This window comes from Acinonyx jubatus, chromosome C1 (assembly GCF_027475565.1).
Source record: "Acinonyx jubatus isolate Ajub_Pintada_27869175 chromosome C1, VMU_Ajub_asm_v1.0, whole genome shotgun sequence".
In the NCBI taxonomy this organism is placed as follows: Eukaryota; Metazoa; Chordata; class Mammalia; order Carnivora; family Felidae; genus Acinonyx; species Acinonyx jubatus.
In genome coordinates, this window is record NC_069381.1 from 92272877 (window position 1) to 92342936 (window position 70060).

Consider the following 70060-nt stretch of genomic DNA (forward strand, 5'->3'; position numbering starts at 1 on the left):
TCTGGGGCCCCAGAGGCAAGTATTTTACACTCTTCCCACTCCTGAACACAAACCAGTGGAAAAGATGTCATTCCAAACCACAACTGCTTTCTTAAAAGAGTTGAACCTGTCAGAGACCTGGTGGGCTTCTGGATAGAAAAAGGTGGGCTTGGTGGGGCAGGGGAAATTTCAGAAAAGGGCACTGGGGGGGACCTGAATTACTCATCACAGTAGAGAGGAATCTGGCCTTCCAGAGTCAATCAAGGAGGAGAGAGGGAGGTGGGGGGATGGAAGGGAGTAACAAGGAAGCCACATTAGGCAGCAGTGGGCTAGGGCAGCTCTTTGGGGTGGTGTGGCCAGTGAGAAACCCCAGGTGACGAGATCGCCAAAATAACTTTACAGAACATTTCAGAAATGTGATTTTAAATTGTTTGCTAGGTGATGTAATCTCTCCCCTGTGGCCCACAAACCTCCATTAAAAGTTCTGCTACATGTTACAGCATTATTTTTGCAGTTGTTTTGGAATAGGGGTGGGGGTTGAAAGGAGAAGGGGCCGTGTTCCGTATTTGAATTGACAGCAGGAACTGAAGAAACAGTCACAACACCAGAATAGTGAGTAACACTTCAGATGAGGCAGAAAACTAGAGCCAGAGGTAACCATGAAAATCTAAGTCCCCCTACTAATTCACAGAAATCCTGGGGAGGGCACTGGACTTTCCACAGGACACGGGCGGGCGTTTAGCCAGTGTCATTTCACTCTCAAAAGACATGCTACCTCAGCTGACATTAGGTTACAAACAGGCTTTGCCTCTCCAGCTGGTCTAATAAGACTTGCAAAACATACAAGGTATCGCGTACACCTTTTCCATCCAGGGCCTTAGCACAGAGCACATGGTAGGGACCAGTAACAGCATGCGAATGCCCTGGGTGCCACTGGGAACTGGCAAAATCTAATGCTTCTAGGGATGAGCAGGAAAACCATTCAAGCCAGGGACTTATCTGTCCCACCCCCAAATCCCCCCTCCTTCTCTCGGCTCCCTTACCCCTATCCCAGGGGCCAGATAACATCAGCTCCGCGACCTGAAGGTCTTGTAAACAGGCAAGACCCAGCGGAGACGGTGGTGGAGGAGGTCACAAAAGGTTGTGCGGAAACCACACTGCTCTCTGAGTCTGTTGGGGGGCGGGGGGCGGTGAGCAGGAGGGGAAGGGGCTGCTGGTCCAAAGGGCCTGGGCCGTGGGTGGGCTGTCTCGGGCCCCGCATATTTCCTAGTACTGGCTATAGGACGTGCCGTGTGGGGCTCTGGGCTTTGCTTCCAAACATCCCCCTTACACCTTCCTGAGTGAGGCCTTTGGGGGAACCCCACAGCCCAGACACTCCCTCCCAGGTCCGAGGCATTCTTGCGGAAACCACACGCGTCTTACAGGGCTCATGTCGCCACCTGGCGGCGGAAAGGGTCTGACTCCCTCTGGGAACTTCGGCGAGGCAGGAAGAAGAAGGCGTGGCTTCTGCGGCCGGGTCCAGCGTGGTGACGTCATGACAGGACGCCGTTTTTCCCCGCCTCTTCTCTCCCCAACTCGGACCTGCCAGTACTTGACGTGGCGTCACCACCCTCTACCCTTACTTTGCGTGCGTGTTTGCGTGCGGCGGAGGTGGCGGCGCGGGCCGGTCGGAGCTCGGCGCTGCTGCTCCTGGTGCTCCTGTCGCTGCCGTCGCTGTCCGGCTGGTATAGACTGCCGAGCGGACGAGGCGCTGGCCACAGCACTTTAGCACCGGACGCAGCTCCGCGCAGCCCGGGCGGGAGGGTGGGCGAACGCGTGTCGGAGGGCGCCGCGCGGGCGGGCGGGCGGGCGCCCGTGAGGGAAAGAGGCGGGGGCGGCGGGTCGGCCGCGGGCCGGGCCGGCCGTGGGATGTCGATGCCTGACGCGATGCCGCTGCCCGGGGTCGGGGAGGAGCTGAAGCAGGCCAAGGAGATTGAGGACGCTGAGAAGTACTCCTTCATGGCCACCGTCACCAAGGCGCCCAAGAAGGTGCGGGGGCTCTGGGTGGCGGTGGGGGCCTGGGCTGGGGCCTCGCGGAAGGGGCGCGAGCTTGCCCGGGGCCCGGGATCCAGCGAGTTCGGGACTTCAGGGGCCAGGTCTGAGGAGGTCCGGGACGACTGAGGCGGTGTGAAGGGTGGCGAGTGAGTGGCCCCAGGCCTATCCCGAGCTGGAAAGGCCGCCCCTGACCTCACTTTCCTTTGTCCCTCGGCCCTAGTCCTCCGGGATCTTTCTGAAATCCGCCAGGGCCGGGCCTTAAATTTGAGGCTGACTTTTCCGGGATGCAGGCAGGGCCTTTCGAAGACGGGAGTGGGGGCCGGGATTGGGGTGAGCCAACTCACGACCCCTGTGACCAGCCCCAGGGGCTGGGGCTGCACAGAACCTCTCCCCTCAGGTGAGTGGATAAATCTGGCAGAGCCGCTTTGGGCAAATCTTTGGGAGCAGCGGCTGGTTTATCCGACAACTGCGTGCTAGCTCGGAGGCAAGAGGAAGAAATACGTGGGGCTAGCTCGTTTATGCAGGTGAAAGCAGCGAGGGCAGTGTGAGATTGGAAAGGACACTGTGGTTTTCACCTTCTGTGGTCATCCGGTTGCTTGGACGTATGGAAGATACTAACGTTTGGGGGTTGGTGACAGCAGACACTGCCATGGATACAGGTTGATGGTAGTCATGTGAATAGATCACTTAGGCATCCCTTGGGAAGGGAGCTTGGGTGGGTTGGAGGGGTGGGTGGTAAGGAAGGATTGCTCATTCTGTACTGCACTCAACTAAGGCAGAACAAGTTTAGTCTATTGTGCTGCGGGGTTGAGCTCAGAGGACACCCTTCTAATTCTCTTGTCCTGAAAGATTAAATAGCAGGCTTTGGAGATTTTAGTCTCACTAGCTCTCCGAACGGTGGACTTGGGATCCCGAGTGCCTTGTGAGCGTTTGCTGCCACCCACATCTGGACTTTCCACATACCTGGCACCCAGTTAACAGACCGGAGAACCTTTGCAGAGAGGTGACCTTTCTTGAAACCAGTGAGAAGCTGGATACATATTGCCCTCCTTTAAAGACGGTATTTCAAGGCTGTCCGGGCCTGCAGCGTTTGACGGGGTGCAGTGCTTGTGTAAGCTGAATACAGCAAGGTTTGCAGGACTAGATAAGAGTCCTTGAGGCTCCTACACCTGAATTAGTCAAGCTGTCATAGTGGGCAAGATGACTTTGTTTTTAAAGGAGATCAATCTACCACTCCAGGAGGCAAACGCAGGATTGAAAAGACAGTTCACCGTTGTGTGCCGTGGGTCTGTTTTCCCGTAAAATTCAGAAACTTACCAATAGATGCCTTAAAAAGGTGGTAGAAGGTCCTTTGATTCTGTGAAGTCTGATTAACCTTACTTTTCGTGCTGTCACTTCAGCTGACTGCTTTGTTGAGGGCAGTAACTCTAATCTGCACTATTTGAGGAGACAGTCACAGCTTTTCTAAGAATGCTTGAGGGTAGTACCTATGATGGGTTAGGGGAAAGCTCTCGTACCCTAATTCCCTGAACTCTTCTTCTCCCCATTAGCCTATCCTCTTTGGTCTAATTGCTTCAGAGATTAAGCGTTTTTATTCTTTCTTGCCTTAATTTTAGTAAGCCGGTATCCTTGCGAGTGCCACTATTAATAAGACAAAGTTTGTTTTGTGAGTTGTAAACTCCATAAAGGCAGGGAGGGACTCTTGTTCACCATTGTACCTACTGTACCCAGCTCTGTACCTAGCACATAGTAGGTACTCAAGTATTAATTGCCCACCTGCCAACTAGTAATTGAGATGTCTGTATGACCACCTACCAGGAATAAATATCCCTTTTCCTCTTTGCTTCCCAGGAGAAATACTGTTAAATGTATATTATAGTCAGGACAAATGCTAATGATTTTAAAGACTCATATTCCGTTAGCTGAAAGAAGCAGTCTCTGCCAGGAATGTGGGAAGACCCTGTTAGAAGTTTCCATTTGCTAGTAAATGTACCCCATGTTTCTTATTAATCTTGCTCTTTCTGAGCTTTATTGTTTAGCATTTACACAGCACTTTGTATTAAAGTGATTTATGATGACTAATTACCCTTTCCCTAGTGATAATAGAAGGCATTTATTTAGTTAATGAGTTGGTTGAGGACTAGTCAAGGTCACACAGCAAGTCCCAGGTGATCTGTTTTTTTCACAACTACTGAATTGGACGTTATGACTTAAGTCACTTTTGTACCTCTGCCATGTATTGATAATGTGAGAAAGCATGAGAAGAGAGGGGGAAAAATGTAGCTCAGCCGTGTACTGAATGGTACAAGAAAAAGGCCTCTTCAAAAGGTGCCGTCCTTAGCCTGTGAGGACTCCAGCGTGGCTCTAGACCAAGTAATCCTTAGGTCATTCCAAGCCCTGAGGCCCCTCAGGAAGTGAGGTGCTAGTCAGGCTACAGGTTACGTTAGGGTGACCTTGATGGTCCTCAGATCAGATTCCAGTGTAACTGGTGAAAGTTTGTTCACTTTGGGGACAAATTGTCCGTCAATTCAAAGCATAGATACATTGAAATTCTTCAACTGTAATCGTAACTTAGTTTTGTGCGCCCTAGGGTCTAGCACAGTACTGTGAAGTTAATAGGACTTGTTGGTTTGATTCAAGGCTTGATCTGGGTGTCAAAAAGTCAACTAAGTGGCTACCACCTTAAGTAAGTGAGCTTCTGTGCCTCAGTTTCCTCATCTACCAATAAGTGCTTTTTATTTGGAACAGGTGGAGATAGGTGCATGTTAGGAGCTAAGATAGCAAAAGTGGTTTTAAGGAAGTCTATTAGTATTCTTACGCTGCCTGTTTTTAGTGAGCATTTGAGATGACTTATAACGCAAGACATACACAATTTAGATAGAAAGTCAAAACTATACAAAGGAAAAAAAAATACCTTTAACCCTGAGGGCTAAGACCGTTGATGAACCTGATCATCACATGCAACTCCAAGCTTCCTAGGAGCCAGAGGATAGAGGGAATCACGCTAGCAGACATGGGAAATAATACATACCATTTTCTTGGGAAGACAGCTTTTGCTGACACATAAAGTTCTAAAAGAAACTTTCATGGGATGGTATTAACAGCTATAGTAAGGCTTGTTCACAACTGTTCCTGTTGATTTCAGATTGTACTGCCAGGAATATTTGGGTGATAAAAGGGGTCCCTGAGTTGTAAGGGTAGTGTACATTGTACCACAGCTAAAGAGGATTCTTCTTTAATGTTGGTGGTTATCAGTCGACCCAGGTAAGTCAGCTAGTTCCCCATAGTCACTGGGTATTTTTCCCTCTTTCTGCTACTTTGTGTTGCGGGGGTGATGGCTGTCCTTGGACCTTTGGAAATTAACATTGTGTCAAGTTGACTTTTTTTTTTTTTCTTAGAGTAAACTCAGATCTCCAGCTTGTTGATGAAACTTTGTAAGATAGATAAGTTTCTCTGGAAGCCTTATCAAAGCATTTGCTGTTCTCTGCACTTCTGAACATTTATTACTGGGGGGGGGGGGGGGGCGGGAGCGGGGGTCTCTCCAGAATGGTACTTAGGTGTTGTACCTAAGATCTATGCAGACAGACTTTTACCGCCAGCACAGTAGAGGAAAAGAGAGACAAAATAGCTACTTTTGCTTGTAGGATATTCTTTATTTGAGTAAGGCATGTATAGCACCAGTTCATCAAAAAGGTGGGCTAAGACTTAGGAAAGCACACCGAGTAGAGCTTTAGTGAGTACTGCTTAGCTGTTCATGTGTTGGGTGGAATGCAGCAGGATGCCCCTCTTCTCATCAGGAAGGATTATGTTATGACTAATTCTTGGTGCAGTTTTATAGAATTTGCACCAATACTTCTTAGATTCACTGAGGTTTGATAGGTGGATGTGTCTTATCTTTTCTACGTCGTTAGCATCTCTCAGTTCTCGGACTGGGTAGCTCAGTCTGTTAAGTGTCTGACTTTGGCTCAGGTCATGATCTCACAGTTTGCGGGTCGGAGCCCCGCATCGGGCTCTGCGCTGACAGCTCAGAGCCTGGAGTCCACTTCGGATGCTGTGTCTCCCTCTCTCTCTGCCCCTCCCATGCTCACACTCTGTGTGTCTCTCTCTCTTTCTCTCAAAAATAAATAAACATTAAAAAAAAATTTTTTTTAAGTATCTCTCAGTTCTCTTTAGAACAGCTGTTTTAGTGGCGGTCTTCAAACAGGAGTCAGGGATGTATATAAGAAGATCTAGTTTGGATTTCTCCACAATTACTGATTATCTCTCTTTTTCTTATTTGTTTAATTAGACACTAGTTGCCATATTTCTTTGTTCTACTTCTTTTGCACTTTTATGTTGTAACAGAGAGAAATTTGTTCATTGTCTAGATCCCTTGCTGGCAAGATTACAATTGTGTGTCTTATCAGGAGGATATTATTTGGATCCAGTGTATGTTGCCCAATGTATTCTTGTAAGGTTATTCATAAAGGATATTTTGATACAGAATCATGTAGATTTCTAGTTGCCCATGACTCTTGATAAATTTATTCTTCCACCTCAAGTAATTATGATCTGTAAACAAGTACTTTAATGCTCTCTTGGGACTGTTAATTAAAGGAACTGGCCAGTAAAGGAGAATCATGTATACTTACCAGTTTCTCAAGTTTGGGAATTTGAATATTAAAATTTTATAAAGAAAGGCTACCCTCATTATACTGCGTAGAAGAATTCAGAACACGTCATGTTGTGGTAGGTCAGAAGCATCCTCATCAGGTATGAAGAACAGTACATTTGCATAGGCCAGAGTTTTTTCCAACCTGAAATCTAAGAAAGAACCCAAAGTTAAAGACTGATTCTTACCACAAATTTTCCTTCTGACCCTTGTCAATAGTGTCAGTATCTTGCATATGATAAGCAGTTTAAACTTCACTTTGAGGTGTGTTCACCTTTTCTCTTCCGATTCTGTATTTCCCTTTGACCCGCTCAGGTATTTCACTAGCTATCCTCGCTGTTGCTTGGCTAACTGAGTAGTACCGTGTACGTTAGGCACTTGATTTTTGGAGTCAGGTTTACCTTCAGTTCCTCTCATCTGATAACTGTGATTTTTGGACAAGTGACTTAACCCATCTGAGCCTCCGTTTTCTTGTCTGTAAAATGAGAAGTAATGATAGTACTACAGGATTGTTGAGGGGATTAGCATTTAGTAAATTTATTAAATTTACTTAGTGTTTTTGTTCCTTTATAACTAGAGTGACCGTATTTCTGGTTTGCTTCCTGCAGTTCCAGTTTATGTGTTATCCCAACATGCTGTTCAGTGACTACCTCCATAAACTCTGAAAAGTACCCTGGTTTATATGGAATTTTGAAATAGTCTTAAAGAGCCAAAACAAAGATGTTTCTATTGGAATGGCTTCTCACCAGGAAAGAAATTTTCCCTGAGAAAAATGTAGAGCTTAAACCTGCTGAACACTAAAATATTTGATTTCCAAGAAGGACGTAGACAACGGGAGAACTTCGAGTTCGTACTGGAAATGGGATGGATGTGCTCTGCCTGACCACCACCCCTCCCTTGTCCACCCCCCCACATCACACGATGTACCTGTAGAAGGTGGGCACCTATCAGACAGTGGGCCAGCTGAGTCCACGAGTTTATATCCTCAAACTGTAATTATCTGGGAGTCTTCCCAAACTAGAATCCTTGAATTACATGAAACAATTCCAAAGACTCTTTTGAGGTATGACTATCTTTTTATGTGGTCACCTTCAGATCACTCCCCAGTGTATTCCACCTCCTTCCCCCAGGTACTGTTTCTCTTTGCCCTAAACAGCCTGCTCCTAATTACATTTAACTGATTTTCTCCGGCAGAAGTGTGTGGCCTTTGCTCCAAGGCAATTACAGAACTAGGGTGGAACCCTCATGCCTTTGTTGACACTCAGACTGGTTTCATTTTTTTCCTATCTCTATTCAGTTTTTCTAAAGGCTTCAGTCCGGTGCCTTAATCTCACAACGTGTATAATGGCTGGTACTACTTAGCAATATACAATGGGGCTTAATCATTTACTACCCAAACTGGCCACAAAGAGAAAAAATATAATGAGCTACGGGTAAAAGGTAGTATATGGAATACCGTAGTGGAGATGAGGAAAAGACGTTGAAGAAACACAAATCTAGGACTGGCCCTGCATGCTCCTGCTTTCTTGCCACAGAAGTCCCAGTGCCTCAGCTGACATGCCTCTGTACTTAGCCTGTAGGGCTTAATGGGCTTAAAATGTTCTTTACCAGCCCAAACCAGTTCACTTCTAAAATGGACACCCTGTGTGCAGTTGTATGCTAGAGTGAGGCTTAAACGGGAGGGGCTTGGGACTGCTCACTGCTGCATGCGTTGGTCTTGGCCCTGCCTCAGGCCTAGTTCTTTACAATCTGAAGAACTGCGAGCCTTGTTTGTATATTTTTCTCTTCTTTCCTGAAGAGTGTGTGCACAGTGCCATCCGTGGAATCCCCCTGAACATGCTATGCGCTCAGGATGCCAAGGAGAATGCTAATGTGCTGATCCGCACTGGTGCGCGGCTCTGTGAGCCAGATGGTGGATTGGTGAGTGACAGAGTGAAGGGGCGAAAGGCCTGGAGGAGAGGACTGTAACCATGTTTCATTTTGGCCTCCTGAATGAAGCTGTCCATATTACCGTGTTTTGAGTAATGTCAGGATTTTGGAAGTTCTGTTTTTAATAAGTGTTTTCAGCTCTTACAGTACTTACCAATTAAGATGAACTTTTGGGACACAGGTTTCCATGATCATAAGGGGAATTACTTTATTCCCTTCTCCCAGGACTGGCTTGACCTCGAGTCCAGGCTTTTGGGCTGTGACTTGTTTTCATTATGATCATAGGATCCTGAAATTAAAAAAAAGGGACTTGTCAGGAAAGTAAGTAGTGGACAGTGGTTCTGCTCTGCCCTTTTGGACCACCTCTACCCTGTCCTCTTCCTCATAGGTCTTAAGGAAGATTCATTTGGGCTCTCATGATGGTTGGCTTTATTTTGGAGATGTAGAAAAGAGCTCTTTGCCTTGAATTTTTAAAGTACACACTCTCATCTCTGTTTCTAATTTTAGAAGAGAGGTCAGTAAGTAGACAAGTCTGTAGAAGGTAGAGAACTGAAATAGGTTTCTATTTTGCCTGTTTGAGGGATGCTCCTGAGATATTCACTGGATTAGAGACTCTAGAACAATGGTTCTTAATCTTTTGAGTCACAGATCCCTTTAAGAACTTATGAAAATTATAGTTCTTTAGGAAAATTCAGGGGCACAAAAGCTTGTTATACTTTTCAGAGGGCTTGTGGTACTCCCTGAAACTCATCCATGGATCCTGGGTTAAAAACCCTGATTTAGAGGAGGAGGTCTCTAAGCCATAGTATCTCTTTCCTTTACAGATCCAGAAACTACCGATTGTTTCCAGCTTGCAGTTTGTCCTTGGAATGAAACTGAGGTTGTTGGTGTTCTTTGTCATCCGCCTCTTTGGGATGCTCCTTGGCTTCCCAAGAGCCTCATTATCAATGCCTTGAGGGTTCAACTCAAGAACTTAGGCATACTGAAACCAGCATGTCAGCAACTTTTGGGGATTCTTGTACTACCTCATACCCACTGCCCTTCATATGAGCTGTGAGTGCCTGTAAAGCTTCAGAGCTGAAGTTTTCAGAGTAGGGAACTCACATGCTGCACTATCAAAACTAAATAAAATAACTGGCTCCCCTGTATGTCTCAAAAACAGGTTTGACTTCAGTGTAGTACTTCTCAAAACTATTTTCAGAACTGGCTTGATATCTGAATCATAGTTTTCATTTGATTTCTCTAGACCAGACATTGAGGGCAAGGACCATGTGCTTGGCGTATAAGTACTGCCAATTGTTTAGTGAGTAAAATATTGTGAGATGATTTCTCTAGGAGAAAGTGAGTTGGACTCACTTCGTGGCTTTGGCTCACCATTCCCTTCAGTTGGCAAGGGTTGTTTTTCTAACTTAGATCCCTCTCACATGGGTGATAATGGGAACACAGAGAACTGCAGGTGAGACATTGATAAGAATTTCCAACAGCTTAGTAGATCCCTTTATAATGCTAGCATCAGGAACTAAGGGAGGAGACTGTTGAGATACAAGGCCTCTAGCTTCTTGGCCCAGTTGCTTGAGAATCACAAGGCAGTAGGTTAGAAGCCTAGGGATATTCTTACTTGTAATAGAAAGGCAATTTGATGTCCCACCCGGTTTTAAACCCTTAGCAGTAGGGACACTGCCCTAAGTTGAAAGTGGTGTTCTGGTTTACACATGCTCTTGATTTAAGGAACAGAGGCTCACCTTTAGGGTGTTTGAGATTTGAGGGCCAGCAGTGAGTTGAACAGTTTCATTTTGGAATTGGTGTTGGAGTCCTGAAAGTAATAAACAACAGTGCTGCCCAGCAATGATGGGCAAACTTCTGATTCTTCTCATTCTGCAACCCTAGATGCCCCTTCTGAACCAAAAGCTAAGCTCCATGTTCAAAAACTATATATGCCCTTGTCTTTGAAATTCACCTCCTTTAGAGTTACAGGCTTCTGGGAACTGGGCCAATGCTTGTCCTAACCAGGAATCAGGCCCTAGTTGGCATTGAGGATTTTGTGTTTTGTTTCCCTAAGTATGTGATGTAAGCAGAATTCAGGGGAAAGGGAGACCTTCAGAATTTTGTAGTTTTGGAAGTAGAAGTAGGTGCTTTGTAGAGATGGCAGATGTGTTCAGTTATTCTGGTAACTAATTCAGTTTCCTGTGGGTAGCCAGGTAGTATCCTGCTTCTAATTCAGTACTTAAGTTTTTAGTGCCCAGCTTCAGGAGCACCAGACTCCTTAACAAGCAAGACAGGAAGATTCCCAATGTTCAGTTCTTACGGAGAGTAGCCCAGCTGGCTTGTCATGCTGGACTAGATGAATTGTGAATGTTAATTACACTGATCAATACAGTGGCCTTGGTAACAGACTTGTAGCTGCTGTAGAATCTGTTTACTTCAGGTTTGTAACAGAAAAGAGACCAAGCTGGTTGAGAACATGATGTTCTAAATGTAATAAGCTGAATTGTAAGTCCAGGGAAAATGCATGCTGGAGGCACTGACCCTACTGCACCCTTCCCCAGGGTTTCCCAGAGGGAAACATTACTCTGGGGGCGGTTTCTGTTCTTATTTGCCAGTTGGGAATGAATTGAGGTCAGCAAAGGCATGGCTTCTGTGAGATGGGGTATAGGATATTTACAGATCATAAAGGTTAGAAGGAGAACACCCGTGTAGGGAGGCATCTCATTCCTCTACCCAGTTTGTAATTCGGAGTGGAGAGTTGATGGGATTAGTTTCAACCCTTGCATTCAGAAGAAGGAACCCCTCCTATTTGAGAAATAGAGGGTTCAGAATTCTGCACATTCTTTTCTGACTCCACAGGGAGAGGATTAGCTGAACGCTGGGCATGTTTGGAATGAGAGCACCTTGCCAATTCTTACTGATTTTGGACCAAGCCATTGTAAAAATATAGTCTCTTTTCCTGAGACGAGCTCTTTGTCATGTGCTCCTAAACCCTGTGGATCCATTTGATGGATTGGCTGTACCTGACAGATGGGGTTGGTATTACAAAGGCAGATTTTCTACTTTCTTTGCCTTATTTGTTTTCTCTCTGAACACGATGTGTCTAACTCATTTGTTCCCTGTGTGCCTTCAGTTGCTTTATCAAGAGCCTGGTAAACTCCGTGTGCTTGTGTTTGCTTTTTCAGATCCTGCTTAGATTGTCTCAGATGAGTACTTCTCATGGAATAGAAAGAATGGAAGGAATCAGTCACCTAGGGAACTTTTTTAAAACATTCATTTCAGGGCCCTAACCTAGACCTACTTAGTCAGAATGGGGAAGGGTTGATGGTAAGGGGCAAGTGGAGAATAGGATAGGATAGTATGTGCTTTTCGAAACTGCTGAAGCCTAAAAGATCCCATATTTAGAACCGCTTAGGTTATCTAACAAGGCTGGCCAAAATTGTTATGATATCTGATATTGGAATGGTAATGTAGCTACCATCTATCTCGGACGACTTTGGCCATGAGAAAAAATCTTGTGCCCCATGTGAGAGGTCCTGAAAATAGCCTATGGTTACTCTTCTTTTCCAAAGTATTCAGAGTAAGCTATGACCAGAAATTATGTAGCTCTATTAGCTCAGGGTTAAGCACCTACTACTGTCTCCAGGGACCTGTACTGGGCACTTAGGATTAATCAGTGAACAAGACAAAGATCCATATCCTGTGGAGTTTACATTCTTGTGAGGTTATTATTTGGGTCATATAAGTCTTGTACAGTGGTTCTTAATCATTTGGAGTTTGGAGCCCTATCAGAGTTGTGTTCATGTTCCCGAAACACAGACACACACACACACACACACACACACACACACACACACCAATTTGCATATAAGGGGAGTTGGCAGCCTGAGGCCCGTCCGTGAACCCAGGCTAAAAACCTAGAATGCTTGTCCAGAATTGAGAATGTGGTGATTGGGGTAAAGCCAGGCCATGAGTTGTGTATTTGGGACTATTATCTCCTAGCCACATTGGGTTGTAGTTTCTTCATCTGTACAGCCAAGGTCCTTTGCAAAGAACTTGAGAGCATCTCAAAAAAAGAATAAGAATTGCTAGGCCTCCACTACACCAGTCACATTTCTTAGTCTGTGCTCTCTTTGAATGTTAAGAATGATTTTGACTCTCTGTTCCCATTCCCACCCCTAGTTTCTGGTTGGCTGAGCTTGTTGGACTCAATAGGTTAAAAATCAGGTCAGAATATGAGAATTTCCTTAACATGATTTATACTATCAATTCCTAGACTAAGAGTGACAGTAAAATTATAAAGATCATGAGAGGGCATTATAGTGAAATCCTGGCTTCAAAACACAACATCACAGAAGGAGTTGATAAATGAGGGGCTGAGGAAATACCCAAGGAGTAAAGACTGGAGAAAGATGATAGGAAAAAAAAAGAGGGCAGAACTCAGAAAGACAATTGACTGAGCTGGTAAGCCAGATAGCTTGAAACCAAAGAGAGTGGATTTGAGACCCAGACCAAGAAAGAAAAAAAAAAGATTACATTTTAGTTCTAAAGGGTCTGTCACTATTGTTTTATTATCAAACAGAACTCAAGATAAAAGGAGAGGGCAGATAAGGCTTTGCTTCATGTATCCCAATATTAATATGTCTCTATCCTTGGAAAAGTTGGTGTTTGACTTGAGCGAATGGCTAAACTGTGCTTCAGGGTTAGTATAATGTATAGTACAACATGTGCTGCAGAAACATGAGTGAAATTTTGTTTGGGACACTGGGAGAAAGAATTATGTAGAAATAACCCGGCCAGATAATAGAGATTGGAGCACAATGAACACACTGAGTCCTGTGCCAATTCTGCCTTTACCTCCCTAAAATCTGACCTTTAGTGTAACTACAGATCAAGACCTTTTTAAGGGTGGTCTATTATGGGGAATTCTTGTCACTCTGCCTGACGTCTAAGGGGAACTTTCCAGACCCACACTGAGGGATGCTGAAATTGGGCTGTATTCAAGGTCTTCCAGGCCAAACTTTTTTTTTTTTTTTTTTTTTTTTTTTTTTTAGAGAGAATGTGAGCTGAGGAGAGGGACAGAGGGGGAGAGAATTTTAAGCAGGCTCCACACTCAGTGCAGAGCCCAACATGGGGATCAGTCTCAGGAATGTGAGATCAAGATCTAAGGTGAAATCAAGAGTTGGATGCTTAACCAAATGAGCCACCCAGGCCAAACTTCTATACACTCAGAGCCCATAGTCCTCCCCAAAGGAGCCTGGAGGCTCTAGATGATTCTAGTTGTAACTGCTCCAGTTGTCCACCATATGGAAAAACTGTTCTGCTATTAAAGTTTCTAACCTCCTATTAATATAAGAACATCTCATTGTTTGCTCAGTGATGCATTAAACCAAAACTCCCTAATCTAGGGGGAATATAATCATACCACCAATTATGTTTACTTTCTATTTTTAAAGAAGCCCTTTGAGTGATCAAAGGAATTTCAGGCCTCACTTCCTGGGACTGTTTAGGTCTGTTTTAAGGTTCTATTCACCATACAAAGCTATACAGTTAGTTATATAGATTGTACTGTTGTGTGAAAGAAAAGTTCCCCCATTACCATTGTGCACAACATAAATAAGTTACCTTAAAAAGCACATTTAAAATATATTCTTTGTTGTATGTTTTAAAATATGGTCATTTTAAATGAAAATAGCAGGTTTCAGGGCACCTGGGTGGCTCAGTTGGTTAAGCATTGGACTTCGGCTCAGATCATGATTTCACAGTTCGTGGGTTGGAGCCCCATGTCAGGCTCTGTGCTGACAGCTCAGAGCCTGGAGCCTGCTTCAGATTCTGTGTGTCCCTCTCTCTCTGCCCCTCCCCGGCTCATGCTTTCTCTCTGTCTCTCAAAAATAAATAAATGTTGAAAAAAAAAAATAATGATAATAGGTTTCCCAGATGATGAAAAAAACCAATCAGTTTTAATCATACCAGATTGAAAACCTGTTGAATAAATAAATAACAGGTGGAATTTCTAAGTTGCTTTTGATGCCTACAGTAGGAAGTTCTGGGGTCATTTCTTTCATCCTAGTGGTCTGGATTAGATTGCCCGTACGTTCTCCTCCTCCCCATTCCATCCTCAGAAGATGGTGGAAGTGTATGCTAGACCGGAGTTTTTTGCCTCCACGTTTGGGCTCTTACTCTCTCCTCACCCTTTCCACGTCCAAGGAGCAGCACCTCTTAAAGCAATTCATTGGCAGCTTTAAAATACTACATTTCTCTGCATCATTTCACTTTTCCCAAAATCAATGTAGATTTTGGAATGGAGAGAATTCTCTTCCTTCCCTAGAGCTCACAAGTCTTCATATGGAAGCTCAGAAAGCTTCATTGCAATAGTGGACTATCCTTTAACTGACCTCTTGAAAATAAAGGGGAGAGCTGCTGTTTCCCCCAGCCTATTCTAGAAGAAGGATAATATAATGGTACTGGGCTTGTAGGGATTTTTTTTTTTTTTTTTTTTTTTTGCTTTTTCTAAATCTCAATTTGTTAACACATTTGCCTTCAGCAAGTCACTTAACCCCAACCCCTGTTCTGTTTTTTCATCTGTGAAGAGTAGATCTCTCACTCGAAGGATTCCAACATGTTCTGAAAATACAAATCTTCTGTAAAGAAATCATATCTGTGGGCCACTGATGTTGAAACAGAGTGCAAAACTAGAATGTCATAGAAATGTAGGCATTCAGGACCTTGGTTTTTTGATACCAGTAAGTGTGGATTTCAAATCTATAATCAGCTTTAGGTAAAAGTCCTGATGTAATGCTTGCAGTGGTTTTACTTGTTCTTTATATGCCAGAATTTAAACAAGAATGGTTTGAAAAATATTTGGATCAGTGATGTTCTCACAGTGTTGCTTATTGATCACATTTGAAGGATAACTCTTCCTATACCAAATTTGATTTTGACTTTTGGTTTGCAGTACAGCCTAAAGGAAGAGATCTTTATCCTTGTGCATCTGTCCACTTTGCCTCATTAGAAAATGGCTGTTCAGAAAGTCACAGGTCAGGAAAACTCACTTCTGTGTTCTGGTTGGGGAGCTAGAGAGTTTGGGGAGTTGCACTGTATTCATCCTGGAGCAATAGGTGGTTCTTATTGTTAAATAGCCCCAGGCACATTGCAACCACCAATTCCTTTCAACTACCTTGTTTCTTTCTTTCTTTCTTTTATTTATTTTTTTTTAATGTTTATTTTTGAGAGAGACAGACTTCCGGAGGGGCAGAGAGGGAGACAGAATCCCAAGCAGGTTCTGTGCAGTCAGCACAGAGCCTACCGTGGGGCTCCAACCCACAAGTTGTGAGATCATGACCTGAGCCAAAACCAAGAGTCAGACACTTAACCAACTGAGACACCCAGGTGCCCCATCAACTACCTTTTTTCTTACAGACTATCTAAGGTCATGATTTCATGCTGAGATTTTTATCTAAAATTGAATATATACATCTCAAATTAGAAAGTCAGGAAGGGATGGCAAATATTACCTTTCTAGAATGGAAAATACAGTGTGGTTGTATTTGATGTGACTGATTGTCAGATTCTTGTCCTTGAATTATGTTTCTAATCTCATAGATGTTTGCTATTTTGTGTTTTTAAGAGCTGTGGAAACTAAAGCCGCCTACAGCTGATCTTTAAAGTGATTTTTACCTTGTTTTTGAAATCGAAACTATTCCATCTGTCTACAGAGCAGATTCTGAAGGATCCCATTGACCCACCCACATTTGGAAACAATACCTGTTACTACATAGTTAACTATTCAATATTCGGTCTTTAAAGTCTGATTATTATTTTATTTGGTGTTGAGTTTCAATGGCGTTTTCCTCCCTTGAGCCTATACTTTATGGGAAGCAGTAGATGGTAACAAAAAACAACTGATACGGTTTCTGTCTCATTAACCTTTGTTGGGTATTAACCTAGGGTTTAGAAAGCACACCCAGGTCCACTCAGCTGCCACTTTTTTGGAGCTGCTTGTAGCTCTTTTGCCATAAACTATTTGGCAAAGATTTTCATGTCTTTCACCCCTCAGTGGATATAGCCTTCCCATTCACTCAAGCAAATATGTGTAGAGGGTTTGAATTTCTAAGATGTAATTGGCTTTCAACTTCATTTAAGCTAAACTTACAAATTGAAGGAAGGAAGGAAGGATTGTTTTTATACGTCTCCAATCTTGTTTCTTCTTGGCAGGCTAAGAAATTATACAGATGGCATTTATTCAGTCTGTGTGGCCACCTTCCAAAATGTCAGAAACTCCATCTTCTACACCTGTCCAATGATCGATTGCTTGCTTTCACTGTTAACTTTTCTCTGATAGAAATTAATTTGAAGAATACACATTTGCCTATTTGTAAGCAGTTGGCAAATTTTCATCTTAAAGAACATCCCAGCATACCTTGCAGTGAGGTTTGCCAGTTTAACTTCTTGTGAGTTTTATTTAAAGTCAAGATAGGCTTTAGAGAGGACTGTGAATTAAGTCTAATGACTTTTTATGACAAACATGTAAGGTGAACAGTAGTAACCTGGTTCAGTCTTTCCCAGCACTTAAGAATTATTGATTTTTACACTCTGAACCAATACAAAGTGATTGCTAAGTGAAAAAAACAAGGTGCAGAATATTTTAGCAGTCTATTTTTTGAGTAAGAAAGACAGGGAAAATACAAGTATAAGTATATACTTGCTATTTTTTTTAACCTGTATTAATGAACATAAACCAGAAATTAATGAAAATGGTGAGGAGGGAGGAAGGTTGGGAAGATAGAAATGGCAGTGAGACTTCTCTGAATATACCTTTAAAACTTTTGAGACATGTGCCTTATGTGTCAAAAAATTAAAGAGAAAGGAAACCTTAAAATTACTTGTAAACAGAAACAAATGAATCTAGCTACATATCGAATTGATATTAACCACTCAGAAAACCATACTTCACCTATATATCCTTCGTGAGATATTTTCTAAGGACAAAAGGAACTTCAGTGAAATATTGACACTTCACTACGTAGAATATTGTTAGTAACATTAGTCTTGTAATTTTGAAATTGTTTTATTTGTATTCTAGAATAAAACAAGTAAGCGTATCATTGCTATTAGAGACCAGCATTGTCAACCTAAGACAGAGGGTGCCTGGGTGGCTCAGTAGGTTGAATGTCTGACTCTTGATTTTGGTTCAGGTTGTGATCTCCTGGTTCATGGGATCCCGCATCAGGCTCTGCACTGTCAGCACAGAGCCTGCCTGGGATTCTCTGTCTCTCTCCCTATCTGCTCCTTCCCTCTTTCTCTTACTAAATAAACTAAAAAAAAAAAAAACAATAAGAGAAAAGAAATACAAATAGGAAAATTAAAAGTTTTAAAAATGTTAAATTTGAAATGGAAATATCAATATAAACTCATGAGTAAACAAAAAGATTTATTTCTCTATCCCCTGCAAGAACTTAGGAGCACTGACACTTCTATTAACAATTAGCACATTTTATACTCAGATATTATTTCCTAAATACCATTCCCCACTGAAAGAAACCAGAGCTTGGAGAAATGGAGAAATCGTTGATTCCAGATCTGAAGCAGAGAAAGAACAAGGTGAGCCTGGTATATCTTCTTATACCAGAAAGGAAGGAAGCACTTAAACAGAAGAATCAGCTTGAAGGAGACTCCCACTGGCCCAGTTTGAGACAATTGGAGCATTCAGTGTACTCATTGTGTTATTGAGTGTAACAGATTGAATAAATAAAAATATGAAAGACAAGGAAAAAAAATGAAAGAGGGAGAAGAAAAGTTTCTCCTTACAAAAAGTAATGCCAGCTAATATATGTGATAAGAATGGTAAGGGAAAAAAACATGATTCTATAACATCCCCCCACCCCCACCACAATATAATTGGTTCAGGCAAGGATTATGAACAGATGGTAAAGTCACTAGGGAACAGGATATTCACAAGCTGACAGATATCACCCCACAATTTAACCGTTACTTGCAAAGGAGAAAATACACCTTTCAGAGACTGATGATCTCACTTTAACCCAGGGTTCAGTTTAGTGTCACTAATAATGGAATGACCTAACGTGATATGCTACCTAGTACAATGCAAAGTAAAGTATACAACATTATCTATGAAGTATTCTTGCCAAAATCTTAATCTCTTTCTAATCAAACCTCAAAGCTGAACTTCCAATTTATAGGAAAAAGTAATCTGAAAAGTGGGAGATTCCAAAAGGCAACTGGCCTGGACTTGTCCAGGAAACGTCAATATTGCAGGGGGGGAAAAGAAACACAGGAGAACTATTCCAGATAGATAACCAGGCACTGAAGGAACCTAACAACCAAATGCATTTCGTGAACCTTGGTTCTATCCTGGGTTGGAAGAATTGGGGAGGCATTTAGGTCTATTACTATGAAAGACACTCTTTTTTTAAAATTACTCAAGTATAATTAACACAGTGTTACATTAGTTTCAGATGTACAATATAGTGATTAAACAATTCTACACATTACTCAGTGCTCATCAAGATAAGTCTACTCTTAATCTCCTATATCTGCTTCACCCATCCCCCACCCACCTCCATTCTGGTAACCACTAGGTTTGTTCTCTGTCCTTAGGAGTCTGTTTTTTGTTTCTTTTTTCTCTTTGCTTGTTTTTTAAATTCCACATACAAGGATATCATATGGTATTTGTCTTTCTCTGATGGACTTACTTCACTTAGCATTATAGCCTTTGGTTGCTGCAAATGTCATTTCATTTTTTATGGCCATGTAATATTCCATTGTGCATATACTACATCTTTTTGAAAGAAATTCTTGAGATGATTAGAGGAGTTTGAATACAGACTGGATGATACAGGATTATTGTTAATATTCTTAAGTATGATATTGTGGTTCTGTAGGGGAATATCCTTAGAAAATTCATTCTGTAGAATTTATTGGTGAATTTTCATATTTGCAACCTTTTTTTTTTGGCAGGACCACTTGAAAGTGTGAATGTATACATGTGTATATATGCAGAGAAAGAAACCTAATGTGGGAAATAGATTCAGTGTAGATGGAGGGTATAAAGGTGTTCATTATACTACTCTTGTTAAGTTTTTGTATGTAGAAAATGATCATAATAAAGTTGGGAAAATGAAACAGTGGGGGTGCAGAGGGAGTTGGAAGGGAACTTTGGTGTATCACTAAAGTCATGGGTATGTTCCAGGAGCCTAGATTTCTTCAGTCACCTCTACATAAATAAATGGGGGACCTGGGTGGCTCAGTTAGTTGAGCATCCGACTTTGGTTCAGGTCATGAACTCATGGTTTGGGGATTCCAGCCCCAGGTTGGGCTTTGTGCTGACAGCATGAAATCTGCTTCAGATTCTCTGTCTCCCTCTCTCTCTCTCTGCCCGCCCTCTCCCCCTCCCCCCCACATGCACACTCTCTGTCTCAAAAATAAACACTGGTGCGCCTGGATGGCTCAGTCAGTTAAGTGTCCGACTTTGGCTCAGGTCATGATCTCACGGTCCATGGTTTCGAGCCCCGCATCAGGCCCTGTGCTGACAGCTCAGAGCCTTGAGCCTGCTTTGGATTCTGTGTCTGCCTATCTCTCAAAAATAAATATTAAAAATAAATATTTTAAAAATTAAAAATAAGCTAGAGTTGATGATAATTGAATGTTAAGAGAAAAAGAACAACAAGCATGTTTTCATAAACTATTTGTAGCAGATTGAGGATGAGGAAAGTATGGACAGGCCAGGCAGTTGGACGGGCAGATAGCTAAATAGGCATTGAAACATAGTCGGGATGTGTATGTAGTGTAAATTGCAGTTTTCAAAAGATTAGGAAGTCCTTCCCTGTCCTATTTGTTGCCACTTTTTAACCTCTTAATTTTACCTCTAGTTGGCAGGTGGAGGCCTAGATCACTTATTTTCATTAGAGCACCTCAGGAGATAATTAGCAAAGCCAGTGAGGTATGTTGTCTCATATGAAGGGTGGGAGGTGGGGTAGAGAGTAGCTGATAAGGATAAAACTGCTCTTTGCAGAGGTATTCAAACTTTATGTTCCTTCCTCACCAGCTAAGTGACTTGGCATTATGAACCCTGGTATTGCCTCACCCCTTCCTCCCACCAACATTGATGAAAGATGAACTTGATTCCCATTTTTGAAAGGAGTATTTCTTCTGGAATTGGATTCTAGCAGTGTGCGTGTGTGTGCGTGCATGCACACACTCACATTATATCCTGTTACCCTCCTGTTACCCAGAGAGGAGTGGAGTGGTGGAGGAAGATACGTGCTGTGATTAGTCAGCTTGCCATTCCCTCCCCCTCCAGAAGCTCAGGCCCCATCTGGGGAAACTGAGAACTTAAGAAACTTGAGACAGGGAAGGAGGACAGGGAGCAGCCAAAACCTGCTGAGTCTCAGAAGACTGGTTTCTGCGCTGGGGAATGGAAGTGACTGAAGGTGGCTGTGGATTTGACTCTGTGGCCTGAGATTGATTCCCTTGAGATAAATTGTTTTCTGGTGGTGTACCTGAGAGCAAAGTGTTGGGAAGAGGATACCCTTCTTCTTTGGGAAATTTCTTTTACCTAATTGGAGGTTTGAAAGATGTGCAGACTTCTGTAGTTCTTGTACTTAAAAGCTGGTGTTTATTGATAACTGTTTCTTTTGATTCATCTGAAATGGAATCAGACTGATCAGTGGTAAGTATCAAGGAGAAAAGTCTTGTACCTATTTAGTTTAGGCTGACAGCCATACCCTCTTCCTTTCCTCTGACTAAAGAGCAGATGAGGGTAGAATATGTAGGAGAAGGAATACATTAGCCAGAAGATGTGTGAAAGAGGGATTGGAAGAGATGTAGGAATCCAGGAAGGTGTCATAATACATTGCTTAGTAATTGACTTGTTAAAATTGCTAGCTTCATTAATAGTCATCTTTTTGCTCAGTTGCTAAGAAATATGCTGACCATAACTTCAAAACAGAAAAATCTGCACACACAACATGCTAGAAGAGACACTGGAACAGATTATATAAATTTGGGGATGTCTCAAAATCAGTAGTGTACCAGGAGGAAGGGTACTGACTGGCCCTTCTTCAGATATTCCTCAGCAGTTGAGACAGACTGATGCCTTTACTCACTTCTAAGCTATGCTTTCTTAATGATTTGTTTTCCTAATAATTGCTGTTTACCTTTGAGTCTAGTCCTTCACCCCTAGGAGGAAACCTTTCTGAGGAAATGACAAGCTGTTAGATAAGCATGTGAAATAATACGTTTAATAAGATGTCTAACCTCTGATTTTTGGAGGCCTAAGCTAAACAATATCCAGATAAGGCTGTTAAGACCACAATATCTAGTATCATTCTTAAGAAGCAGTAAAATTCTCTCACAGCCATTTGTGTTATTACCCTGTCGGTCAAAACACATCTACAGATTGTGCATATTTCATCTCATAGATCTTTCCTGAAATACCACTGGGTACTTAGTTGGTGCCTGCCAAATGTGTTGATTAAAAGGATATAATAATGATTATTCTCCTGATCACCATCCATTGGCCATAGTGTCATAGTGGAATTCCTGTGGCTCTTAATTCCCTGTGATTCAGGAGCTAGACAGCAAAATTGGGTTGGACCGGGGACAAAAGTGTGGCTAAGCTATTTGACACTTGAATAGATGGAAGAAATGTTTGTGGAAAGAAGCTTTTCAGCTTCGTATGGTAAGAAATATCAGTTGGGATAAATTGAGTAGTATACAACAATTTTTCTTCCTTGGAGGCTTATAACTTTTGGATTGCCTGTGATCCCTTTTTCTTGATAAATTACATACAGGAATTCTTTCAGCTCACTTTGTCACCATACTTAACCACTAGGTGGTGGATGTACCATATCCCAAATTGTTTCTTTGGTAGAGCTTCTCTTTATCATTTTTAGTGTCATGTTGAAGGGAGTCAGCCATTGTACCCACTGAGCCCTTTGAAAAGGTGCTCTGAAATAGCACACTAAATTGGCCTGATATTTAATTGAGTTTTTAAGGCACAGCAAGTAGACTTCTGTATTTGGATGTGCTATTTGGAGAATGGGTCAATCTGACCTTCTAATCTTTCTCAGATGTAATATTAGTTCAAGAATGAAATACTGGCATGCTTGTTGTGGGTAAGGCTGTTTACAGGGTGGTGAGCCTTCAAACACAAATAGTTCTTTAACGCAGGACTTTTTGATGATCAGATACTTTTTGGATTTCCAATTACTGTATCTCTTTTTCCCCCTCCCCTCTTTCCCGTTCTGCATCATATTTAGACCTAGCCTTCCTTATAGATACAGCTTTGAAGAAACACTGAAGTATACCAACTAAAAATTATGTTTGGAAGAAATCATGACAATAGGAAATAATGTAAACAGAACAATCCATCTTTGGATTTTGTTTTTACTTAAGTGATCGTATTGGGTGTAAATGCAGTGAATCCATCCCAATTAGGCTGTTACAGAGATCTGGTTTCATTAGAGGGAAAACTGTGATACCCAAAATTGCTTTTGACAGCAGTGTCTTTGTTTATAATGTGAAGGTGAGCGGCACTCCAGGAAGTACTTCGGAAGGAAGACGGGTACTAACTGTAAAGACATCCAGGGGGGCAAGCAGGCCTGGTGGGAACTGGCAGGGCAGATCTCTTTGCGCAGTTTGGTGGTGGGAGAGAAGACAGGTTATCACGCATCTTTGTAGAGCTGGACTACCTTATTTACAAGCAGTGAAAGTGTCAAAGAGTTGTGAGGCTAGACAGCCATCCATCCATGTCATGGCTTGAATTAACATGCTGCCCACTTCAAATAGGCACCATATTAATGATTTGAGAGATGGGGCACAGCACTGATTGGTAAGCTGCTTGCAACACAGTCTAATATTTTTAGATGGGAAAGATTTTGCTAAGCTTTAGGCTACTGACGAGCTTCATTAATACAAGGTGGGATTATGACTGTTAAGTCACTTCTTAGGTTGCTGAAGAAACACAGTTCTATCTTGCCACAGCCACCTCTCTATTTTTTTATTTAAGAAACTGCAAATGTTACTGCATTTCCCTCCTCCACCGCCAGGTAGGTGGTGTTTGGGAATATGCCCAGAGCCTTTTGAAAAAAGATGAACAGAGGAGGGAATCATAACAGCCAAGAGAGAAGACTAGCTTCCGACTAGACTGCCCATGCCAGGAACAAGAAGGCTGTTGGAGGAAGGGCTGCCTTTGGAGAGTGTTAAAAGCCATTGATGGTATCTTGACTCTATTTTTTCTGCCACCAAAAGAACTGCATATTGGGTTGAAAGTCATTACCTTGGTCTTGGATTAATCTCTTCAGTAAAACTAGCTTTGCTGACTGCAGAAGTCATGTGAACATGCAGTGGAAAATCCTGTCGAGAAGGGCAGATGCTGACCTGTGGCCACTTCAACGGAGTAGGTGGTTCCCCCCGCCCCTCCCGAAAGGAACTAGTGCTTTTGGCATTTAAGCTATAAAGTTTTAGCATCTAAACTGAAAAAGCTGCTTCAGATGTACAAAGATATTTGTTAGTCAAGTTCTAGTGCCATATATATGTTGTTTAGCCCGAGTCTCTTTTATTTACTTATTTATTTTGCTGTGTTGCACATTTAAGCCTGGTTCTTCTACTGCCAGCTGATGCTACCCTATCTCAAAGGTACATGTGACAGAGGAGAGGAATGTTTTGCAGCTGTAACAAATGGGGAGTTTACTATTCCTGGCTTCAAAGTGGCTATAACCATGTTGCTAGCATTATGGAGAGAAGATTTTAATCTGTAATAGCTTTTACATTTCCAAAGATATCTGCTAAAGACTTAGCTTAATGGATTCTCCATGGGAACCTTTCAGATTTAGTCAGGTTGTGAGGAGAGGAGAATCTTAATTCAGAGTCTCAAACCATTCTGTTTTTCAGGAGGCTGAAGTTTATTTCTTATATCTTGAAGGGTTTATCAGAGTTTAAATAAGAGTTCAGGAGGAAAGTTTAAGTCATTTAATGGAGGAAAAGGTTTTCATATACTTTAGAAACATCTGCTAATTTGACTATAAATAATATTAATTGTATTTGCTATTTATTAAAGCCAGTTTTCCAAATATCCTTCAGACAGTTACCTAGTTCTGGTGTATTTCATTTAAGGAAGTTTTGAATACAGAGTTTACCAAGTCATTTCTTTTCTCCTTCCTTTAAATTAGTCCTGATTAGTTGGATTTTACTATGGTGTGCATATATTTTTTAATTTGGCTTTCTTTAGTGTATTCCAGCATTTTACTGGACGTAGCAGGTTCTAAGGACACTATATTGGCTTTGTGAGGTACGGGTATGATTGGACTCCGACTTGGCACCCACCATCACCATTTCAAGGCATCCCCACAATTTTTCAAACAACAAGACCTCTACTAATTTCAGGATAAGAATGTGCTACAAGACTGTACTCTGGAAAATGAAAAAGAGCAGAAGCACTATGAAATGGTGCCTGTTTTTTGGTAGAGTCGAGAGGAAGAGTGAAGGGTTTGATGTGTCAAGGTTGTAAGAAGAAATAAAACTTTACGGATTGTGAGAAGAGGGACTTGTGAATTTTGGACAGATGGTACAAAAAGCTGGGTCTTGAGCTCTGCCCCCCTCCCCCCACAAAAGGTTCTGAAACAATTGGAAAGAGATAGTAATTGGCATTTGGAGAGGAGTCCGCAAGTAGCCTCTGCCTGCCCTCATTCTGGTGGGAGAGTTGCTGGCTTGGTAGGGGCCACGTGATCACCTGAGGTTTCAGGGAAGGAAATGTATGGCCTTAAAAAATGGAGCATTTCATAGCATCCTTGTTGTAAGTTTTCAAGTGTGTGTCTTCCTCCTACAGCAAATCCAGTTTGCCGATGACATGCAAGAGTTCACCAAGTTCCCCACCAAGACAGGCCGCCGGTCTTTGTCTCGCTCCATCTCCCAGTCCTCCACCGACAGCTACAGTTCAGGTAAGTGCGGGCTCTGAGTCCACTCCGATCTTTCTTCTCTGTTGCACGGTCTTAAGCTAGTTCTCTACCCCCTGCTCTTTACTTACCTAGAATCTGAAAGGACCTCATGTCAGGACTTCCCACCTTTGTGCTAAAAGCTGATAATTAGCAGTTGAGCACTGGAAATGTCCCCAGCCAGGCTTGTAGCTGGTGAGGCTTTTGTCATCTGGAGACTCTCTTCCCATGCGTGGCCGTGTCTGTGTGTGGTCTGTGGCCAGTGCCTGGTCGGTAGTACTGGGCCAGTTCCCATTCCCACGTTTATCTGCCCACGTACAAAGGGAGAAAATCAATTCTATTTTGGCTGACAGAACTGGCCTTGAAAAAGAGGTGTACTTTGGAAGTATAATTTCTAATTTGGTTGTATAAGATACACCCTGCCACCTGACTTTTTCTTTCTCGGCTCCAAGACTGCTTGAATTGTGACAATAAAAACTAGTATTTTGGCTCCTTTCATTCACTAGGTTACCCTTTATGTTGAAGTGTCCTCCCCTGTTAACCTTTCGAATAGGAAAGGTTCAAACTACTATAATGTGTCTCTAGTTCTGTTTCTTTCTAGTTCCCATAACCTATTTTAACCCTATGTGAGTAGCCTTTTTTTTTTTTAATTGTGCCCTTCTCAACTTTAGACGGGCTACTAGAAAGTTAATGTAGAAAAAGATATAGAATTTAGGATTTGAGTACTGGAAGATCCACAGGGACATCCAACCTAAGCCCACCTCATTTTTCAACTGAGGAAACATCGTCAAGAGGTTCAGAGGCTTGCCCAAGGTCATAGATTGCCGTTAGTGTCTACAAAGGGATTTGTACCAAAACCCATTTGTTGACTTTTGCCAGAATACTATTTGTATGGTATTATTATTTTTTTTAAGCTTATTTATTTATTTTGAGAGAGAGCATGTGAGCATGAGCAGGGGAAGGGCAGAGAGAAAGAGAAAGAGAGAGAGAATCCCAAGCAGGCTCCACTCTGTCAGCACTGAGCCTGATGTGGGGCTTGATCTCAGGAACTGTGAGAAGCTTGACCTGAGCTGAAATCAAGAGTCCAGTGCTCAACTGACTGAGCCCCCCAGGCACCCCTATGGTATCAACATTAAGGACTGGGCTCAAGGTAAAAGGAATGTGAAAAAACAAACAAATAAACACATTTTTAAAAACTTGTCCTTTTGTTCTGTGCCGCTGATAACCCAGTGTAAATAAGATAGGCAGATGAGAACAAAGGGTGGTACACAGGGTTAAGTACTGAAATAAATGAATATACAGAGTCGCTGTGGGCCTGTGTACAAGAAAAGGTTCCAAATATAATGGCTGTCATAAACAAAAGGTGTCTTGGAGTGACAGGTACAAACGACTGGGGGTCATAAACGGGCTGATCACAGCTAAGAAAGAATTAATTGTGAAAGGCTGAGTTAAAAGAGGAAGAAAGGAGTGAGTGAAGAAAGCTTTAACGAAGTCCTCAAAGATCTTGATGGCCATGTGTTAACAGGAACCTGTCAGGGCATTTTTAAAAATTTTGTGATACAGTTAAACTGCTCTAGTGGGACAGATACCTTTAGGAGTATTTGTGTTAGCAAGTAGTATGTAGGAGACAGTGAGAGACCTGACATACCGGCTGAGATCAAGATCAGGAAATACTCGATTCAGAGAAGAAAGAGGTGATTTAAGAGTCGGGGAGTGATTATTATATGCCTTCCTGCATATCTGTCTGAAAGGACATTTTTAGCCTTTATATGAAGCTGCTTTTTTAATGTTGAACATCTTGAGGGATCTTAGGGCTGACAGTAGAACCAGAGCTGCTCACCTTCTGAGTCCTTTCTTTCCTTCTCTGTATTCTTTGAGCACAACCTAGTATAAAATCCCTTGTAAGATTTTCTTGTCGCTGTCATCCGTATTAGTGGTTCTGTGAATGTGGTTTTCTGAACAGCACTGTCAGCAACAGCTGGGAACTTGTTAGAAATGCTAATTCTTGGGTCCTATCTGAGACCTACTGAATGGGAATTTCTGGCGGTGGGGCCTAGCCATTTGTATTTTGACCTTCCATGTAATTCTGATGAGTGCTTTAGATGCTTCAGTTTGAAAACCAGTGATCTACAGAAATTGCATTCCTTATATGCCCTAAGTTATTCTTCCATTTTTGCCATGTCTGATTCCAGTCCAGGTTGGGACCAGGTGCCCCTGTTATCTTGGGATTCACGAGGGCCAGTGCAGAATTGGGATCAGTAGCTTCTTGTTACAAGCAGTAATGGCACAGTATCATCAGGGTGGATAGAGGGGCCACAACACTGAAAGATCCCCAACAATCGCATTCCTCTGTTATTCTGGAGGAGTAGGGCTGAGGGTGACATAAAAGATGGCCGCAGTTAAGAGTTCACTTGACTTAAATGAGTCCTTTGGGGAGTGTGCTTTGTGGAGTTGGGGGCTATTGAGGTTCTCCTATCCTTGTTTCTTTCTCTTCTGGCTCCAGCTGCGTCCTACACAGATAGCTCTGATGATGAGGTTTCCCCCCGAGAGAAGCAGCAAACCAACTCCAAGGGCAGCAGCAATTTCTGTGTGAAGAACATCAAGCAGGCAGAATTTGGACGCCGGGAGATTGAGATTGCTGAGCAAGGTAAAGAAAGGGAGTGGTAGGGGACCAGAAGCAACCCAGTTGCTGGTCATCAGGATCCGTAGACAACTTCACACTTGAAAACTAACTTGAAAAATCCTCTGGGAACGTTCAGTGTTCCGTATTCTTGTACAAGCAGATCTCTCTGTTGGAGCCGGAGCCTCAGGGTTCTTGTTCTCCTTCCTGTTCTCAGCACATAGTAATTACACAGTGTAGTTTCTGTTTTCCTCCCCCATGACACCATATTCGGAGGTCTGCCTGTGGAGTCAGCAAGTCCCAGAACACTACACGGTGGTTAGTTCTGCGGGATCCTACCATAGCTGCCAATCTCAGAGACCCACATTTCCCAGAAGCGGCAAATGTGGGAGGGTTTTCAGCTAAGGATGTGGTCGCCTAGGGTCTCCTTCGGTCTCTGGTCCTGAGCACCCTCTGCTGGAGCTAGAGTAAAAGTGACTGACAGTTAAATTTGGTTTCCTCACCGACCCCATTCCTGGTACAGTCTTTTTACTCTTGTTGCTTTCCCACTATAGGCATGCTCTGTACTGGGAGGGGGTAGTACAGAAACCAGACAGACTGACAGAATGGGCTTCGGTAGCAGAGAGAAACAAGTGCTCGTCTGCTGAGGGTGAAGTCTTCCTTCCTGGTCTGATGATTATATATAGGAGCCCATTAGCCACTGCCGTAACCATTTCCCCCTCCTCCCAAATGAATGAGGAGACTCACCCTCCATTTGGATCAGATTTGAGAAGTTACTTCATTCTCCATTCAGCCCTCTGTACACAAGGCTGAAACAGTGAAAAAGAAATTCCAGGTGATTGGCTGGCAGCTCCCCACTGTTGTTCTGCTGTTGAAGCTGCCAATTCATCCAGGAAATATACTTAAGAGTTTTTCTACCTTATCTTGCGATATCTCAACAGATACAGACCAGCCCTAGATGTTGCTGGGGCAGGAACTGGTGATATTGCTGGTGCAGGCCTGGCTCAAATCCTCTGTTCTTTCACAGACATGTCTGCTCTGATTTCACTCAGGAAACGTGCTCAGGGGGAGAAGCCCTTGGCTGGTGCTAAAATAGTGGGCTGTACACACATCACAGCCCAGACAGCGGTGAGTTTGCTGGGAGAAAAAGGAGGGACTCGTGATGAGGAGAAAAAAACAAACTCTTTTTACTTGCTTTTCCTTCCCTATCTATCCAGTCTCCAAATGCAAATGACCATCAGGTGGGGCCTCCTGTTACCCAATAATGGGGTTTCCTTCTTTGTATACATACGTATAATCATAACCTGACTTCGGGAGATCTAGAGTTGCAAAAACATGATTGTTAGGAAAATGTAATGACTTTTAGGAGCACATCTTTTGGGTGAAGTTAGATGCCAGTGTGCTGCCTCGCTGGATTATACCTTCTGTAATGTCACCTTCTGTAATGTCACAGTGCGGCTAGGTTGCTGCAGAGTTGCCCGTACTGTTCCCACACATGCCACTCCTATCTGGCCCTCCTCTTTCTCACCCTTTCTTGCTCCCTATCTGCATAGGTGTTGATTGAGACACTCTGTGCCCTGGGGGCCCAGTGCCGCTGGTCTGCTTGCAACATCTACTCCACTCAGAATGAAGTGGCCGCAGCACTGGCTGAGGCTGGTAAGTTCGGCTTTTTCACCACCTTTGCCTCAAAATAATTATCTAAATGTAGTATTTATGTATTAAAATAGTCCTTACAGTATCATGTATGTCCAGGGGCTGTAAAATTTGGAGGGTATTAAGAATATCAACAGGAAGAAAATGGGTAATAAAATGAAGGTCCATATCCGTGATGAAATATCATATGGTCATTAAGAATGACCAACCCTTGAAAAGAATCTTAATTACATGGGGAAATGCTTAATTGTAATGTTAAGTGAACAAAGAAGAGTATTCAACTGTGTGAGGTATACAAGTTCAGCTGGTCTTTTTTCACCAAAGGCTCATCACTTTTGAGAGAACACAAGTTAAGGAGTGCCTTCTGTATTAGTAGTTCATTGAATAATTGTCGACTGCTTGTAAGTTCACTTAAGCATAAAACAATTTTTATTGTTAAAATGTTCAGAAGAAAACCACCATGAAAGTTTTTTTTTTTTAAATGTTTATTTATTTTTGAGAGAGGGAAGGGCAGAGCATGAGTGGGAAGGGGCAGAGAGAGGGAGACACAGAATGCAAAGCAGGCTCCAGGATCTGAGCTGTCAGCACAGGGCCCGATGTGGAACTCGAAGCCACAAACTATGAGATCATGACCTGAGCCGAAGTTGGAGGCTTAACCAACTGAGCCACCCAGGCGTTCCAGAACCATGAAGTTTCTTGAAGGACCTCCCGTCTCCTTGAGATCCTCAGCAATTTTATAATAGTTCTGTTTTTCTTGTTTACCTTTTTCTGGTGTTTATTGCAGAAAATTTAGAGGCGTTTCCAAAATAATAATAATAATAATCCTAGTACACAGGGATATTTGACACATTTTTTCCCTTTTTTCAGTTCACTTTTTACAGAGATAAATAAATCTCTGTACGTATACAATTTTATAACCTAAAATACAACATTTTCAGAAGTAGTTTTCCATGTCACTGAAAACTTGATAGCATCATTTGTAATAATCATATGGCCACGTGGTTTTACTTCACTATCAATACTCATGTTAAACATTTAGGTTGTTTTAAGATATTTGCTAATATGAATAATGTTCCAGTGAACAACTTTATTTTAATTCCCACTTCATTTTATCTCCTTAGGACAGAGTTCCAAGTGTGAAATTGGCCAAAGAGAATAACATTTTAAGGTTCTAAAATATTTTTAAAACAAAAATCTCTTAAATTCATTACCGATTCCTCAACTAAAGGTGCTCTTTTGACTTTTTGCCCCTTCGAAGTTGTTTCCTTTCCAACATAGGTTCTGTAGCCTTTTTCTCTTCACGTGGATCTCAGAAAGTGGTGTTGGTATAGGGAACTCCCGGAAGGAGGAGTCAGCTGATTTGTTCCCATCCCTACAGGAGTTGCAGTGTTTGCTTGGAAGGGCGAGTCGGAAGATGACTTCTGGTGGTGTATTGACCGCTGTGTGAACATGGATGGTTGGCAAGCTAACATGGTAATGATACATATTCATCCTACACTTTGACCACAGATTTCTTTCCTTTTTTCCCTCAAAGCATGGTTCCCTAAATATATTTTGGATGTTTGTTCTTCATGCACTTACTTTGTTGCTTGATAACCTATTCAGAATGGGTCGGAGTACTGAATGGAAAGGTGGGGGAAGGGTAAGACTAAAGTGAACACGTGTGGCTCAAACACAGCAGAAAGAAATAGAAAGAAGTAATGCGGTACCTCTTTGGAATAGGATTCTGGTTTCTTTCCTTCCTGCCCCAGCTCTCCTTTTGCATTCCAAGGAGTTATATATTTCAAGACTCTAGACTAAAAACGAGTCTATGATTAGCCTAATACTCTTCCCTCTAGCCAAGAACAAACTTAGGAATCCTTTTAACCATTTACACCGACAAATTTGACTGTGTTTCCACTGTCTAAACCTGCTCTAAGGAGCTCTGAGGAGTGCTCTTCCAAAACATACAGGGCTCTCTTACTAGTACAGAAAGTGGGTTCAAAGTTCCCCCCAGCTCTAGCAGCCTGAATGCCCATAGAAGTCTTCTGGCTGTTCTATAGATCCTGGATGATGGGGGAGACTTAACCCACTGGGTTTATAAGAAGTATCCAAACGTGTTTAAGAAGATCCGAGGCATTGTGGAAGAGAGCGTGACTGGTGTTCACAGGTAACAGATTCTGGAGTAGCTGCCCCTTGTGTTCTTGCCTCAGCAAATTCTTCTGGTCTCTGTCAGGCTTTAGGGCTGTGTTTCAGACTTGTAACTAAATTGGGAGTATCTTCATTAGATAAAACTTCTGAGTTTTTCCTTTTGAAGAATCCAGGAGGCCCTAAGAGGAAGTTATCTCAGGTTCTCGTTCACACATTTTTCTTTCCCACTTAACCCACTGTGAGTCTCAGCCAACGCTGGGAGGTGTAGGGAGTGAATATATCTGGAAAAACTGTATTCAATATTGTATTATAATTTTATATTTGAAATATAAAAAAAAATCCTATTGTAAAAGTATACATTATACACACTACAAAAAGCAAAACTGGGCAAAATATTCTTGGCTTGTCGGAAAATCTAAAAGATCTCTATCTAAAAGAGTGTTTCTCAGTTGGGAGCACATCGCACATGCTCACACACGCACACGGAGGGAACCAAAGCAGAGTCATTGATAATCTTTGTTTATCAGGGGTGGGCATGTTTTTTTATATATATTGAGAAAATGCTGGTCTAAGGAAATACATCCCCTTTTATGGAAGAGAAGTAAATTTCTTCAATGGAAAGGGGTTTTTTTCCCTTCCAAAAAAAGGGGGGGGGAGGGCTAAGGGGGAGAGAAAATGAAAAGAAGTGTGAGGAGGGAGGACAAGGAAATGATCTTGGTTACTAATGTCCTTGGGGAGGGCAGCATGAAGCTTGAAGAGAATTAGGCAGATTTTGCTGCATATTGTTTTATCAGCTAACTTTGTTTTTGTTTGTTTTTGTGGCTTCTTCTCCCTTTAGGCTATATCAGCTCTCCAAAGCTGGGAAGCTCTGTGTTCCGGCCATGAATGTCAATGATTCTGTTACCAAACAGAAGTTTGATAACTTGTACTGCTGCCGAGAGTCCATTTTGGATGGGTGAGTTGAAATGTAGAGATACTCAGACTTACAGGGGACAGATCTGGGTTGGGTTGCAGTGTTAATCTGATACCACTCCAGTCTTGTCCCGTGGTCTTCCTTTGGCTTTAAAGGTTTGTCAGAGGGGTCCATTTCATACCGAGCCCAGGCAGCTTCCAGCCAGAGTTCTTTTAATTGTGTGCAGAGGGACTGTGTTTGGGCTAATAATGTTTAAGTTGAGCCCTTGTCTGTTTTCCACAGCCTGAAGAGGACCACAGATGTGATGTTTGGTGGGAAACAAGTGGTGGTGTGTGGCTATGGTGAGGTAAATAGCTGGGCCTCAGTGTGTCTTTTCGTAGACTTACCAGAAATGTTGAGTGCAGGAGATTTGTGCTGTCAGGATGGTCACTGCTGTGAGGTTAAAACATGCTTTTAGATAACGTATCTCAAAATAATAGCAAAAGTGTTTTATTCAGACTTAGGAATAGAGATGCACAAAATGAATCGAATCTTCAGATCTCACCGCGTTGTCTTGTAGAATGGAATGTGGACATCACCCGCCCCCTCCCCCCCATAACAGTTACTTTTTATGAGACTTAATTCGAGTGAATATGTAGCATTTTAGCCACACAAGTGCCCTGGTATTGGAGTGAAGGGTGGGACCCAAAGTGATACATAGTTGATTATCTGTAAACTAGAAAAGGTGAAGGAGATTTTGTTGTCATCTGTGACCCACGGAAGTTCCCCGAGCTGCTGGGCTTTCCTTGAGTTAGATGCATCTTAGATGAGAGTTAATCAAGTTTTTCTGGACTAAGATAGGAGAGGTTACAGTTACTCTTCCTTGGTCTTGTTTTCCTAATGGTAACACCTATTTGATCTCCTGATTTCTTTTACCATCCCAAGCCCCAGCCCTTGCTATGAAATGTGAGTGTCCGCTAAATCACCTCTCTGACTAAGGGTCACAGCATAATCTGGATCTGTTTCTGCTCTGCTTGGATTGGAGCATCCCCGCAAGGGCTCACTAGATGGTGATTTCAGGGAGGTTCATCCCCATCTCCCGAAGAGCCTACCTGCCCCAGTACCCATGCCGTGATGGACCTGTCACCCCGACTTCTTTCTTACGTGCTGCAGGTGGGAAAGGGCTGCTGTGCTGCTCTCAAGGCCCTTGGAGCGATTGTCTACATCACAGAAATTGACCCCATCTGTGCTCTGCAGGCCTGGTAAGAACAGAGTGGTGATACGATTAGATTGACCCCAGTACTTCGTGCTTCTGAGAGTTCATGATGGATCGTATTAACCATTCCTTGCAGAAATCTCTCAGAGGAAGAGAAGGCTAGGATGGCTCTGTTCCCTCCATTGTAATCCCAGGGCACTCCGGGAGCTTCTTGGCATTTTCCCTTCCTGAATGGAGTCTTGGGGAGTCTGAAGAGGCCAGTCTGTAGTTTAGCACAGCTTGTCACTTATCATCCCTGTGAGGTAGCCCTGGACCTGACTTTGCAAGGGAATTTAGCAGTCTCATTTTGTGACCAGCTTCTGTCCCACTGCTTCCTTGCTTTGCTCATAATGTTCCTTCCTTTTCTTCCAGCATGGATGGGTTCAGGGTTGTAAAGCTAAATGAAGTCATCCGGCAAGTTGATGTCGTAATAACTTGCACGGGTAAGTGTCCGTGCTCCGAGGTGCGTGGAGGAGTGGTAACTCTGAGGCCAGATCGTGAAAATGGTCTGACCGTCACATAAAGTAGGGGAGGCCTGTGCTCGGAGTAGAAGTCTCAGAACTAGCATAAGCGATCAGAACCTCAGTGTTTTCCAGAACAAAGAGACTTTTTCCCTGATGGCTTTTTATACAGTTGAATCTTAAAACCAAATCAGTGAGCCTGAAGAGCAGTTATGCAGCATACACTTTTCTCACAGAGTATACATGCCCTTTCATGCAGCGAAACTCCTCTTTCCCATTTTCTACTGAAAGCCGGTTGGTACCTTTGTTGCTCAACATCTCCTTCAGCCGCTCTCCCTTTATTTTTAGGAAATAAGAATGTAGTGACACGGGAGCACTTGGACCGCATGAAAAACAGTTGTATCGTGTGCAATATGGGCCACTCCAACACGGAAATTGATGTGGTATGGTTTCTCTCATTCATTGACCGCAAAGCCTTTTTCCCCTTCCTTCCATTAGAGCCACAGTCAACTGTGCTGTCTTCCTTTCAGACCAGCCTCCGCACTCCAGAGCTGACATGGGAGCGAGTGCGTTCTCAGGTGGACCATGTCATTTGGCCAGATGGCAAACGCGTCGTCCTCCTGGCAGAGGTACGCACTCGGAAGGGCTTTGGCAGTGCGGCACAGGCACCGTAGTTAGATCTGCAGCAGGAGGAGGGGCAGGGAGGAAATGTTATGCCATGTTTCCCTGAACTCTGTCGTTGGATACAGATCTCCTTCGTACATTTTCTGGTCCCTAACATAGAACCACTCAAAAAAACACCTACCTTTTCCCAAGTAACATACTCTTTCCTGACCACAGCTCATTCTTCATTTGTCTTACTCCGATGGACTTAAGAAAATAAGATAAAATCTCGAGTCCTGATCTGGAACTGTAATGCTTTCTCTACCATCTGAGTTGCATTTGGTTAACTTGGATGACCCTGGAATCTGAAACCCGAAGGGGAGCAAAACTCATCCCAGGGCTCTCTTACCTTTCCAGGGTCGTCTGCTCAATTTGAGCTGCTCCACAGTTCCCACCTTTGTTCTGTCCATCACAGCTACAACACAGGTATGTGACTAAATGCCTGCTTCTCCTGCCCTGGGATTAGTGGGACGGGGCCTCGGGCATAGTTCCGATGAGAGTGTGCCCTGCTATGTTCTTTTCAACACGTTTCAGGTCGTGGGTGGGCAAGACAGGCTTTCTCGAGTGTAGAAGAGAGTCTTCAGTCAGGGAGACTTGGAGTTTGTGTCCCTTTAAGTTGGCTGTATTAGCTGAGAATGTAGTGTTCTGGCTTAGTTGTATTTAGTCTGTTCTTTTATTAGGAACTAAACAAAAACAGCAAATCCTTTTACGATGTGTGGTGGTGGTTATTACAGGCCAAGTCCTGGGTGCTGTCACTATGATACATCACTGTAGTACTTACCCAAGACCCTGTTACATCTAGTTTTGTTTTTGTGTCCCTGTCTAAGAAGTGTTTCTGTGTTTTTTCACCCTCTTCTCTCAACCTAGGCTTTGGCACTGATAGAACTCTATAATGCACCTGAGGGACGATACAAACAAGACGTATACCTGCTTCCTAAGAAGATGGGTGAGTGAGAAACAGTAGGAACCTGTACCGATCTTCAGACTCTTGAATGGTTTGGTGAAATGATTATCATGAAAAGTATTAGATTTAGAGTCAGAGTTGTAATCCCCATCTTAACTTCTCATGGTTTCTGGACCTCGGGACAAGTTCTAATCGCTACGGGCCTCAGTTTCTTCATCAATAAAGTGAGAGTAATACATACAGTGCAGAATTGTAGTAAGAATTACAACTAACGAGCCTAAGTGTTTAGCATGGTGGTTTAGGGTAGATGCTCTTAGTCTGAGTAGCCTTATGAAGTTCAGTAAAATTCCTACCACTAGTGACTTCAGCCTGGGACCAAGATGAGAGAAACAGAAAGAAATTTAGGTTTTATTGTCCATCCTCTGTGTAAATAATGCAACCTCTGAGATTCTAGGGGACAGCTGTGTTGCGTTCATATGGAAAACATGTCCTCTCTGATTCTTTCCCTTCTTGAATAGTGATGCCCACCTCCCATCTATAATTGATCAGCCCCTGTCCCCTTGATTAAAGCTGAAAGACCTCTCGCTTTCATCTCCTCCAACAGATTGAGTTTTTTTCTTTATTTCATATTCATAAAAGCCCAGGAAGTTTATCCAGGGAAGAGTAATAAATTTGCACCAGCTGCCTTAGAAATCCATGATCCTAAAATTCAAGGCCCTTATGGATGTTATTCTAAATAAATCTTAATGACACAAAGGTCTTTTGAGCTACCGGTGTCTACTTTGTTCTGTAGTTTGAGTGTAATTCAGTTAAAGAAGTTGTTGCAGGAAGATGAGAGTGATACATAGCATGTTGGCCACTGGGGTAAAGCCAGAAGCTTTGCCAGAGAAGGATGCAGAGGTACAAGCCCACCCCATTTTGTTACCCTGGCAAATGCCTTTCTGAACACACTCTGGATGTGCAGGGGGGAGTACCCTGCCAAAAAAGGCAACTTTGGGGGCTCTTTAAGCAAATATTTTGAGTTGTAGATGCTTGCAGTTATTCCATTCCTTGTCCTCTTTCTCAAAAGCTTCAGATGAAAATAGGGGGAGGTTATGTTCTGAGAGGCAGGTTGAAATGGGGTCTGCTCTCCCATCACTGTGTTCTTCCTAGATGAGTATGTTGCCAGCTTGCACCTGCCATCATTTGATGCCCACCTGACAGAGCTGACAGATGACCAAGCAAAATATCTGGGACTCAACAAAAATGGGCCATTCAAACCCAATTATTACAGGTAACTTGGGAAAAACAAGTGAAAAGCTCTTTTACGCAGTATTAAACCAAGCAGGTTAGCTGGCTTTCTTAAATAAAGTGTTGTGCCTGATTTTGAAGAGTATAAGAACTCTGCTCCAACCTAACAAGATAGGCAGAGAAATTGTGTTATCTAGTGGTAGATATAAGGAGTAAGGGTTTTCTAGAGTTGGGAAGCTTGGGCCTCACTCCCTGACAGTCTGATACATTTGGTCTGGCTTGGGGCCCAGACTTATTTGATAAAAACTCCCCAGATTAATCTAATATACAGTCGGGGTTGAAAAACACTGGCTTATGTTTTCAGGGAGCAGGAAATGAAACCAGAGGTGGCACTATCATAAGCCCTGTGGAAGCACAGGGAAGAATGATCCCTGGAAAACGGCTTTAGGGATCCCAGCTGGGGCTGGGGAAGGACCCTGGGGAGTGTCCCCTGTTTCAGATTTTTCTCTTGGATCTCTCAATGTGGAAGACACAAGTGCTAACCAAACAATCTCTGTATTTACAGATACTAATGGACCATATTCCCAAGGACCAGTCCACATGAACCACACAACTCTAAAAGAAATATTTTTTAAGATAACTTTTATTTTCTTCTTATTCATTTCCTGTTGATTTTTTTTTTCTATAATTTCATTTTTGTTTTTTCATCTCATTATCCAAGTTCTGCAGACCACACAGGAACTTGCTTCATGGCTCGTTAGATGAAACTGAGGTTCAAGGTTCCTCACCCTAGTCACTAAAGAAGGATTTTACTCTCCCAGCCCAGAAAGGTGATTCTTCCTTTCCCATTTCTGGGGACTTTAGTCTTAATTGGGTACCTTATTAACAGGAAATGCTAAGGTACCTTCCATGTTGAACAATCTGCAATGTCTAAATTGCCTTAAAAGAGCCCATTTCTTAGCTGCTGAAATCAGTGCTCTTTCACTTCTTCAGAGGAGCAGGGATGGTACCCACCAGCCAGGTAGGTTAGATGCAGGTGGCGCATGTTCATTTCCCCAGATGTTCCAAGCCCTGTTTCCTGTGTGAAGGTGGTGTGTCTGGTTCAGAGATGTGTATTGTTAAGATCCATTTGGTCCACTTGGATTTAGTACAGCCCTTCCTCCACTCCCACCAGACCTTCTCATTTTTCAGGTTTTTAACCAGACTGCACTCTATTCAGTTGAATTTTGTCCCTTAGCATTGATTTCTGTTGTACAAAAAAAAAAAAAAAAAAAAAAAAAAATGTTTAGTGTTAACACTGAGGAACTGCTTGGGTGATTAGTTGTTACCAGTTTCTCTTTTGAACCTTTGAGCTGAGAGTACACGGTTGAGTCTAGAGAAGTGCTGATCTCAAACTCTTGATAAGTCCCTCTGTTTCTAAGCCCATAGTTTATAGCATCAATGAACTGGGGCCATAACGGCAAATTCTATCAGCTCTGCCCCATACAGCTTGTGCTGATGGCAAATTTCTTGAGCCATTACTCAGTCTAAAACACTGAGCTCTATCTTTAGGATTTATCCTTTAAGAGCAAATTTCTGGTCAGCTGTGCTTTTGCAACCTAAAATATTTAAAGGGAGGTAGATGTGGATGGGAGGAAGAAGGATAAATTGGGCCAGGGTGAGGGAAATATAGTTCCGTATAACTGGTCCGGGACTTTAGGCCCCATGTATAATGTTAGCTTCACGGAAGTGGTACCACTTTTAATTGACACATTTCACAAAGAGTTTTTGAACCAAGATCTTAAAGGGCAGTTTGTGCACAGAGAAGGTAATCCGTGCGTCCTGGCCCATACTTGGAAAGAATCCCTAGAGAGGCCCTCAAAGATTAGAGAGGTGTGTTCCCATGCCATGCACCCTGCTTACCAGCATTTCTGCATGGTCCAATGAGCTTTATGCTCATGAGCTTTAAGTATATAATTATCCAGGATTCCAAATCCTCAACTTGTTCTAGCTGGTGATCCTTCAAAGTTGGGTCAGGCATTAGTGCTAGGTACTAGAAATGTTCATTTCTCTGTTGCCATTGATCAGAGAGACAGACATTAAAAAACAGTAACATACGAAAGGAAAGCTTTCACTCTGCAGCCTTCTAGCAGAGTCTTGCCAAAACATTTTTCCTTTTCCTCTCCTAGTTCTCCCCCACCCAGCCCCTTCCCACTCCTTTTCTGTGTGACCATGCTTTCTTTTCTGTAGATGCTAATGGTTCAAGCCCTTTTTCCCCAGGGCATTGAACCAGCCAATCAGAACACCCCATCCTTTAGGGGAGGTAACCTGGCCAACAGTGGTATCCATCGCATCAGCTCTGCTAGAGGGAAGGGGCCCAGGTCCCGCAGCCTCTGGCCTGCCCCCTGCTCCCCATCTATTTCTGTGTCCATAGGAATAATAGGTAAGGGTTCCATCTCTGTCAAGCCATGTAACAAAGGACACTGTGGGAAAATGTCTGGCATCAGAGGGAGCGTGTGGAGAGCAACTTGGGAGGAACAAGTTTATTTTGTATTGAATGATTTTTAATGAATGCAATATTAATCCTTGCAGATGAGCAATAATCATTAAAGTCAATTAAAATGATAAGACCTTATTGGAATTCTGTGTCATTCTTGACTGAACAACAGAATGTCATTAGAATTTGTTTTTGAGGGTGGGATGAGTCATGGGCCAGTCAGCAGTCTCTGATAGAGATTTGCTGAGGACCTAATATGGAGAGGAGCAGGCTTGGGTGCAGAGTTCAGTAATATCTCCATATATATATGTGTATAGAGAGAGAGAGATGAGAGAGAGGGAGAGAAAAATCTCATTCAGGCTCCGCCCTCAACATGGAGGCTGGCGCAGGGCTCAATCCCGCAACCCCAGAATCACAACCTGAGCCAAAGTCAGGAGCTCAACCGACTGAGCCACCCAGACGCCCCTGTAGTGATATCTTAAGTTTTGTTTGCCTGCTCTGTGCCAAAGCACTTTCATTGTAAACTCCATCAAGAAGCAAATTTGTGGGGCACCTGACTGACTCAGTCAGTGGAGTGTGCAACTCTTGATCTCAGGGTTGTGAGTTTGAGCCCCACACTGGGTGTAGAGATTACTTAAAAATAAAATCTTTAAAAAGTTAAAAAAAAAAAAAAAAGACATCTGCTTACACTTCAGGGTTCCTCATTTGTGCAGTTCCCCTTTAAGACCCTGTACCTTTTTTTTTTCCTTAAAGTCTCTAAAGTTAGGAAAGCTTCAGCCCCTCCCACACCTGTAGCCATCTCTAGACTTATCTCTGTGGCTTCTGATGTGACTATGTATTAATATCTTTCAAAAGTAATACCTTTTCTAGGGTGCCTGGGTGGCTCACTCAGTTAAACGTCAGACTTCAGCTCAGGTCATGATCTCACAGTTTGTGAGTTCCAAGTCCCAAGTCGGGCTCTGTGCTGACAGCTCAGAGCCTGGAGCCTGCTTTGGATTCTGTGTTTCCCTCCCTCTCTCTCTCTGCCCCTCCCCTGCTTGTGTTCTGTCTCTCAAAAATAAACGTTAAAACAATTTTTTGAAAAAAAAAATAATACCGGGGTGCCTGGGTGTCTCACTCAGTTAAGCGTCAGACTTCAGCTCAGGTCATGATCTCACAGTTCGTGGGTTCGAGCCCCGCATTGGGCTCCGTGCTGGCAGCTCAGAAGCTGAAGCCTGCTCTGGATTCTGTGTCTCCCACTCTCTCTGCCCCTCCCCCGCTCATGCTCTGTCTCTCAAAAATAAATAAACATTAAAAAAAATTAAAAAAACACAAAACCTTTTATGTTTTGTTAAATTGGCCCCAAACAATGTTGATGATTTCTATGCAGACTAGAAAAACGATGTGTTTTTAATTCTGGAAGCTTTATCCATACACATAAATCCGAATTTAAGATAAACTTCATATTGCCTAATTAGTGATTTAAACTTTTAACCGTCTTGTGAATCTATTTGATAATTCTTGAGATTATAAAAAGTCATCTGTTATGGTGGGAAAATATCTTAAATATTTGAATATAAGGAATTTAAATGAACTGTTGACCTTATAGTTTCATAAAACTGATTCTTCAAAGTTTTCTTATCGCCTACTATGTGCCAAAAGTCTGTTTTAGATACTTGAGATACATCAGTGAGAATCAGATTTCTTCTTTTGTGGAGTTTACATAAAATTCCAATAAGTCTCAGATTCCTCTTTCCTTTTTCCTTTACCCACAATTCTGCCATTCGGTAGGGCAGAGCAAGCTAGGCACCTACATGGATTTGTAGCCAGGTATGTGGATGTGGGAGCTGGGGTGAGGCCCAGTGCAAGGAGTTATCCTAAGTGGGATGAGGGGGACGTTGACACAGGGGAGGGATGACAGTGGCAGGTAGGATAGGAACATGGGGCAGTAGCAGGTAGGATAGGAACATGGGACTTGATCAAATAAGCAAACACAATAAGAATAATAGAAGCCAATTTTTCTCATTTTTGGAGAAGGTGTTACCAATCGGAAAGAGAGAAGACTAGGGTGAACTCTAGTGTGTTTGAATAGGAGGTATTGCTGTGAATTCATGAATTCCAAAATAAATATAGGTGTGTGTGTGTACAAACATTCCCTAGCTCTGTCTAATACGTGAACCTGGCAGCTGTCTCCTTCCCCCATTGTGGTGCACACATCTAGCATCCAGATTCAGGTACTACATTTTCCACTTAAAGGAGCCAGGACTGACGAGAAAGGGCTAATTTCATGGCTGGGCAGGAAAAGTGCAAGGTGAGCCAGAGAGAAAGGAAGTTTTCAAAAAAATGATGGGAGCATGTCAAAAAGGCACAGAGGCCAGCTTTAAGGGATTCACACTGGGCAAATCTGAGACAATCTGACACCAAAATAATGGCTTATAAACCATTGAATAAATAGGAAACTATGAGTCTATATACTGATATGAATGAATGGCTTAATAAGAAATGAGAGGGGCACCTGGGTGACTCAGTTGGTTAAGCGTCCAACTCTTGGTTTCAGCTCAAGTCATGATCCCATGGTTTGAGTTCAAGCCCCATGTAGGGCTCTGTGCTGACACCTCAGAGCCTGGAGCCTGCTTTAGATTCTATTCCTCCCTCTCTCTGCCCCTCCCCTGCTCATGCTCTCTCTCTCTCTCAAAAATAAACTTAGAAAAAAAAGGATATTGAACAAAGTATTCTAGTCTAGGTAGCGTATGCTAAATCCACCTGCATCCTGGCCAGGATTCACTATGGTATTAGGAAATCTCAGCAGACTGATAAAGCAACTTAAAAATTACCTGGGAAAGTAATTTGTGATTCCAATTAGGGTGTGTAGGTAACACAGGCCGTTGGTGACACTTGGGGGCTGCGGGGCTGCCGGAGGCTCCGGCAAGGGGGCCCAGGGCAGGGTCTGGCGCTTTGCAAGTGACCTGCAAGGGTGAGCTGGGACCCAAGACCAATTAGGGTGTGTAACGGCGTGTGTGTGCCCTGTCTCTCAAAACCGAACAAAAAAAAGGAACTCAAATCGGAAATGTTTAAAGGAGTTTAAATTTATAAATAAATTGGGTATTCAAATTTCTCTCAATTAAAAGTAATTAACATTTGCTAGATTTATAAATAAGATCTATAAGCTGTACTTGAAAAAGCTGAAGTAATGTTTTTGTTGCTTTAATAAATTGAATATTCATTTTCTTGGCAGTGGTGTCTTCTCTTCTGTACCGCAGCCCTTGAACATATTTTAAAACGTCCTCTAGAAAGAATTGTTCTAGATTGCGGGCCAGAGGGTCTATTTGTCTCTGATGTTCAGGCTTTCCCCCGCCCATCCTGCCCTCCGTGTGACGTGGTTCTCCATTGCAACCACCAGATGGCGACTTTTCTCACATTCTCTGGTTGTCACACATGGTCTCCTGCCAACAAATGATAATAAAATATAGCTCCACAGTCCCTTCTCTGAAACCTTGTGTTTTGAAGTTGAGAATATTTCATATTTTTAGGAAATACACAAATACTCAGTATATTATGTAATACCTATGGGGGGGTGACATTCCATGATCAAATATGTTGATATTTTCTCAATTATGTTTTAATGTTCACAGAATAAGGGATAAAGACTATCAAAAGCCTCCCATTCGTTTAGATCAGGTTTTGCTGCTAAACTGATTTGTGACAAGCTTCGAGGGGAATTTCTGATTTTAAAATTTTTTTTAATTTTGGAGTTGTGGATGAGGTTTGTGGCTATGGAATAGTAACACATAGTGTTTGCTCTAACTGGCCCCATTCTAAATGCTTTACACAATAAGCATACTTGATCTTCACAATAACCCCATAAGACAGATATTACTATTATCTCCATAGTACAGATGGGGAAATTGAGACAGGGAGGTGGAGTAACTTGCCCGAGGGTATACAACTCCCAAGTTGGTGAAGCTGGAATTAACCCAGACAGTCCGGCTTCAGGGTCTATGCTTAACACCACGCAATATTGCTTCTAAGAAACAGCCTCCAACCAGGTTTGGTATGAAAAATAGGGATCCCAGGATCCTGCCCCAGACCTGCTGAAACAAACTCAGAGCCATGAGGAAACCACGTATCTCTGGTCACAGTGCCACTGACAGGTAGACCTAGGATTTGACCTCCAGTCTTTCTGGCTCCCTTGTGGCCTTTCTTCTGAGTCACCTGGAAACTCCCCAAGGGTACTTTCAGGCAGTTTCCCTATGGTTCTTATTTCTTAGCGAAGATCCTTTCAGCAGAGGAAAGAGCACGGGCATGAAGACCCAAACTGCAGATGTCATGACTTTGCTAACGGCCCTGACAGCCCAGGGAACCTGCTGCCTCCTGGCGTAAAGAATTCTGCTTCCCAAAGCCAGAACCAAACCAGGTCAAAGTTACCCACTCTTGGGGCCCCAAAGATTTACTGATGACCCGTGGGGCCCTTGTGATCTGGATTTGGTTGTTTTTAAACCACAGAAATTCACACTCAGGTTCATTACTGACGCCACTATTTCAGCGCATAAACACCAAACGAAAGGTCCATTCTCTTCAATGATTCTCTGGCCTTTGTGTTTCTATCTGGGCAAATTACTTCCACAGGGCCATTTAGAGGTGTTTTCTCATCAGGGAAAGGAGAAAGAGCTTGAACTGGATAAATATGAGCATACTGCTCTACTGAAGGTTAAGTGAGCACAGCCTTCTCTGAGGTGCACTCGCTCCTACAGCTTGCTTTCATGCATATCTGTCGACAGAGGGGATAGCTGAGTGTAAACTTTTCTTTTAAGCAAAGGTGACTTTATCTCAAATCTAATAGGTATGGTAAGAAGGGAACTGTCTTTCTCTGTCACACATACAATGGGGAGCAAACCACTGCCTGTGGCTTTTTCGTATCTATGCTGTGGTCTTACTAAAGTGTATGCTTTTGTTGTTGGATAGTGTTCTTTTTTTTTTTTTTAAATAGTTTGTTGTTAAGTTAGCTAACATACAGTGTATATACAGTGCACTCTTGGCTTCAGGAGTAGATTCCCATGATTCATCACTTACACACAACACCCAGTGCTCATCCCAACACATGCACTCAATGCCCATCTCCCATTTTCCCCGCCCCCCCCAATCCCCCACCCCCATCAACCCTCAGTTTGTTCTCTGTATTTATGAGTCTCTTATGGTTTGCCTCCCTCTCTGTTTGAAACTTAATTTTCCTTCCCTTCCCCTTTGGTCTTCTGTTAAACCTCTCAAATTCCACATATGAGTGAAAACATATGACATCTTTCTCTGACTGACTTATTTCACATAGCATAATACCCTCCAGTTCTGTCCACATTGTTGCAAATGACAAGATTTCATTCTTTCTCATTGCCAAGTAGTATTCCATTGTATATATAAACCATATCTTTTTTATCCATTTATCAGTTGATGGACATTTGGGCTCTTTCCATAATTTTGCTATTGTTGATAGTGCTGCTAATAAACATTGGGGTACATGTACCCCTATGAATCAGCACTCCTGTATCCTGGGGATAAATTCCTAATAGTGCTATTGCTGGGTCGTAGGGTAGTTCTGGTTTTAATTTTTTGAGGAAGTTCTGCATTGTTTTCCAGAGCGGCTGTACCAGTTTGCATTCCCACCAACAGTGCAAGAGGGTTCCCCTTTCTTGGATAGAGTGTTCTGTGTGCCTGTTAGATCTAGTTGGCTTATTGTGTTGTTTGAGCCCTCTGTTTCCTTGATTATCTTCTGTCTGGTTGTTCTAACCATTATTGTGAGTGGGGTATCGGAGTCTCCAACCGTCACCGTAGAACTGTCCGTTTCCCCCTTCAATTCTATCAGTGTTTGCTTTATATATCTTGATGGTCTTCATCAGGTGCATAAATGTAATTATCATAGCTTCGTGCTGTATTGAGGCTTTTATTAAGACATAATGTCTTTCTTTGTCTCTTCTAATTTTTTTTTGATTTAAAATCGATTCTGTCTGATATTAGTATGGCCATCCCTGCTCTCTTTTGGTGACTATTTATATGGAATATCTTTTTCCATCCTCTCCTTTCAACTCCTTTCATCATCTGCAGATGTGCCTTTGGATCTCAAGTGAGTCTCTTATAGACAGCATATAGTTAGGTCATGTGTTTGTCCACTCTGCCAATCTCTGGCTTTTGACTGGGGAGTTAAATCTATGTACACTTAAAGTAATTACGTATTAAGGGGGACTTACTTCTGTCACTGTGCTATTTGTATTCTATATGCCTTACAGTCCCTCATTTCCTGCATTACGGTCTTCTTTTGTGTTTAGTTGATTTTTTTTTTCGTAGTGAATTGTTTAAATTTCTTTCTCATTTCCTTTTGTGTGTATTATATAGCTATTTTCTTTGTGGTTACCATGGGGTTACACTGAAGATTCTAAACTTACAATGCTCTAATTTTAACATATATCTTCAATAATATACAAAAACTCTGCTCCTTCACTCTGTTCTCACCCCTTTTGGTTGCTGATGTTACTAACTATCATCTTTATACATTGTATACCCCAAAACAGACTAATAATTCTTTAAAATTCATTATTCTTCTAAGTTATGTAAAACACAAAGTGTGGAGTTACAAACCAAAGATACAGTAATACTGGTTTTCACGCTAACAATTTTTTTCTTTATTATTATTATTTTTTATTTTTTTGAGAGAGAGAGGGAGCCCTTGCAAGGGGAGAGGGAGGGAAAGAGAGAATCTTAAGCAGAGCGAACTGGCCACAAGCCTCAATCCCATGCCCCTGGGATCATGACCTGAGCCGAAATCAAGAGCCAGACAGACACTCAACCCACTGAGCCACCTAGGCACCTCCAATTATTTTTTAAATGTATTAGTCTGGTACAGAAAAAAAAAAAGAGAGAATAGTAACAAGCCACTGGGGATGGGTAAATTGTGTACTAAAAGCTGAAATTGATCAAAGTTAATCATAAATTACTCTCCAGCCCTTCCCCTGGAAGTTGCAAAGCCTTCAACAAACTTCAGGGTTCCAAAATAGTTACATCAGACAGATTCTGCTGTTATGCCCAGAATTCGTGATCCCCAAAGACCACTAGGGAGCCGAGTCCGATGCAAAAGCAAAGAGCCTTTATTCGAGCTAGCTCGAGCTCAATCCCCTACCTACACCGACGCAGCGGTGAGATACCAGGGAAAGAGAGCGAGTTTCAAAAGGACAAAGGTTTTATTGGGGCCTGGGGGCAGTTGGTGAGGTAATGGCTATGGCCTCAGCCGATTGGCTGGGGAAGGGTCCTGGGGAAGGGTCGAGTCCTGTTAGGCAGGTGAGGGGGGGGGTTACTCAAGGGGAGGAGGTGTGGTCAAGGTGAAGGACACAGAACAAGATGGAGTCGGCTGGCGTAGGCCCGCCCTTTCACTGCCAGTGCAACTCTGCTCTAGGTCGGGAGACCGAGTCCTGGTGCTTCCTAGAAGCCTCTCCCTGCACCCCCTATGATTTTAACACTTGCCTATCATTTGAATATGTCCCATCATCTCTCCCCTCCCCAGGTCAAGCTGTCAGATAAGACCACAGCCCTGGACAATAGCTTGACTGTAACCTCATGACAGACCTTGACAAAAAGACGCTCTGCTTGTCCAAACTGGAGTCAGACTCCTCTGAGCCCTTTTTCTTTTTTTTCTTTTCTTTTCTTTTCTTTTCTTTTCTTTTCTTTTCTTTTCTTTTCTTTCTTTTTTAAGAGAGAGAAAGAGCAGGGGAGAGGTGCAGAGGGAGAGGGAGAGTAAGGGGGGATCCTTGCCAGGCCTGCATAGCCAAATGTAACAAGAATCCCACTAAGTCAGTTTAGCAAGAATCTCCTCACTCTTGATATCTGATCATATTCTTCATTCTCTATCCTTGATATCTGATCACCTTGGCCTGCCTTCAGCAAGAATTCCTTTTGAGTCAGTTTAGCAAGAATCCCCCTGCCCTAGCTGTCTCCTCTTGGTAACTTTTTTTCATCCACTGACCCCCTCATTCCACTTGTTGGTTACAAATCCCAGCTATCTTTGCTGGATTTGGAGTTGAGCCCAATCTTTCTCACCTACTGATAGCCTTGACACCTATTGCAAGGGTACTGACTAAAGTCTTCCTTACTATGTTAACAAAGTGTCAGAATATTTTTTTCTTTAACATCCTTGAGCGAGATGCACTCAGCAAAGCCATCCCCAGATTTTTGACCAATAGAAACTATGAGATAATAAATGTTTGCTGTCTCAATCCTTAAATGTTAGGGGTCATTTGCTGCACAGAGCTAGAAACTAATGCCTGATGTGGCCTGGATGCTGTGATGCATGGCTCAAATTCTCCTTCCAGGACTGGGCTCTCCTGCTTCTATTGCACAGAGTGTTGGCTGCTAGCAGTTTGCAGCTAAGTCCTTCTCCAGCTGTTGCTTTTGGTAAAGAGAGCTACCTTGCCCAAGGATATACCCCCTTCCCAGGCAGTCTGCCGCCCAAGGATTTGTCCATGCAGGAGTATAAAGGCCTGGCCCCTTGGCCTCCAATATGGGATAACCCTGAAGGATCCACTGAGATCTCTGTGACAACTGTGTCACAGTTGAACTTCTCCCTCCTCCAGCCCCCAAGTCCTGTTTCTCCCACCTTTGTACAGGTGTTATTACCAGGATCAGTCTCCAACATACCTCCTAAATCTCTGCCTCAGAGCCTGTTTTCCAGGGAACCTGACCTAAGACACTATGTGACCTTGAGCAAACCCTTTACCTTTCAAATTCTTGGCTTCTCCATCTGCAAAATGGGAGAAATACCATGATTAAATGAGTTTAAGTACTTGGCATAGTGCCCGCCATATATATATGTAAACACATATAGAGAGTTGCTGTTGTTATTGTTACTATCTACGAAAAGAACATCCCAAGTTCCCTGCTCCCCTCACTGCAAAAAACCAGCTAGTGCAAAGGCCTTGAGATGGCTGCAAACTTGGCAGGCTAGAGAGAGACAGAGAGAGAGAGAGAGAGAGAGAGAGTGCGGAGGGCCCCGAGGCTAAAGGAGGAGCGTGGTAGGGGCTGAGGTCAGAGAAGCAGGCAGGGCCCTGCTGGGCCCATGTGGGCCTTGTAGAGAGTTACAATTTAAATCTAAGTGAGGTGGGAAGCCATGACAGAGTGAGAGCAAAGAAATTACACCAGTTGATATGTGGTTCTAAAAGCTCAGTCTGGCTGTGGGGAGAAGCAGGAAAACAACAGCAGCGAGGGAAGCAGGGAAGACGAGTAATGATGTTCGTGAAGGGCAGGGAAGGCGCCAGGACAGGTTTTGATGGGAAAGTCACTGCCCCACTAGATGGAAGGGGGAAGGAGAGAGAAATTAAGGATGTGTCTTAGGTTTTGGCTTGAGAAAAATGGGCGGTTGGTAATATCTATTCAGATGAGGAAAAGCAAGAGAAGAGCAGGTTTGGGTAAAGGGAGGGACAATTGGGAGTTCTGTTTGTAACATGTTAAGTTTGAAATGCCTATTAGCTATCCAAGTGAGATGTCAAAGCAGTCATTGGATGTGTGTGTGTGTGTGTGTGTGTGTGTGTGTGTGTGTGTTTTAATTTTCTTTAAGTTTATTTATCTATTTTGAGAGAGAGAGAGGGAAAGAGAATGAGCAACGAAGGGGCAGAAGGAGAGGGAAAGACAGAATCCCAAGTGGGCTCTGAACTGTCAGCCCTGATGTGGGACTTAATTGCACAAACTCAACCGTGAGATCATGACCTGAGCCGAAATCAAGAGTCGGACCCTTAACAGACTGAGCCACCCAGGCTCCCCTGGATGTATCTCTGTGTCCTCTTTTGACTAAGCCATACTGCATGTAAGAAGGCTAGGAAGTTATAAATTAATATGTCCCGGGACAGACAGCTGATTCCTTTGGGAGACAAGATTCAGGTTATTTGCCCTATTCACTAACTAACTAACTAACTAACACATTATCCATATTTTCTTCTTCTCATAGCCATTAATAGAGAAAACGCCATATGGCATTGCAACTAGATAGAGGTTAAGACCTGGCCCATAGATGCCCCACAAGTCATGACTTTAATATGCAGCATTTCATGGACTGGTAATAACCTGGCCAGGGCTAAGACAGAAATTGCCAGAAAGAGGCTCACTTTGCCTCCCAGCATGCAGTTAGGTATAGATGGAGGTGAAGCATCTTGCTCAGTAGATGACACCCTGGAGGCACACAGTATGTGTCAACTTCCTACTCCAGAGCCTAACTGGGACAACCACCGTCTTCTTGGTACAGCCCCTGCCATGCTGTAATGACTCAGATATGAAATTTAACTTCCTCGAACCATAACCACTTATGGTAGAGGAAGGGCCTTCTCACCTAGGCTTCACCTTTTGGCAATAATTCTTTTTTTTTTTTTTAATGTTTTTACTTATTTTTGAAGGAGAGAGAGACAGAGCATGAGCCAGGGAGGAGCAGAGAGAGAGAGAAAGACATAGAATTTGAAGCAGGCTCCAGGCTCTGAGCTGCCAGCACAGAGCCCGACGCGGGGCTCGAACTCACGAACCGTGAGATCATGACCTGAGCCGAAGTCGGACGCTCAACTGCCTGAGCCACCCAGGCGCCCCAATAATTCTTTTTTAGAAAACGCTTTATAGTGATCAAAATGATTTCACATAAATTAGCTCATTTGATCCATAGTCTCATAAAACAGGGGATTATCATCATTTTACAGATGAGGAGAGAAGGAACCATTTTCCTAAGGGTCTCTAAAAATTCTTAATTATTAAACACAAATATCAATGGTTTCTGTATATTCTGTTTTGTCAGTGCTCCATTATTTAGTTACCCATTTTCTTATTGGCTATTTCTCAAATTAGGTTGGCCCCAATTTTGCACAGCTGAAAATACCACTGGCTGGAACATCTCATCGTACATATATCTTTGTCTAAATCTTTGTTTCCTTAGGACCTATTACTACAAGGGGGATAACTGAACTAAAACCTTAAACCTTCCCTGTCCTGGATGTAGCTGAAGCAATATAGGGTGTTTAAAGGCCTATTTTTCCCCCCAAGGAGATAGAGCTTGTGGTAGGCCAGTCTTAGACGTTGGCCCAACCAGTTACTAAAACTAGAAAGCAGTCATGTGTTGGGTTTTGTGGGATCTGCTGATTTTATCCAAGAACTGCATGGGTCCCTTTCCTGCAAATTCCTTCATTTTTCCTGTCACCTTGGCCCAGCCCAGCTTGGATGAAATGCTAATTTACCAAGTGTGTTACTGGATATGAAAAGAAACAGGGACAAAGGACAGGAAGATCAGCAGGAAGAAGAAGCAACAGAGTGGCTTTAGATTCATTCATTATTTTACAGCAAAGACTTCTAAAGCACCTACTAGTTGGGACCCTGGTGGAAATTTCGCCAAAGCTGCATCACAGGGACTTTCTGGGAATCGAACTGGAGCAGCAAAAGTGGCACTCTGGAGAGAGAAAGATGGAGAAAATGCCTTTAAGGACTTTACCACACGGTAACAGGTAATTATGACACATCACCTCTAAGATGTTTAATGGGCATCTCAAATGTGACATGTCCAAAACTGAAATCTTGATCTTCCTCCTAAACCTGTTTTTCTTTCTCCCAGACTTCCCTATTTTAATAAGCAATACAACCACCTAGATTTTCTCAAACCAAAAATCTAGGACCCATCCTTTATTCCTCTGTATCCTGCTGATAGGATTCCAGCCTTTCACTAAATCCTGTCCAATCTACCCACACAATGTAGAAATATCATAACTACTCTGGTGCAAGCACCATCATTTTCATCTATATAATCTCCTACCCATTTTCATCTATATAATCTCCTAATCTGTTTACCCTCATCCACTCTCAACTCTCTAATCCCTTCTCCAAAAAAGCAGCCAGACTGGTCTTTTAAACATCAGACCATACACCTCCGTGGTTGACATCCTCTGATGGTTTTCCTTTTCACTTAGAATAAAATTCAAAAAATTTTCATGCCCTTCATGGCTCTGCATGTATCTGGCCCTCATCTCCTCCTATCCTCTCCCTAATCCCCTCACCTGCCACACTGACCTCAGGGGCTCTGTAGCTGGCCGGTCCCTCCACTTGAATTGTCTCCATGGCGCTTCTTCAGAACTCATTTAAAATCACACCCTCAGGCTTGTTTTCCCTGGGCATCCAACCTAATATAGCCATGCGTCCCATCATCACTGCCACTTCCTAATCTGTTACACTTCTTTTTGTTTCTTCTCAGCACTTACTTCTCTAATGTCGTATTGATGTGCTCATTGTTTACCTCTCCCACTAGGTACTAAGTTACGTGCCATTCGAGCAGGAACTTGATTTGTTCCCCATTCTATAGCACTGCCTGAAAGTGCAGGAAGCATTTAGTTTATTGAATGATGATGAATGCATGTTTATCACAAATCTGTTTTATTGACTTATTCATTTGTTCCCCGTATTTCCCCCAAGTGAATGTAAACTCCGTGAAAACTGGGATCGTGTCCATTTTGTTCACTATTATATCTCCTAACGTTTGGAACAGAGCTATAGCAGTGACAAGTGCAAAGCTATGTTAAAGAAGGGCAGGGGCAACCAAACTGACCGAGGGAGCTACGGGAGTACTCACAGATAAAACTGCAGCTAAACCGGGACTGAAAGAGGTGAGAACCAAAAAGACTGGAGAGAGAGAAGAGTCGCGGCAGAGGCAATCTCGCGAGATGTTGGGCAGCCAAGATGGCTTCCACTACTTGCCGCCACACTTAATATGGCGATCGGGGAAGGTTCCTCGGGGAAATCACGCGAGAGTTGTAGCACGCCTACAGTCCGTGAATTGAGCCGGGGGTGTGGAGCAGCCAAGATGGAGCCGGCAGCCGGCGGCCCCGGCCCGCTGATCGTGAACAACAAACAGCCCCAGCCGCCACCACCTCCGCCACCGGCAACCGCGCAGCCTCCACCCGGAGCCCCGCGGGCCGGCGGAGGCCTCCTGCCCGGGGGCAAATCCCGGGAGTTCAACCGCAACCAGCGCAAAGACTCGGAGGTCAGGAGCTTCGGGGGGCGAGGACGGCACCGGGCGGGCGGTTGCGAGGGGCCCGGGGCTGCTTTCGGGTTCCAGCTGGGCTTCCCAGAGGGTTGGACATGGCCCGGCGGAGGAGTTGTCATTTTACAGAGAAAGGAGTAGGAAGCAAGGCTGGCACCCCCGGAGCCGGGGGCGTGAAGCCGGGGTCCCATCCCCGAGCTCCGCCGCTCGGGAGAACCTCCCGAAGCCGGCGAGTGCTCGTTTGTTCCTCTGGGGCGGGGGCTGAGGGTGCGGCCTCGGGGCCCCAGCCCCTGGGGAAGCAGCTCCCGGTCCCAGTTTGGAGATGAGGAGTCAGTGGTCTGCGTGCGCTCCAGGGGGCGGGCGGCTGCATCCCGACCCCTAATCATCTCTGTCCGCTGGACCTGTGGGCTTTGCAGCGCGCGGTGGGCGGCGTGTGTGGGCTGGGAAGGGAGCTCAAAACCGGACGGAGCCAATTATCACTAATGGTACTACGCGCCCGGCGTTTTCGAGTGTAGGAGGGGGTAACATTGCCTATTCACTCTGACCTTAGCTAGTACAAGTCCTGGCCTTAGTTTGACAGTGCCTGATGCGTCCGATGCTGAACTGTTAACAGTCATAAATATACATTGTAAACATGCATTAGGGCTCAGCATTCCCTCTCTTGCTAGTGGGCTGTTCCTCTGGTTCCGGAGACACCGTAGTCTGGAGCTGACTAGTCACCTCACCCGGAGTTAAAGAATTCCTCCCACTGCCTCCCATTGTAGATTTCATGAATGAAGACACACGCGTCACAGCACTTTAGGGCTTCTTAATCAGCACGTTCCCAGAGTTTTTACCGTGAGGTCTCCACCTGAGATAACTCGGGCTGGTCAGCAGTGAGGCGCTTATTAATGATGGGGAATTCCTCCTTGTCCAAGCGCAGTGCCCCAGGTCCTACCATAGGCGGAGGATACCATCTTTAGATAGGTGAAATCAGTTCCTCTCAAGCTTTTGTATTTTGTTGGCGAGTGCAAACCTCTGGTAAAACGTGTCAGAATTTGCCAAGTCCAAAATAGAGGTACTTTAAGTTTGAAGCGAATTATTTGAAAAAGCAATGAATCTGACTTTTTAGAAGCCTTTGCATTGTGGGGTGATAGAGGATTATGAAAGTGGTGGGGGTGAACCTGCCTTCATCAGAAGAGGAGTTTTAGTTTAATGTTTATTTTTGAGAGACAGAGCACGAATGGGGAAGGATCAGAGAGAGAGGGAGACACAGAATCGGAAGCAGGCTCCAGGCTCTGAGCTGTCAGCACAGAGCCTCAAGCCGGGCTCGAACTCACGAACCGCGAGATTATGACCTGAGCCCAACTCGACGCTTAACCGACAGAGCCACCCAGGCATCCCAAGAAGAGGAGTTTTAGTTTAAAACTAGCCGTGGAGGTGCCTGGGTGACTGTTGGTTGAGCAATGACTCTTGGTTTTGGCTCAGGTCATGATCCCAGGGTTGTGGGATTGAGCTCCATGTCCGACTCCATGGTGAGTGTGGAGCTTGCTTAAGATTCTCTTTCTTTCTCTCTCTCTGCCCCTCTCCCTTGCTCGCTCTCAAAAATAAAAATAAGTAAATAAAACTAGTGATAAATTTTCCTAAGTAGCCACAAATGATCAGATAAATACCCTTCGATGCATTTAAATGTCTCTTTCTACCCTTTAATTTCCATAGAGACTAAACACATGAAAGGCCAGTCAGTGAACACGTTCAGGCTGAGAGGCCTGTTTCAGTTCGTTTTCTTAGAGATCCTGGTGCTGTACTCAGCTCTTTGGGGCACAGCTGGAATCCGTGGGCTGGGAGCCTGAGCAATGCCTGGAGGACAGGGAGGTCGACACCTGATGAGCGCCCACTGTGTGCTACATAATTTTGATTCGGCCTTAAAAACTTTGAAGACTGGGGCGCCTGGGTGGCTCAGTCAGTTAAGCGTCCGACTTCGGCTCAGGTCATGATCTCGTGGTTCGTGGGTTCGAGCCCCGCGTCAGGCTCTGTGCTAACAGCTCAGAGCCTGGAGCCTGCTTTGGACTCTGTGTCTCCCTCTCTCTCTGCCCCTCCCTGACTCATGCTCTGTCTGTCTCCTTCAAAAATAAACATTAAAAAAAAACCAAAAAACACCTTGAAGATAGATTTTTGTCATTCCCATTACATAAATGAAGAAACTGAAGCTCAGTAACTTGTGAAAGTGTACCTTCTGTTGCCTCTGATGGAGTAGAGTTCTTCATTTTTTTTTTTTTTTCCAGTTTCTGTGGGTTTGTTATGTCACTTTGTGGGTGGTCTTTGTCTTCCCAAGTAGCTTGTAATTAAGCCTGAGGGCTCTACCTGTTCATCACCTCTTCTATCTTTCGAGCACCAGGCTTCCCAGATGGTGTTTCTCCTCCTCGGTGATCACCTATCCCTGTCAGTGAAAAGATTGTCAGATTCTCTCCTGTGTGTGGGAGGGAGACCATTCTGTTAGGCTGCTACCTTCTCTGTCTGTCAGTTCTCACTGAAATTTGAGAGAAGGGCAGGAAAGCTGAGAGTGTCAATACGCATTTTGTCCTGAGCTGTTGATGGCCTACTAGCCAGAAAGAAGTGAGGCTTCCGGAATCTTAGCACCATGTGGAATGGTACATTCACTGCACAGAACACATAGAAGCTTTGTGTTCATTCATCTAATGAGAATTTATTTGACTATAAACTCGTCATTCATGCCCTCATTCAGGCCGGGTAGTGTGCTGGGCATTGTGGAGTCATTGGTGAGCAGACTGGTGGACAGAGTTCTCACTCTCAGGGAACTTGCACTCTCGTGGAGGGGCAGACACAAAACAAATACACGTGCCGGTATATAATGGTCAGTTGTAAGCACTCTAAGGAAAAGTGGAAGGTGCTGTGCAAGGTCTTAATTGGGAGGCCTAAGCTAGCCCAGGAGGCGAAATGTGATAAAACCTCAAAGGAGTGGAGGCGGTGGTGTCTTGTAACCCAGCAGTGTCTCTGGACGCATATGTGTTTCTTCCTTTGGAAAATACTCACAATGGTCTTTTGCGTTACTCTCTCTCCTTTTCTGAAAAGGGCTACTCTGAGTCTCCAGATCTCGAGTTTGAATATGCTGACACGGACAAGTGGGCTGCAGAGCTCTCAGGTAAAGCATAGACCTTCATGTTATTTGGGGGTGTTTTTTCCCATATTGGTCTTTAATACAATTAAGAATGAATGTCATTTTGGAGTTCATTTCCCCCCCTGGCTAGCCTAGTAATGAGATAGATAGATAGATAGATAGATAGATAAAACATGTTAATTATGGGATTCAAGCCTTGTATAGCTCATAACTTTGGCTTTCCCCTTACTTTGGCAAAGCACCTCTGTGCGGTCAGGTCGGTTGACCATGGCCCAATCACAGATGGTCATGCTCCTCGGCCATCCGCTGCCTGCCTGGCGGTGGTGTCTCCTAGGGCGGCAGGTCGTGGGGCATGCCGACAAGCGTGCCTGCATCTGTGCACATCTGTCGCTGCCGCTCATGTGTAACGTGAGCTAGCCTGAGCTGCTCCATAGTAGCCACTGGAGAGACACGTGTCCATGGTGGCAGTCAGCCTGTGGCGTGGCAGGATCGATGTGCACTGGACTGGAAATGCCTGGATTTGTCCGTAACTGGCACTCTGATTATCTGCTACAGGGAAAGTCAGCACTCTCTCTGTCGGGCCCGTCAGAGCACTAAGACCCCCTTAGTAACTGGACAGGCCCGGAGTCACTGTGACCGAGGGACAGAATGGGGCTTAGAAGCAAATGCCTTACGTTCTCTGCTACATATGAGGCCCCTACAGAACGTGGACATGGAGCTGATGGGGCTTTGTTCTTGACAGAGCTTTACAGCTACACGGAAGGGCCGGAATTCCTGATGAATCGAAAATGCTTTGAGGAAGACTTCCGGATCCATGGTGAGAGGATTCCCCTCACTTCTTGGTTCCTTTGACCCAGCACCATGAGGGCCGCAGGGTTTCTCTTAGTCATCTGAGTGACTGGAGTCACCCTGGACTGACCTAAGAAACCTGCTGAACCACGGTTGTTCAAAGCCACATGTGACCTTCAGGGTGGGCCTGCTGGTGCTCTGGTGGTGGCTTTTCAGAGTGTGAGTATTGGGGGGAAATAACTTTTTGTGTGATTGAAATTGCACCAAAAATAGCAGTGTTTCAGTCTGAAAACTCAGATGCATAGAGCAGCAGTGTGGCCTTACGCTGCTGTAAGAGAGTAACTTATCTTTCTGAGTTTTCTGATCTTGTGGCAGGCCTGAATTCGGGAAGTTAACATTGTACCCATTCCATTGCGAGGATTTTTCTGGGCTCCCGTGTAAGTGGTCTCTTGCCCTGCAGTAACAGACAAGAAATGGACTGAGCTGGACACCAACCAGCACCGTACGCATGCCATGAGGCTCCTGGATGGCTTGGAAGTCACTGCCAGGGAGAAAAGACTCAAGGTGGCTCGAGCAATCCTCTACGTTGCCCAAGGTACCGAGTGGGCCCCCAGGCACCCCGGCACCGCCTTGTCGGATACAGGGAGGGACTCAGCTGTGCCCCATGTTCGCAGGCACCTTTGGGGAGTGTAGCTCAGAGGCAGAGGTGCAGTCCTGGATGCGCTACAACATCTTTCTGCTCCTGGAGGTGGGCACGTTCAATGCTTTGGTGGAGCTTCTGAATATGGAGATAGAGTGAGTTCTTCTGGGGAGCTTGAGTAGGGAAGGGGAGGCAGGGGATGAGGGGACAGAGCTTGCAGAACCAACTGCTTTTGAGAAGGGCGAATGGGCCACATGGGGCGGGGCAGGGGGGGCGGTCCCAGCTCCGTTCTGGTCACGTTGAACTGTGGCCTCTTGGGCAGTCGTAACACACGATAAAACGTTTTGTTCCCCAGCACTTGTCAGGGGAACTTTTCATCTTCCTTCCTGGAGGAGGGCCTGACCTCCCAATCTCTCCTGCAGCAACAGTGCCGCCTGCAGCAGTGCGGTGAGGAAGCCGGCCATCTCCCTGGCTGACAGCACAGACCTGAGGTGAGCAGGCAGCGAGCCTGGGCTCCCCGAGGATGAGATCGGAGCAGGGGCAGGAGGGCATCCTCAGGTGTCCTCGCCACGTGTGCACTCCTTCTGCACATGCTGACTCAGTGTGGGCCGTGGCGGCCCTGCTGAGGGCCCTCCCTAGGGGGGGCTCGGAGGAGACTCCTAAAGGAAACGTCGGGTGAAGCTGCTTACTAGAGCCGTGGCGAGGGGCAGCCTTCCGCCCGCGCTGCTGCCGAGACCTTGCCGGTGTGGTATTTTGTGTTTGGTGAAACACATGACGTGGTTCCTTGGGCTCCGCCTTCCGTGGGTAGCTCGACCCCCACCTCCTTTGTGGCGTTTTGTGGCCGCACGGGAAGTAATAGTGGCTGCTAAACAGTAAGATCACCTTCCCATTTCCGTGAGGCTTAGAATCTGTCTCTGTTTGGGAGTTTTCAGACTGGCTGTTTGTGGTGTTCCCCACGGTGGTTGGGGCACTGCCCGCTCGCTCCCGATTCCCGCGCCAGTGTGGTAATCCTTGCTTCTTGTTGCCTTGACCCTGCGTTGCTTCTTCTGATCCGGCAGCTACTTCCACAGCTCGTGCCCAACTCTGTGTTTTTCCTGCTCCAGGAAGCTTAGGGCAGTAAATGCTTATGGCCGTTCTTGTTCATATTAATGCTTTCAGCAACCATTTATTTATTAAGCACCTGCTTTGAGTGAGCACTTAGCTCAGTGCCAGAATACAAAGCAGGGTAAGATCTGGTTGTAACCTTAGCATTTGGGTGAGAAGGGCACACCAAGAGGGGCCCTGTGAGACTCTCAGTTCTCCCCGTGTCACAGCCGTCCGCCACCAACTAGCCTTTGTGCACGAGCTTTCCTCATGTCAGCTGGAATGTGAGGAAGCCAGGACGCCCCTTGATTCCCCATTCTTCACCATTATGACTGGCTTTTGTTCCCAGGGTACTGCTCAACATCATGTACTTGATTGTGGAGACCGTTCACCAGGAGTGTGAGGGCGATAAGGCCGAGTGGAGGACCATGCGACAGACCTTCAGGGCTGAACTGGGTAGGGCCCTGGAGATCCTGGCGTCTTGAGGCTCTGCCCGGGAGCTGAGGCTGCTGGCTGTGGGAGGGTCCTGTTCCTGCTGGTGGCCCTGATCACTTTGTGTTGCCTCTAGGTTCCCCCCTGTACAACAACGAACCATTTGCCATCATGCTGTTTGGGATGGTGACCAAATTTTGCAGCGGTCATGCCCCTCACTTCCCCATGAAGAAAGTTCTCTTACTTCTTTGGAAGACAGTGTTGGTGAGTACCCCCTTGAAGGGGAACTCAGCTGCTAGGGCTTGGGGCGGGAGAGAGACTTCACTGTATATCCTTTTAAATGTTGAATTGTATGAAAATCTGTATATAAATTAACATGTAATTAACTGCTTTGGTTTAAAACAAAATAGCACGCTTGACTCACTGCAGGCAAAGAGGACTTGGCCCTTGAGTCAAAATAGATTGTTGGCTCCCTGACTCCTGGAGTCATAAAACACCTTCCCCCCCGCCAGACATGCTGCTTCTGAACCTGGAGTCAGTAAAGTGATTGGAGGCAGAATTAGAGCTGGTGTAACTGGGTCCCCTCAGTCAGAGGTCACTTGAAGGAGGCAAGAGCAAGCCCTGGGCTAGCGCCGTCTTCCTCCGGGTGTGGTGTGGAGCCTGTTTCTGGGTAGGGAAAGAATGGCCAGCACCCTCGGCTTGGGGCCATTGTCAGCAGCCGAGCTCGCCGCCTTTCCCACCTGGACGAGAGACCTCAGCAGAGAGTGGAGCTGCCGTCAGGACTCCTCCTCCCCCTGGGGCTCACCTCCCTCTTTCCAGAGCAGGCCAACTCTGCAGAGCCAGGCTGTGAGTTTAGGATCTCTTTAGAGTGGTGTGCACATTATATTTTGGTGAGACATCCTCTTGGTTCCTCACAAAGCCTCGCTGAAGCCAGAGACAAAAGCTGAATACCACTGGGGTTTTGGCTTCTAGGGGGTTGTTGGAGTATCTAATGATGTATTCCCAATTTGAATTTGAAAGACTGGTAGGTACAGCTTTGGAAGCATGTGAGTCACAGGCTTTTCTAGAAACCTGAAAGGATAGGCTCCTGAGTTTGCTTTTTTGGCACGAAGAGTATATATCCTACGTGCAGAGCTAAACCTGTGTGTGCCGGCTCAGTCAGCCCGCATATCTCCTTCCCTTGGTCTGTTTTCTCCACTCCCACGTTGGTGTCGCTGAATTCTCGTGTGAGTGGGTTTAGTCCCTGGTTCAGAGATTGATGCAGGTCATGGTGTCACGCATGCTTTCAAGCCTGACGCGGGGCTGAGGGACCCATTTGTAGATGTGTGACCCCGGCCCTGCCCCTCGTTTGTGATGCAGTGCACACTGGGCGGCTTCGAGGAGCTACAGAGCATGAAGGCCGAGAAGCGCACCATCCTGGGCCTTCCCCCGCTGCCTGAGGACAGCATCAAGGTGATCCGCAACATGAGGGCCGCCTCCCCGCCGGCATCTGCCTCAGACCTGATTGAGCAGCAGCAGAAGCGGGGCCGTCGGGAGCACAAGGTGAGGGTGACCGGTGTCCCCGGTGACTCCTGAGGGTCTGAAGGGGCACATCGCGTGGCAGCCTGATCCCCGGGTGAGCGGGGTTGTTGGAAGTCCTCTCTGAGCAGCTAATCCAAATGAAGGCCTCCAGGCTGGGGGATGCTGTGTCTCTGAGTGGACACTCACCACATGGCACTCTTGAGGCACTGTGGCAAGAGAGGATTTGTCCTCTGGGCCCAACCTTGACTTCCTCTCTGGTTTTTCCACTGCCCTTGGCTCTGCCTTCCACCTTTGTGTGTTATGGCTTGTCTAGCCTCCTTGCCCTCTTATGGTTCCTTGCTTGGCACTTGTCCGATTCCCCTTCCCTCTGTTTTCAGGCACTGATAAAACAGGACAACTTGGATGCCTTCAACGAGCGGGATCCTTACAAGGCTGATGACTCTCGAGAAGAGGAAGAGGAGAATGATGATGACAACAGCCTGGAGGGGGAGACATTCCCCCTTGAGCGGGATGAAGTGATGCCTCCCCCACTGCAGCACCCTCAGACTGACAGGCTTACCTGCCCAAAGGGGCTTCCGTGGGCTCCCAAGGTCAGGTGAGCCTCAGACACCTGGAACACTCCTGGCTCTTGAAACCAGAGGCCTTCCACCCCTAAGCCTGCCCCAGGCCTGAGTCACCACACGAGGTCCTCTGCAGGGCCAGGCTGACCTTGGCTCTGGGATGAAGCTCTCTTAAAGTACCCTGTGTTGGCCTAGAGGCCTCAGGGTGCCGGCCTTGGACAGAGAGACCCGTGTATGGCTCTTGAATCAGTAATATGAATTAGCTCTTGGTTAGCCATACTAATGAAGGGGGAATAGGGAAAAATGAGAAGAAGGACACTTAACTGAACCCATCTCCACTCACCCTGGGGTTGTATGTGGTTTTTAACAGAAAAATTAAAGATTAAGGAAGAGCTTTAGAATCCTAGGTAAGGTGTTTGAGATATGTATGCATAAATCAGGTGGGAAGGTACCTGGATATGAGTGGTTTCTGTTTAAAAAGTCACCAACTTAAGAAATAGGTGAGTATGTGAAAGGGCAATGCAGAAGTCACTTTTTCCATCTGAAACCCCAGTTTTCAGTGATCTGTGGATGGGATTACACACAAGTCTTCAGAAAACGTGATGTGCTGCTTGTCTGAGGCAGGAGAACAGGACTCATATGAAAATATCAGAAGTGTATAGATCCAGTTGTAAAAACTTTACATATTTGAGAAATTCTTTTGACAAACTTGTTATTGGTATCTGAATGACATGTGCTTTAAGTTTGATGTGTCACCTTAATTTTACAGGTTAACTGGTTACATACACATAATACACTTTCAGGTTATTGACCCAACGTTATGAAGGACATTAAGACAGTGTGAAGATTTTCTTTTTTCTTTTTTTTACTAAAAAGAAAAACAGTGGGGGTGCCTGGGTGGCTCAATTGGTTAAGTGTCTGACTTCGGCTCAAGTCATGATCTTTTGGTTCATGGGTTCAAGCCCCGCATCGGACTCTGTGCTGACAGCTCAGAGTCTGGAGCCTGCTTCGGATTCTGTGACTCCCTCTCTCTCTCTCTCTGCCCCTCCCCTGCTCATGTTCTGTCTCTCTCTCTGAAAAATGAAAACTTAAAAAAAAAAAAAGGGGTGGGAGACCTTTTCTTCTGGCTTTGCAGTTTCTGAAGCTTCTATGTTTTATTAACCATGACACCTTGAAATAACTTTTTTATTTATTTATTTTTTAATTTTTTTTTTCAACGTTTATTTATTTTTGGGACAGAGAGAGACAGAGCATGAACGGGGGAGGGGCAGAGACAGAGGGAGACCCAGAATCGGAAACAGGCTCCAGGCTCTGAGCCATCAGCCCAGAGCCTGACGCGGGGCTCGAACTCACGGACCGCGAGATCGTGACCTGGCTGAAGTCGGACGCTTAACCGACTGCGCCACCCAGGCGCCCCTTGAAATAACTTTTAATAAAAACTTTGTTCTCTTTGGCAGAGAGAAAGACATTGAGATGTTCCTCGAGTCCAGCCGTAGCAAGTTTATTGGTTACACTCTAGGCAGGTGAGTGTGATCTGAGTTCCTTTTGAAGGAAGGTAGCAGGAGTGCACTCTCCTGGCCTCTGGTGTTTGTGGATCAAGGCGAGTTGATGTCCAGGCTCAACACAGGGCTTTCTTTATTCTGCAGTGACACGAACACAGTGGTGGGGCTGCCCAGGCCAATCCACGAAAGCATCAAGACTCTGAAACAGGTAGGTGGCATTGGGTGAGCTTTTGGCCTACTTTGGTCCCAGGTGAGTAAAGTGAGAGCAGCCTGTTGGGATAAACCTTTTGAGATGGTTGTCTGCCTGAAGGAGCCTGGGGCGGGGGAATAGGTGGACCACAGCCATACCTTTAACACAGCTCTTTGTAAGTTTTACTTATTTTAGCTGAGTTCTTGTTGGGGACTTAACTGGGCCGTTATTAAAGATATACTTGAGGGGCGCCTGGGTGGCTCAGTCGGTTAAGCGTCCAACTTCGACTCAGGTCATGATCTCGCAGTTTGTGAGTTCAACCCCGCATCAAGCTCTGTGCTGACAGCTCAGTCTGGAGCCTGCTTCGGATTCTGTGTCTCCGTCTCTCTCTGCCCCTCCCATGCTCATGCTCTGTCTCTCTCTGTCTCTCAATAATAAATAAACATTTTAAAAAAATTAAAAAAAAAAAAAAAGATATGTTTGATAGTTGGAGTTTTAAGGGGCCTGAGTTTTCCTAGCCTTAGTTCTAAAGCATTTGAGATCGAGAAGTGGGCAGATGGAGATCAAAACACCAGCTTTACTGCTGATAGAGCTACTGGAGAGTGAGCCATAAGAACATGGTAATGATATGCATCCCAATGCTTTACTTCCAGAATTAGGCAGCCAGGGCCAGGCAGGGCTGGAACTACGCTAAGCCTGGTTGAGGAGCAGAAGAGAGCCCAAGCTTTTTTTTTTCTAAAGAGAAGAGAGAAGGAGGTTGGGCTCAGAAAGTCCTATTCCTCCTCCCATACCTGCCAGTCAGCAAAGTGAGGAAAGAGTGTGTGGGAAGAAGCAGGGAGGCCAGGAGTTTTTACACACACATGTCTCTCCACATGGGAGGAGGCATCAAGAGGCATCAGGGAAGGGATGTCTTCCCTGACAATATGTCGGCGTGTGAATGTCGGTATGTTTTTGAAGTGTGTGTTTGAGATTTGTAGTACGAAGTGGGCCTTGTGCGGCTAGGCTTTTGAGTACTAGCTTCTGAGTACTTGAGTACTTGCTCCTGAGTACTCGATTCTCCCTTTAATAGTTTTTTCTTCTGTCTTTATAGCTATCTGAAAAAACCCCTTTCCCTTAGTTTGTGTCTAATGTGTGCTTTTAGACTGGTTTTAAGTATGTGCCCACTTAGAAAATATTTCAGGATTTGAGTTAGGGATCTTTGTGGTGACTTAGCCCTCTTTGAGAAGCTCGGGTTTGAGGAAAGTTGCTTGGGGTCTTTGCCAGGGTGCGGGGCTCTGGCCAGAGACTGAGAGGCGTTCCCTCTTTCTCTCCAGCACAAGTACACGTCGATTGCAGAGGTACAGGCGCAGATGGAGGAGGAGTACCTTCGCTCTCCTCTCTCAGGGGTGAGTCTGAGGCCTTCTTCAGCCACTGGACTGCCAGCAGCTCCCAGGCACTGCTGGGCCCAGACTACAGAGCTGCTCCAGGCCCCGTCTTCAAAAAACTCCCAGTCTCGCTCCCACACCAGGGCTGGCGTATGTCTAGGGTGGGGGTCAAGAGCACAGTCACCTGCCTCTGACTCCCGGCTCCACCACTCAGTAGGTGGCAACTTAGGCAAGTTACCAAATCTCTCTGTGCTTTAGTTTCCTTGCCTGTAGAATGGGAATGATGATAGTCCCTCCTCCGTAGAGCTGCAGTAAAGTTGAAGTGAGTTATTACAAGTATGGTGCCTGGCACATGTAGCACGTGTATTCTTCAAGGTTTGCCATTGTTACCGACATCATCATTTACATCAATACTTAACAGATTCTCCTCCAGCCAGCTAGCAAGCTGGCTCAGGAGAGCAGAGTCGGGACTGGGGTTTTGTATTTGTACCTGTTGTGTTACAAGGGAGAAGAGGAAGTGGAGCAGGTACCCGCGGAAACCCTTTACCAAGGCTTGCTTCCCAGCCTGCCCCAGTACATGGTGAGTGCTCCTGCTCTTGAGGTGTTGCCTCCTCTTCATGAGTGCTTTGGGTCTGGGACCCCTCCGGTGCCCATCAGTACCTGCCATGGGACTGCCCTCCCCGCTACACTGGCCTTGAGAGGATGCCCTGCTGGTGTCAGCCCCTCCTGCCGCCCACCCGAACACCTCCCAAAGGACCACTTCTCAGGCCTTCGGTCTGCTGCTCCCCAGATAGCGCTGCTGAAGATCCTGCTGGCTGCCGCCCCCACCTCGAAAGCCAAAACAGACTCAATCAACATCTTAGCAGACGTCCTGCCTGAGGAGATGCCGTGAGTAGTATTCCTGTGAATGGAGCAGGCTAGGGGCCGCCAAGTAGAGGAGCCAGGGGAAGCGGTTTCCTCTCGGTCCCACTCTTGCTTGGTTGTTTTCTTTTTTTGGCTCAACTTCTCTGTAGGTTAAGTTTAGGGTGTTCCTGACTTAGAAGAAAGAAAATGTATCTATTGGATTAAATATTTGGTTTTACTGGTTGGGGAAGTGGCTTAGTGTGGTTGGCCTGGATTCTAGTGTAGACTTTGCCGCTGAGTGAACTAGGGAAAAGTCGTTTTCTCCTCTATAAAATGAATCAGGCTGTGTTCGACATTTCCTGAAACCTTCCCTCGAAAGCTGTCTGAGCAACACACCCAGGACCTGTAGGCTTAGCTTCTGGACAGTTTACCAGCCAGCAGCTGAACCTGAGCTGTGTGTAAGATTCTTTCCTATTGGCTGGCGATTTGGCATGTGGAGTATTTGCGGATATCTCTGGCTGATAGTGAAATCCTTAGGGGTTCTTTTTCCCTGAGGCACTGACCTCATCGCTTTGATGTAAGAGTACAAAACAAGATCATTTTCTGCTTTGAGAAGGACCTGGGCTTTGATCTGACCTTCTTCCTGCGTGCCAGCTCTGAGCCCGGCTCCCTGGGGGCTTGGGGGCTGGGCCCCTTGAGTCTGACATGATAGCTGCGTGAGGGAGGAGGCAGGGATTGGCTACTACCAAAGGGAGTGTCCTAGAACACTAGGCCATCATGATGGTCCTTGGAAGAAGGGTCCCAGAGTCAAATATTAAATCTCCTCTTAGATTTACAGTGAGAAGTCCTGAATTAAGAAACCGATTTAACTCAGTGCTTCTTCCATTTATCTGACTCCAAAGCCCTTTTTTCTCCATAGTCTGAAACATCTCAGTGTGCTAGCGTTCCCCAGAATACACTTTGAGGAACCCAAGTTCATCTCATGGCAAAAGTGTAGGAAGATCTTGAAAAGGAGAAGTTCATTTTGGGAGGAAAAGCAGGGCAATAGGCTAAGAACGTGTTTGAGGCCCCCCAGGAAGCAAATTGTGCTGAGCTGGATTGCTTGTTGAGGTGGGTGGGAGGAGCCCTGGCCCTGATAGCAGAGATGACCACAGGGTGGGTGGTGAGGTGGAAGCCTTTGCCTGGGGAAGGCTCAGGAATCCCATCTCTCCTGCAAGTGCCCAAAGGGTAGCGCTGCCCATGCTGGTGGCTCACCCGGAAATTGTGTTTCCAGCACCACCGTGTTGCAGAGCATGAAGCTGGGGGTGGATGTGAACCGCCACAAAGAGGTCATTGTTAAGGCCATTTCTGCTGTCCTGCTGTTGCTGCTCAAGCATTTTAAGTTGAACCACGTCTACCAGGTACCTGCGGGGCCTTCCTTTCTGTTCACTGGGCCAGGGCCTCAGGCAGCGCTGCTCCTCCAGCGAAGAAGAACGGAGGCCTTGCCCTTCAAACCCCCTTGAGCTCTGCATGAATGTTTTAAGATCCAGTCCTCCAACTAAGGCCTTTTATCACTGGAGGGAGGAGGGTGAGGTCCTAAAGGGCATGCTAATTTTTTTCTGTTGGTTTCAGTTTGAATACATGGCCCAGCACCTGGTGTTTGCCAATTGCATCCCTTTGATCCTAAAGTTCTTCAATCAAAACATCATGTCCTACATCACCGCCAAGAACAGGTGATAAGGATGAGGGATCAGGAAGGGGTAGGGATGGCCAGAGGCCCGGCTGGCCTCTCCTGAGCTCATTCAGCACCTACAAGCCAGCACTCTGCCAGACGTCAGGACACAAAGATGGACGAGTCATGGTCTCTGCTGTGGAGAATGCCAGTGTGTCAGGTCTGAGTCCAACTAGTCTAGTGACAGGTGACTCAGTCTGTGCCTGGGTGGGAGGGTTCTCATCCTGGGCCCTCACTGTTGTGTGCTTCTTCGAGGACACTGGCCGGGCCTCCTGTTCTCTACGGAGCTCTGCCATGTTCACCATAAGGACCCATCTGCTGACTCTACCCCTGTCCCCATCGCCTGGTACCAGCTGTATTTGACAGTACACCGAAGAGTGAGCTGTGGGCCAGACGCTATCTCCTTTAGGGGCTTGGCATACATTAATTGCCTAGAGAAATCTTCTGCCCCAGCCCCAGACTCATTGCTGTTGGGAAAGCAGTCTCTCTGAACCTTACAAGATGACAGGCTGGTCTCTGGTCATAGAGGGACCGTATAAGTTCTCTTGAAACGGGGATTTCATCATCCTCTAGCTGGGGAAATGAGGGGAGTGCAGGCTAGGCGGTCCTGCTTCCACTCCCAACAAGTAAGGAGGAAGGCCGGGAGCCAGCCACGTCCCAGCTGTCTCTCCAGCCCCTAGCTTTGCTCACGGTGGTCGCCCGGCTTCTCTTTCTCCCTGCAGCATCTCTGTCCTGGATTACCCTCACTGCGTGGTACATGAGCTGCCGGAACTGACTGCTGAGAGTCTGGTGAGTCACGCTGTTCCTTTGGCGTGAGGGGGGTGTTGGAGGGCCTGCCTCCCCCGATACAGAGATACAGGGGCTCACAGATGAGGTCACCCGTTGGGTGCTGGCTTTTAAAGCACTGTAATTGCACAGAAGGGCCGGAGGAGGGACCTTGCAGAGTGGAAAGATTTGGATACAGGGAGTAGTTCATCAGGAGTGTGGTGTTCAGGGGCTGCCGACCCAGAGCTCACCTGGTCGAGTGGTTTCCCTCTCCCACACTGGATCTCTGTGGGGCACAGCTCTGAGGGAGCCTGGGTGTGGGTGCCCCAGGTGTGGAGGCTGATGGCACAGCCCCCTCAAATCATGCTCCGTGTTTCCTGCAGAAAAATTCTAGGGGACTCCCTTATCCCTGCCAAGCTCTGGGATGGAAGTACCCTGGGCTGAGGAGAGGAGAGGGCTGCTGCTATAGACGAGGAGAGAGCTGGCAGTTCCGAGAGAGGTGTGAGGGCCTTGGAAACCACTGAGCACCCTGCAGCTGTGAGAGTTACAGGCATTCCTGGCTTTTCCCTGCAGGAAGCAGGTGACAATAACCAGTTTTGCTGGAGGAACCTCTTTTCTTGCATCAATCTGCTTCGGATCTTGAACAAGCTGACAAAATGGAAGCATTCGAGGACGATGGTGAGCTAGTACAGTCAGCAGGCACGCAACTCGGAGCTCAAGGCAGAGGGCCACACTTCGTGCTGTCCCCTCCCAGGACGTCCGTGGAGCAGTCTTGCTGCTGCCCTATACCCTTCTCACTGGACTCTTCCTGTAGCCACATCCTTGCATGTTAATGGCTGATGCCTGGCCCCTTGCTGAGTTGAACTAGAAGCTAGAAGAGGCTCGGTCATGGCCTGAAATGAATCGACACTTAGAGAAGGGATTTTACTACATTCTCTTAATCTCCATCAGTAACACAACCAGGGTTCTAGGAGTTTCCCTTATCCTTGAGTCTGAGGACGCCTTTGGGGTAGGGAGGTCCATGAATCCTCGGAGATTTTACATACATGCACATAGGAACATTCACAGTGAGAGACTTCACGGCTTTCCTTAGATTTCACAATGACCTGTGATTTGGGCAGTGGGGCGTCCATGCCCGGGAAGCCATCTCAGTCTGGGGAAAACTGGGATGGTTGGTTACCCTTAACCCTAGAAGGTGGTAGTGCAGGAGTTTTTCTCTGCCCTCAGCCTGGTCCTCGTGCCCCTTCCCAGATGCTAGTGGTGTTCAAGTCGGCCCCCATCTTGAAGCGGGCCTTGAAGGTGAAACAGGCCATGATGCAGCTCTACGTGCTGAAGCTGCTCAAGGTGCAAACCAAGTATCTGGGACGGCAGTGGCGGAAGAGCAACATGAAGACCATGTCCGCCATCTACCAGAAGGTGCGGCATCGGCTGAATGACGACTGGGCGTACGGCAACGGTAAGGCTCTGGCACAAGCTGGGCCAGGCCAGGGGGGTGGGGGGGGGGGGGGGTAGGGGTGACAGCTTTCCAGAACCCCGAAGAATCTAGTTCCTGCTTTTGTGGCCTCAGGATAGGAGTTCCAGGAAGGACTTTGAGAAGCTGCCTTGACTTGGTGCCTGTGATCATCCCCCAGTCCTCTCTTCCCCTGAACTAGTTCCTTTTCCAGAAACTCTCACAAGACGCTCTCTCATCTTTTCTCTCCTCACTACAACTGCCTTAGTTCTGGCCACTGAAATTCCCACAGAGCCTGATGGCTTCCTTGCCCCCAGTTTCTTCATCGGTGCCTCAAAGTATGCCCCAGTGATCTTTTTAAATTTTTTTTTCTTTATTTTTGAGAGGCAGAGAGAGACAGAGCAAGAGTTGGGGAGGGGCAGAGAGAAACGGAGACACAGAATCCCAAGCAGGCTCCAGGCTCTGAGCTGTCAGCACAGAGCCCCATGCAGGGCCTGAACTCACAAACTGTGAGGTCATGCATGACCTGAGCTGAAGTCAGATGTTCAACTGACTGAGCCACCGAGGCGCCCCGCCCCAGTGATCTTTTTAAAAAGCACATCCTGTGGGGCTAACTCCCCGAGTGAAATCCTTTGTTAGCTTCTGATTTCCCTTAGAATTTGAGCCACACTCTTAAGGCATGTGAGGCTTGCCCAGCCTCCCTTCCCCTCCTTCATAATCTGATCCAGCTTCTCTCCAGCCCAGCCTCTGTCGCACACAGGGATCTTGGCACATTAACCACGTTGTCCCCCACTTTTCTTGCCCCTGGTAGGAAGCCTCCCTCATACGCCTCACTGTTCGGTATCTGTATGTGTCCCTCCCATCTGGGGGGCTCCCTCAGCCTCCAGGCAGAGTGGCTCTTCGCTGGCTTTCCTGAGTGTGCTGCCGCACCATGCCATTCTAGCCCACAGCCCCATGTCCAGGTGACCACATCTGTACCCCGATGCCCTGAATTTGTGTAGACCCAGCGTGGCCCCCAGTCCCTGGTCAGGGAACTGAGGGAATGAGCAAATGAGGGAATCTGCAGTTTCCTGCCATTGATCTCAGAGAGCCAGGAGAGTGTAACTTTCAGAGAAGTATGTCATTCCATGGCTCTCCCTGGCTGGGTCCCCCTAAACTGCAGTGTGGCCCCTTTCCCTGTAGATCTGGCTTTTCTCTTTTTACCTGAGTTTCCTTTGTGTCTAAGGAAAAAGCCCTGTCAGTCTTCCTGAGGATAGAGATTGGAGGTCT

General features: G+C 45.1%; 2 protein-coding genes across 5 annotated transcripts in view; both read left to right on the forward strand.

Moving 5' to 3' along the window:
• The first annotated feature begins 1807 nt into the window (after positions 1-1807).
• On the forward strand, positions 1808-39952 carry AHCYL1 (adenosylhomocysteinase like 1). 3 transcript variants are annotated; one of them, XM_027058390.2, is made up of 17 exons: positions 1808-2007; positions 25425-25536; positions 28034-28177; positions 29178-29278; positions 29704-29806; positions 31182-31276; positions 31846-31952; positions 32772-32888; positions 33129-33192; positions 33999-34087; positions 34453-34523; positions 34890-34984; positions 35072-35170; positions 35562-35630; positions 36072-36150; positions 37261-37381; positions 37904-39952. In XM_027058390.2, exons 1-17 carry the CDS (start codon positions 1888-1890, stop codon positions 37908-37910), a joined length of 1593 nt encoding a protein of 530 aa, XP_026914191.1. In that variant the 5' UTR covers positions 1808-1887; the 3' UTR covers positions 37911-39952. The 3 variants fall into 3 exon arrangements, with proteins under 3 accessions (XP_026914191.1, XP_026914192.1, XP_053070559.1); XM_053214584.1 differs by lacking the exon at positions 1808-2007 and adding an exon at positions 20210-21266; XM_027058391.2 differs by lacking the exon at positions 37904-39952 and having other exon boundaries at positions 1809-2007; positions 37261-37385.
• A 12649-nt stretch (positions 39953-52601) lies between these two features.
• STRIP1 (striatin interacting protein 1) overlaps positions 52602-70060 on the forward strand; it is an 18552-nt gene continuing 1093 nt past the window's right edge. The window contains exons 1-20 of one of the 2 annotated variants that reach the window (XM_015075476.3): positions 52604-52823; positions 55896-55965; positions 56684-56758; positions 57191-57325; positions 57405-57525; positions 57793-57861; positions 58803-58909; positions 59022-59149; positions 60245-60427; positions 60784-61001; positions 62424-62489; positions 62613-62676; positions 63972-64043; positions 64528-64602; positions 64813-64910; positions 66139-66265; positions 66477-66577; positions 67299-67365; positions 67915-68019; positions 68593-68797. In XM_015075476.3, the coding sequence (XP_014930962.3) occupies positions 52644-52823; positions 55896-55965; positions 56684-56758; positions 57191-57325; positions 57405-57525; positions 57793-57861; positions 58803-58909; positions 59022-59149; positions 60245-60427; positions 60784-61001; positions 62424-62489; positions 62613-62676; positions 63972-64043; positions 64528-64602; positions 64813-64910; positions 66139-66265; positions 66477-66577; positions 67299-67365; positions 67915-68019; positions 68593-68797 (2266 nt within the window). In that variant the 5' untranslated portion in view covers positions 52604-52643. Of the gene's footprint in view, positions 52824-55895; positions 55966-56683; positions 56759-57190; positions 57326-57404; positions 57526-57792; positions 57862-58802; positions 58910-59021; positions 59150-60244; positions 60428-60783; positions 61002-62423; positions 62490-62612; positions 62677-63971; positions 64044-64527; positions 64603-64812; positions 64911-66138; positions 66266-66476; positions 66578-67298; positions 67366-67724; positions 67881-67914; positions 68020-68592; positions 68798-70060 lie in introns of those variants that run through there. The other variant, XM_027058388.2, reaches the window with a different exon arrangement.

Excerpts from the sequence above, each read along its gene's own strand:
- AHCYL1 (XM_027058390.2), top strand. The coding sequence starts at position 1,888 with ATGTCGATGCCTGACGCGATGCCGCTGCCCGGGGTCGGGGAGGAGCTG. Across the intron at positions 32,889-33,128 it reads CGAGAGTCCATTTTGGATGG|CCTGAAGAGGACCACAGATG; the intron begins GTGAGTTGAAAT and ends TGTTTTCCACAG. Across the intron at positions 35,631-36,071 it reads CCATCACAGCTACAACACAG|GCTTTGGCACTGATAGAACT; the intron begins GTATGTGACTAA and ends CTCTCAACCTAG.